General features: G+C 38.6%; 2 protein-coding genes across 2 annotated transcripts in view; both read right to left on the reverse strand.

The window, feature by feature from the left end:
* The window catches only part of MCUB (mitochondrial calcium uniporter dominant negative subunit beta), a 51547-nt gene extending 48413 nt beyond the window's left edge, over window positions 1–3134 (reverse strand). Inside the window, exon 1 of the mRNA XM_082482601.1 lies at window positions 2998–3134. Coding sequence (XP_082338727.1) covers window positions 2998–3114 — 117 coding nt within the window. The 5' untranslated portion in view covers window positions 3115–3134. The remainder of the gene's footprint in view (window positions 1–2997) is intronic.
* Window positions 3135–13464: 10330 nt separating this feature from the next.
* Window positions 13465–60535, reverse strand: SEC24B (SEC24 homolog B, COPII coat complex component). The gene is made up of 24 exons (XM_082482219.1): window positions 60395–60535; window positions 54044–54745; window positions 47513–47698; window positions 42140–42244; window positions 37591–37671; window positions 36210–36391; window positions 34508–34692; window positions 33234–33336; window positions 32214–32340; window positions 30347–30456; window positions 29288–29400; window positions 27658–27776; window positions 27235–27290; window positions 26706–26912; window positions 25941–26064; window positions 25144–25302; window positions 24526–24699; window positions 23741–23851; window positions 22399–22574; window positions 20649–20786; window positions 18390–18494; window positions 17202–17294; window positions 15543–15646; window positions 13465–14376 (listed from the first exon to the last, which is right to left on the reverse strand). The coding sequence occupies exons 1-24, from the start codon at window positions 60513–60515 to the stop codon at window positions 14262–14264; spliced, it is 3696 nt and encodes a 1231-aa protein (XP_082338345.1). The 5' UTR covers window positions 60516–60535; the 3' UTR covers window positions 13465–14261.
* Window positions 60536–67429: the final 6894 nt, after the last annotated feature.

The raw sequence follows: 67429 nt of genomic DNA on the forward strand, positions 1-67429 counted from the left end.
AAACGTGCAAGCAAAGAGGAACTGAAAGTGCTGGCAACATTTAGGCTTCACCACATGTGAAATAACTGCAGCATTACAAATCCGGGACTCCAGCAAAATGAACTACACCCTTTCAGGAACAAAATTATGTTTAAAAAGAAAGCCTGTCCAAAGAACACCATATAACATCCTTCATTTAGTTTGAAAAACTGTCTGCCTAAGCACTAGCCACTTAAAAAAATAAATAAATAGAAAAAAAAAAATCACAGAACAAAAAACTCAACTTTACAAAATTAAGAGGAATTTGTATAAGCATTACTCCAAAGGCAAAGCAGCTAATCACAGCCATCAGAAGAGTTGTGCATTTTGTCCGAAAGTGTAGCTGAGAAGCTAACAGTTAAGGATACAGCTCTTTAGGACAGCAATCCCTGCTTTTACAGAAAAATTACAGCAAATTAGCCATTACAGTAATGGTTCCTTTGTCCCCACAGAAGTGTATTTATTAGGTGAAAACACAGCACACAAATACACTGTGTACTTGCACACCTTCCCATCAACGCTGGGCCTGAATAAGCTCACAGCATGAGATGACCAAGGACACGTACCACAACCCTGCGTGGCCACTGAAGCATCACGGCCAGCTTTACAAATGGAAACCTACAGTCAACACCCCAAAAGGTATTTGGGCAAACCGATTCCCAATGCTCCAAAAGGTATTTGGGCAAACCGATTCCCATGGCCAAACGCAGCATGGAACAAGCTGGAGAACGTGGCCTGTGATGACACCAGATCACACCAACTGCAAAGGCAACAAGCGACCGAGCCCTGCTTTCCTCAGCCCCGCACAAGCACACCAACTTTTCCTTCCAGAGCTAGAGGCAAAATATTCGTTCATCCAAACAGCAATGGCAAGCAGCAGAGCTAGCAATGCACAACTGCAATGATAACAAAACCAAAAAAGCCCAAACCAAGAAATACTGCTTAAAAATAAAGCAAATAATCACAGCGGTGTTTGCACTGGACAGTGTGTACGTGAACTGACATTCTGCATTACATCAAAATCTAAAGAGCTAAACAATTGCAATAACAATTGGATTATTTTTTTTTTAACTTTCACTAGCTTGAAAATACAGCTACAGGCCATTCATTTAATGTCTAAGAGAACAAATAATTTTTAACTGCCTGAACTGTTCTGCAGACACATAGTAAAAAATTTGAAAGGTACCCAAAGATGAAACAGGAAGGGGGAAAAAAATAAACATGCTTTGTTATCTATCGTGCTAGCAACTCTGTAGGAAAACTAGAACTATGGATTGCATATATAAAAAAGCATTCTACATTAATTTATTCCAAGCATTTCCAGTTTAGAATAAACAAAACCTTGCATTAAACATTTATCTGAATTAGAATTTTCCTCAACATTACAACATCCCTCTCCTTAACCTATCCAGTGCAAGAATTTAACTGCTGAGACGTGTCACTGTCATGTTCCATCCCACCAAGTAACAGGGCCGATCAGTTTGCAGCTTTCTTATAATGGCAGCACCGCCAAAGCAAGAGCTGCTTCTCCTCCTCCTCTCCTTTGTGGTGGCTCTTCTTGAAGCTTTATCAGCTTTCAGTCTCATTTTAGAGCCATAGAAAAGCACGAAGCTTGACTGCAAAGCAGTACTCTGGAGAAGTTGGAGGTGACAAACTGAATATGTAGTATCAGCGTACACTGAATGACAGTGTAAATGCTCTCAGTGAGGTGCAAGATGTTTTTAGCACACTGCATTTGAACCTTGGGAGATTAAGGAGGGTAAGTCAATATTTATCTTGAATTCCCTTCTTAAACGTCCTCATATACACGTATGACAAAGCCAAGAAGGGCAATCCACATTAACAAAGGTGGGGCACATCAATACCACCGAATTGTGTAAAAGGGTTTTTTGAATAGTCTGTGCAAAAATTCTTAGCAAAAAGTATCAAGTTCATACTGCACAAACTCAACTCCAATCGCCACCGCAAGTTTCGAGACCCCAGTCGCAGAAGCCGCTCTCTAACGAGCCCCGGAGCGCCCCGCGCTTCCTTCTGTGGATGTCACCACCCGTCCCACTGACTCCCTCGCCGCGGATGGGCCCCGGACGCAGGGACGGGGCTTTGGCGGGTCCCATCTCAGAGACACTTGCAAGCATATATAGCATCTCTATTATTAAGAATAACCAAGGATTAAGCCGTCTCCTCTACCGGCAGTCAGCTGCACAGGACTCTAGAACTGCGTTATCCTACGGCCGGGCAGATCTTTACTTTTAAAGTTGCCTTCATCCTTCCCGTTTGCCTTCATCCTTCCTACTCATCGGGCCCTGTGAGACTTCTTAAAGCCAAGAGAAGCCCAGACTCTGCAGCACTCCGCTGTTTTTGTACAGACCATCCAGTTCCGTGACAGCACTTCGGGCAAACTTTCGCCCCCGTTTCACTCCCGGCCATTGCCGACCGCGGCCTGCGGTTCCCCCCCCGCCTCGCCCCAAATCCAGCCGCTTCCACCTCGCTCCCCCGTGTCCCCCGGGGTCGGGGAAAAGCCACACGCAACGCCCGAGAAACAGCCGAGGCAGCCTCCGCCCCCCCCCCCCCCCGGGCCCGTTACGGCTGTCCCCAAACCGCCAACGCGGCTCCGCCCCCGCCAACGGCCGCCCCGCCTGAGGCACCGACGCCCCAGGGCGGGGGGGATCACACACGCACCCGCTCCCGCCGCCTCCCCGCGCCCCGGGGGACGGGGCAGCAGCGGGACGGCCCCGCGGCGGGTCTCCGGGACCTCTCCGGCTCCAGCCCGGCCGAGGGAACGGCCGCGCCGGGGCGGAACTTCACCTCCACCCCGAGTTTCGTCCCGCCGCGCCTCAGGGCGGCCCCGGGGTCGGCCGGGGCGCCCCGCCGCCGGGCGGGGGTGGGGAAGGCGGGCGAAGCGCCAGCAGCCGCGAGCGGGAGTTCCGCCTTCTTCCCGACGCCGTCCCGCGGGGAACCTCACCCGCTCCCCCCTCTTACCTGAGGCGCCGAGGGCGGCGGCAGCGGGCAGCCATCCCGCCCGCCCCGCGCTGCCCGGCCGCGCAGCAGCACCGGCGGCCACCCGCTCCGCACCGCCCGCCCCAGCCCCGCCAGCATCGTCCTGCACCGGACCTCCTCCTCCTCCTCCGGCGGAGGGGACCGGGCCGCCTCCGGGCGCGCTCCGCCGCGGCTGGGCTGGGCTCCGGGCGGGCGGCGCTGGCTGCCGCGCCGGGCGTGGGCGAGCCCGAGCGGAGGGCGTCTCCTCCGGCGGCCCGGGCGGTTTCGTACGTTTTTCCTCTTCTCCACCGAGGGGCTGGGCCGGGCCGGACAGCCGCCTCCGTCCCGCCGGGTGTCCGTCCGTCCGTGCGGGCCCCGGGCGGCAGCGGTGAGCTGCGGGGCGGGAGGCGGCTCCGCTGGGCGCAACCCACCGCCCTTTGCATACAGGTGCTGTTCCCCCCCCAACCGCCCGTCCCTCCCCTCTTTCTGCTCCCTGCGGTTGCAAACGGGTTTCAGTAACTGTACTCACATGCGAGATTAAGGGAATGGTAAATTTCTGCCCCACCTGCGCACCTGCCTTTTATGCAGCTGAGCATTAGGTTGTTTCCTTTCCAAGCTGCCTGCTTTTGGGGAACAGGATTACCGCTACCCCTCCGTGTTTCCATGGAATAGGCACATTCGGGTCCCGCAGTAAAGCAGAGAAGGAAAACGCTCTCAGAGTTCGTTATTTTTACAAGAAAGTTCTGATTACAGCAGCAGAGCAACCAGCAAGGCTTAACCCTTCTCTAAGTCAGAGTCATGTGCTTGTTATCACCTCATCCCAGAGAATCTCCACGCTCACAGGTGTTTCACATCCCGTACAAACTACTGAAGCACATCAGCCCCAAGGCATTACAGCAGGGAGACCTGCAGCAAAGCGGTGTATTCCTCTGCTTTCTCTGCCCTTTATAACGTTCCTCCAAAGCAACGCTGCACAAAGCAAAACCAACTTTGCCCAATGGTGACAAAAGGATCTTAGAAAGCGGGCTGTTGCAGATCTGAAAGACCGTCTCGACCGTGGAAAAAATCCAAAACTTATTGCACATGTGATGATGGCTCTGGGGGACTAATGAGCCCCCACTTGTGTCCATCTTCCGAGCTCTGGAAGGGAAACCTCATGCAGCTGAGATCACGGAGCCACTCGTTCCTGGCTGAGGGTAAGCACAGTCTGTTAAAGTCAGAGTGGTCCCAGGGAAGGGCAGGAGAAGCTGCACTGCTAACGGGCAGTGACTCTCAAAAGCATTAACATGTGGTACAATTCCTGTGTCATAGGGATTCCCTGACTGGGAATCCAGACTCATGTTTTTTTTTTTCTTTTTCCTACAGGCCAGGAGAAACAAGGGAAAGTGTTACTAGTTGGGCCTTGCATCACTGCCAATTTTAAAATAATGACTTTGACTCTTTGAAAATCCTACCCTACATTTACCTTTCACACCTTTCAAACTGCCTCAGGAGGCAACTTGTGCTTTGCTAAGCAACATGTTTTGTGTCTTCCAGTTTCCACTCTAAGTACTCACTGTTCACTGTAACTTCGTTTTTTTCCAAATCATACCTCAAAATTTATCTGTAACATACTTCACTTCTAAACTAACATCATACATAATTAACACTTGACAAAGAAAAGTCTACCTAAAACTGTCATTGTATTTATTTTTTCATACACATTGCATACAGTAAATATAAAAACATCCCGTGAAACATCACTAGTCACAGATACCATTAAAATAGCTATAAAATGCAGTGAATGGTAACTTTTCTTGAGTGCAACCACTAAACCAGGGTCTGGAGCTGAAGGCTCTTCAAGAGGGACAGCTTTTAACTTGCTAGTTCCCAGACTTTTGCCTGTTTGTTTTGTTTTTTGGTTGGTTTTTTTTTTTTTTTTTTTTTTCCCGTGCTTACAATGTAGTTGGTAACAAGCAGTTAGATTATGTTAACTTGAAACTAGCTTGGAATAAGCTTTCTTCTTCTGTGAGATGCAAATAAATCTCTTCCCTTCTGGTATCTATGTGCTCTGCCAATAGGAAATGGCACTTCAAGGAGAGTGATTTATGCATGCACAGCATCAGGGTTCTTGTCTTTGTATTATACATACATGAGTGGCCTCGGTTCCAGTAAGAAAATAGTTAGGAAAACAAGCAGATTATTGCAGATTTGAGACTTATGGTTCAAGTCATATTCTCAGGGACATTTTTTAAACAGGAAACTATTTACTAAAATAAAAACAGATGGAGTTCTAGGGAAACATGAAACTAAAAAGGAGTACGAGGGACACTGGCTGCAGTGTTTCTGAGTGGCGAAGGGTCTGTCTTAAACCTCAGGACATTCATTTCAAATCTTTGTTGAGGTTTAAAAAACCAAAACAAACTAAGGTGGGACAGAAGGGCACAGATGATCTTCTGAATTAAAAACTTTTTCCCTGGGCAAAATATCAAGCTCTAGAACTCCAGACATGTCTCACCAACTGGAATGTCAGGGGCACAAAAACTGCAAGAGCAGAGATCTCTACCCTCACCACAGGGAGGAACGTGGCCAAAGGTGCCGTGGATCATATTTGAAATACGAAAGGGAAGGCACACAGCCTAATTACAGGGTAATCACTGGCCAGCTATAGGAGTCCAATGACAAAATGAATCAGGATCCCAATTAGAGGATGATGTTCCCATCACTCAAGGAAACAATTATGCTTAGCTGTAACTTCAGTCATGATTACATGGAAGGCAGAGCTCTTTTCATCATCCTCTGTCTTGTTTCCTTCATCACAGTTTTTTTTAATGCTTCCTTGTTTGTTCACAGGTACCTTTCCTGAGTTGCAGGGTAAGGGAGAGAGAGCAGAAAAAACTTGATGACATAACTCAAAGTCCACATCTGTACAACAATACCAAACCCAGGACAGATAGCTGAAAGCTCTCCCCCCAAGACAGTTCTATGCTGTCGTCCTTCACTAAGCAGGATTTCCCCCTCCCACTTCCAGCATCCCCCTGGAACAAAACTTTCCAATGTATCTTACTTGAAAAATCAACAGCTAGAGGTTTTTCTTTTAACTATGGCATACTACAGATCAAAACAGAAAATACAATGCAACGGAATAAAATTACATGATACATCTTCCAAAAAACATCTCTACTGAGAGATTTATCTCACATCTAGTGATGAGAAGCTGCTGCAAAACCTCTCCTGTTCAGCTGCAGATATGAGCTATGATCTGGAGGCTTGCTTGCAGAATCGGGCCATTACAAGTCATAACTAAATTACTAACTAAAACTAAAAAACTAAACAGCCTGAATTTTCCCAAAAGTCACAAGGACAAAACCCAAACTCCTATACTTTCACAAAGAGGGGAGCATACAAAGTTATTTTGCTCCTTCTGAATGGTAAGAGCACTCTGCCCGTTCAATGTAAAGACAAACTTTTTCACCAGGGAAAACAATGTTCCCTCCCAGTGCACAGAAGGCAAAAAAAAAAAAAAAAAAAAAAATCTCTCTTCAAAGAATGGAAGAGGAGCTTATTGCAAAATGTTAGGTCTGCCAGTACTAATAATCCTCCTGCTCTCGCAAAGGAAGAATGAGATGAGACCTATCACTGACTTGCATAGAACATAGACAAAAGCTCTGTATTTTCTATAGGGTGGTGGATCATGCCCGTAAGATTTCCTAAATAAGCTGCTGAAAAGCATGACGCCACATGGGAAAAGACCTGGAGTCCAATTACAGAGATAAATTCTTACTCAAGGAATGAGAAGTGCTTAAACTATGTGGAGGATTGTAAATTACACTCTCATTAGAGTTGCCAGGCTGTCTAAATTGCACTAGAGCGTTAAGTCAGTAAAGCAGAGACCTGAGTCGCGATTATAGGGAAGTTGCATCATCCACAGTTGTCATTTTTTCCTCCCTCTTCTGAGACTTTTTACCGCATCTCATTGTTTGCTCAGACGTTCCGATATGCTTTTTCTTGCTTAAAAATTTATGTTTGAAGCATAAATTCTTACAAAGCTAATTACTGCATTTAGGAGCTTAATACAGGAGTGACACACAGGATCGCGTGATAGGCACAAAAGTCTCAGACACCTATCACAGCTAAGCAGTAAGCTGTTATTTGGGCTGGCATCACACACAAAACCACAACTTGCACTGGGCAGGAAATCAGCACACACAATATGGTTCAGAGCCTATCTCCCCAAAAAGTTCAGGTTAAGAAAGAACTGGCCCAAGAGGGAAAAGCTGCAGCTTGACATTTAAATTGACCCCAGCATGATAACACAGGCCAGCTCACTAGGAATTCACATAGCATCTATGGCAAAGACTGCTGTTCGAGTACATTAATTAACATTCAAGTCACATTCTAGTTATGGAAGCAGCACATCAGTTTTTAATTTCCTGTTCCCAGTACAATTTCAGCAGCCCATTCAAGCCTTTGTGCAGCAGGTACCAACACCAGCATACCTCTTCAATGTGGAGCCTTCCTTACAACCCAGGGGTAGCGTGGCGTCCCAAAGAGAAGAGTCCCGCAAGTTCCTAGATCCCTGTCGCTAATATCTCTCCTGGGGAATAAAATGATGGTTATGTTCTATGATTCTATATTCCCCATCCCCCGAGGTGCTGAGCACTCAGAACCTTGCAGGAGCAGCCAGCTGAAACAACAGGAACAGTTCGTATCGGGCGACGTGAATGCCAGAGACATCCTTTGAATCCTTGCTGAGTGTTTATTTGTGAATAAACAGTTGTGAATACCTGTGTTTCAGGACAAAGCGGTTGCACAACTGTTGCCGCTGACACGAGGGAGGTGGTGGGACCGTGTGGGGACAGAGCAGGGATTCCCCTTTCGGCACTATTGCACAGGGAAATCAGCCTAAACTGCCACTGGAGCCACAGCTCCAGGGAGACATACACAGCTAACGCACCGGAAAAACACGGGCAGAGATCTCCCGGTTAGGGTTTCCTAATTCTGGAGCCATTCCAGGCCCAGCTCCTGCTCCAGGCAGGACAGTCTGTCACCAGAGAGCAGTAGCACAATGGAAAAGTTCAGCTGTTCCCTCTTCCCTTGATACACCACCCGCATTGGGCAGAGCTTCAGCCCATTTCAGGCTCTGGCTCCTTTTGCACCAGAGAGGTAGCAAAGTCTTCAGTTCGGAACCTGCAGTACGAAAAAGAGCTTAGAAACCCTTTATTTACTCAAGTGTTTTTCCTCACTCAGGCAGTCTCGATGGCCTACGCTAGACCTCCGAATGACTCATGGCTTAAAATGTGAACACATGTAAATTTAACGTCATGGGTGTGGGATAGAGAGCAACGGCTGCTCAAAACACAGCACAGCGCGCCCCTTGTGCTCGGGGGTCCTCCGTGAATCCTCTGCCGAAGCCCTCAGCGCCAGTAACTGAGGGTTAGCAATAGCTATGCACAGCTCGACACGCTCCTCTCAAGTACACGGAAGAGATCACGGAATCAAGGTGAAAGAGTGGAACTGAAATAAAGAAATACTTTACAGTCCAAAACCTGCAAATAATTAAATGACTCCTCAAACAAGCACGAACATGGGCTATGCCAGAAGAAACCATACACACCTAGATACACTGGGGGGTTTTGGGTTTTGTTGTCATTTCACATTAGTAATTACAAACACCAGAACTCAGCACAAACTCTGTGAGTCACCACCATATTCATGCTAAAAATTCTGACATCCCGTTTTATGCAAATATTCAGGGACATGAGCATCTGCTCCAACCCCACTCATGTCCCAGGAATAGAACCACAAAACCCAGCGTGTATTTTCCCTGTTTGGGTAACAGTTCTCCCTTCCCCTTGAGGTGATACCATGTTGTCTGCCCCGTTACTGCTTAAGGCTAAGGAAGAAAGACTGCCAGGAGCTTGTTGGGAGAAAAGGTTGGCTTCTAAGCCAGTTTACATTTGATTCATGTAAAAGTCACAAGTTAAAGCTGAAGGACCTTCCTAGAGGTTTTAACACTTGCTTCAGTAGGCCCTGCCTAGACCTTTTCCGCAACATGCACAGTTTCAGCAAGATTTTGGCTACTTCTAGTTACTTTTTAAGGCAAGCCCTGAACTCCAAAGTAAGGAGCTGAAACAGTCTTCCTGCTACATTAGGAAACTGCCACCCAGGAGGGAAGATAGTTCACGGGTTTATGGTTCTGTTTTTTGTGGTTTTTTTTTTGTTTTGTTTTTTTTTTTAAAAAAAACAAACAATCTTCTCCAGGAAGCCATATAACAGAACTTATTTTTTATAACACACACTTACTTAAAGAACCAGGTATTACTGTTAACAAAGTTCACTGTAACAAGAAGTCAGGATGAAAAAGAATAGAAAAGGGAAAAGGCTGACAATACCCACCTTCATGTAAATCAGTTAATGCGACACCGTTTGCGATAGTTTTGCATAGTACTAGGCATCCTATCTCAAGTATAGTCTTAGCAGGTGGTGTGAGAAGACACACGAACATCATCAAAAATTTAAACATACTGAGAAACTGCAAGCCTTAGAAAGCAAATTAAGGAGAGGACACGATAACCGCGTATCAAAGAGAGAAGGGTATAGAGCAGTTTGGTATTTCCTATTCTCCCCAGCACAGGAAGCTACAGAGCGTTCGGCAACTTTCAGAAATAAGAAAAAATTCTGGTTTTCTTCACAGGTCATCAGATTGCAAATCTTCTCATTAGAAGAAATTATTCAAAGGTCAACAATACTGTTATTCTGATTAGCAAAAATGCCAACAAGCTTTCATGTGTCCAACTGATCTCTAAATACACAAGGTAGAGTCACAACTCAGGGTAGGACAACGTGCGCACTAGGGATCTCTCACGTTTCACCCCAGACCATCCGATACCAGTCACTCTGAAAGGAGACAGGATGCCGGAGGAGGTGGCTGGGCAACACCGCTCGATGATCTGGCTGTGGTTTGGCAGTGATGGAGCAGCTGACAGACACCTCATGTGCTGCTTTTCTCAACGGCTGTGTTCCTCCTGCAGAACCGATCCATCCCATCCACACTGCTAGAGATGCCACCGTCCCGGCTGCAGAGGCACTTTCCACACCTTTTCCAGGAACTTAAACTTTCAAAATACATGTTTGGAAGGCTGAAAGATTTCATGCTTGGTCTCCAAGGACAAAGTACGCTTTTGTGTAAAGAAAGTATTTTTGGTAATTAGAAATAATAGTTTGGATGGGGGAGAGGGGAGAGCTTGGAAACTCAAATGGCTTTTTATTTTGAATAGAAATATAAGGCACTTAGAAATACACAAGAAATTGCTAAACTCCAACATATGGATAGACAGTCAAAGCACCAGTCTTTCAGAAGCTCTCCATGTGCTCAGCAAGCTGGATGAAGACATCCAGCACACAGACCAGTGGTTCCAGTTCTACTTTTACTCCTGGCTTCCCCCAAGCTCTACTTTAGATAATGAAAGCAGTGTATTCAGCTGCCAGAGAGACAAAGAAAAGCTGAAAGAATTCCTTAGCTACAGATGATTGCTACACATTTTATTCTTTTTTTCTTTGCTTCAGCATTAGGTCATCAGGTAATTTTTAGTAACATTTTGTATTCAGAAAAGCTGAGATTTACAGCCTGTAGAGTTTTTTGAAAGCATCATATCTACAGAAGTTATTAACAAAAGACAGTATTTTCCCCCAAATGATGTTCTAACATTAAATCTTTTGTTAATTTTTAAAATATCTTTTCAAACAATTTCAGAATCACATTTCCTATGGCTAGCAGATTACCAACATGCTTAATTATCACCAACTCTTCCTCATGCTTGAGGATTCTTGTGCCAGTAAACACTTCACTCAAGAATCCCACAAAGCCTCAGTGTCTCACTAGCAGAGACTTTCTACTAGTGTTGATAAACACAAGAAAAATTATACTACTTGCTAGCCAAACAGTGCTTCCTTCCAGTCTCAGCCTTTTTAAACCTGTCACTTTTCTTTTAATGGCAACATGATTAAGGGTGTAATTGGAGATCTGTACTGGCTGATGCCTCTCTAGGGTGGTGTTCTCTTCACATCTGAAAAAAAAAATCAAATACAACGCACATATGTAGCTTTAACAAAATATAAAATAGAAAATCATAGAGGTGAACAGGTGCAAGAAGAACAAGATTAAAAACTCATTCTCCTTTTACATTTTTTTTTTTAACAGGTTCTGAAATATTTCCAGGAGTTCTGTCATCGCCTCGATTTATCTTCTGTAGAAGTGTGCAACTGCTAAAATCTTGTGTGTGACTGATATTCCAAGTTAGGCAGCTCCATCACTCTTGCTAAGGACTTTCAGAGGAAAATAAAAATAAATTCTGTGAGGTATTTGATATTTTTCTAGTTATCAAAATTGTAAAGGAAAATACAAAGGCCCTACAAGTGGAAATTGCTAAGAATTCAGGATTGGAGCATAAATTGAGGAAGCACCTGTAATGTGGTTATTTGAATTTTCATTGCTCTCAATGGCACTAATCATGTGAGAATTCTCCTGCTGCACTCAAACAAGTAGGATGCTTTTGGATTTTTCATGAAAAGGCATCATCAGTAGCTTGCAAGGAAAAACAAAATGTTCTCGGGAGACTTCAAATCCCAGTTATTTGCGATAGTTGAAACCACACTTTGCAGATTCCTGCTTCTGAATAGAACATAATGTCAGTTTAAGTAAAGGCATGCAAGGCTGCTAGAAATGTGCTTTTTTAATTCTAGGAACTGACAGATAAAGAAAGATACATCAATAAATCATTACAGTCTGCCTACCCCACCTTTAAAATTCCCAACACGACTGTACCGAAAAAACCTGTAATGCTAAATCTCAGAATTATCTGGGTCCAACAGGCATTACTATTACATTCTTCTAGTTAGAATTTAACCTTTGTGATTCTCAAAGAACTATGTTCTACCTCATTTATGAAAAACTGAGAAGCAATAGTGTATGTAGACACCCCTCCACCCTTTTTAAAAAACGGAGTAAACTCCTAGAAAGCGTAGGTTCAAAGAGATGGTTCAAGTTCAATACACTTCTACGAGACCGTCTTTTTAAAATTTAACCTAAAGGTTGGTCAGAATGGAGTTGTGCTTTACAATTCGTAAAAAATAACTAGATTCCCTGTGCTGTGTAATAACTTTACTGAACAAATAGCTCTCAAGACGTACTTTTCATAAATTTTATATACAAAAACCATAGAAGAATAAAGCTTTAAGTAATGGTTTTACAGAATACGTTGCAATTAATCATGGCATAGTATGTTCTCAGATATTCAATACCAAGCTCACAAGTCAGAAGCATCTATCATGGGGCATTTAAAATCGTAACATGCTCTTCTCATCTTTGCAATTACAAATGATTTTTAAGATGCCCCACTCTTCACCAGCACTTAGCTTCCACCCAATGCAAATTAATCTACAAATAAGTACAGAAATCCTGGAGGTCTGATTTAGGGACAACATTCAGCATCGCCTCAGACATTTATTACATGATAAATTAATTTACTAAATGGAAAGTTTCTCTTAAGTAATCTTTGGGTAACTTAAGCACATTTAGTTAAGGACAACACACAAATTCAACTTATAAGGTATCTTCTCCAAACAATGAGTTTGTGCTAACATGCAGAATAACACCACTTGCAGAATTGAATTAGTGCAGCTTTTAAAACATTTGCCATCCATAGCTAGTACTTTTTTTCTTGCCTATTTGATTCAGGGGACGTGGCAGTTAAAATGCAATGTTAGCATTTTCAAGTCTACTTGAAAATAAAATGTAATCACACTAATCATCATTTACTTTTCTGTACTTAATTATTTCATTGTAGTCACATTTCATTAAACCAAGCAAATAAACAAAGTTCAGAATAGTAAGTATGAGTGACCGTGCTTCATGAATTATTTCTACTGTGCCTCTATAAAAACCAACCAAAACCATCCCAACTTAACAACCGAATTTAAAAATCTAGGACAAATCTATCCAAAACCCCAAACCATTGAGTTATCAAAACATTATCAAGAACAAGGTTTCAGAAAGATGCAACAGTGTGATTACATTTTGAATTTTGACATTTTAAAGCCTTTACTTTCACCGATGTAAGGTAATCAATTTTTACACACGCACATACTTTTTTCCCCCCTTTAGATCACAGCAGAAATCAAATCATCACCTGTGAATGAATGACTACCCATGCTTACTCTAAATGGCAGACAACACAAGTTACAGAAACCTGGAGAAAGACTACAGTAGTTTACAAAATGTAAAACAAGGTTAACAGATATGCCTTCTTTAGGTTAATACGTAAGACAGGTTTTAGGAACTATGTATCAATAGCTCATTTCAGACTATGCAGTGTTTCTCCTCCCTTCCAGAGGTCTGTGAAATAAAGTGGTAAACATGTTCTCTTCAATATTCAGTTCAGTAAGAGTTTAGTTGCCAGAAGATTATACTTGCATAAATATAAAAACACATTATAAAGCAAAATGTTTTAATTAGTAAGCCAATCATAAATAAATTCACCTAAAATTAACAGAAGAAGCAGCTATGTTCTTTCTACATGGATACTTTTTTTAGCATGTTTTAATAGTCAACTTCATTGTCTAGCCTGGGACAAAACAATTCATCATTGAGCACTCAACAATTCTGCACACTGAGCTAAGTCTTTTTTTTAGTTACATTTTTTACATTTTCTTTACAAATGTAATACTTATGTACATTATATATTTTATTTCTACAACTGATGTACTTTACTGAAACTCTACAACTTTCACAGGGAATTCGCTGAAGTCTTTAGTAAATATGAATCATTCCTTTTAAAAAGAAATTCATATAAACAACCAACATACAGCACTGCCCTTTAACATCTCTGATAAGAATTTGGATCTGGAAGGGCTACTATAATAAATGTAAGAAAAAAGGCTTTACCTAATTGTACATTTCGTTAAGAAATATCATCCCACATAGCTACATAAATTCACCAGCTTGCAATAAACAGAGCACCATACTGCTGCACAACTGGAAACGTGTATAAACCAATTTAAAGTTTACTAGTGAAACAGCTTCACCACTCCTAGTACTTTTAGACAGACTGAAGTAAATCTGCAAAATTCTTTTGGAAACGTATACTTCTTTCGCTATAAAGCTTCCAAGACAGTGCTGGTCACTGTATATTGTGAAGAACAAGTATCCACTTTTGTAAATTCCCATATGCTTCTCTTGGCCCACGCTTCTATCTGAAGTCAGGATTTTTCTTCTATTTATTCCTTGTTCACTTACAAATCTGCTGTTGAATATTAAGTAAGAATTCATAATATGAGAAAGCTGCTTCTGTCCGATCCTCAATTAAATGCTGAAAAAACTCTGTTTTGGCAGGGTTCTCATCTCTGAAAGAGAAGAGGAAGATATTTTAGTCCAAACATTGAGCAAAAAAAATCCAAGGTCAATTCAAGAAGAGGCATAAGTTCTAATGAATTTCTTACTGTCCTTTCAAGTCTAAATTCAGTCCAAAGATACTACAATTGCAAGTAATCCAGAGTTTAGTAAAAAACTCTAAAGTTTGTAATACACTATCAAACAACAGCACCTTTTAATAGTAAAAAATAGTAGAAAAGTGGGTGAAATAGGATTTGAAATGTAGAAGAACAAAAAAGGAAAAGGAAATATAAAAATGAGCTTGTTTTAAAAGTTAACAAATACGCTAGTAGCAATGAATTCTAAAAGGGTTAAATTAAATCCTGATAAAGACTAAAAAACTGGAAAATTTACATCTCTGGTTACATGTAATCTTAATGCCCTCCCCAGTTTTTCTTATTTGGCAAAAGAAGATAAACATGTCAAAGACCTAGTATCCAAAATTACTGCCCCAATAAAAATTTGCTGGGACACAGCAAATATTTGCTGGGGCATGGTCCTCCGTACCGGTATAGTACAGTGTACAGCAAAGCTCTGCTATTTACTATGGTCTCAGTGCTACTCACAATTCAAGTGGCAGCCACAATGCTAACAGTTGAAGAACTTCGGTCCTATATTTAAACATTATTTATCTGAGACTCAAATGAAAACATTTTATAGAATTTAAACTTCTTTAAGCAGGTCATGGCTTGAAAAGGCTTCAGAACTTGCCTCATATGTCATAAATCAGCTGTGGTCCTATGGAGCTCAGTAACAAATACATACAATTATTAAACCATCTACAGATTATTAACCTTACTTGATTTTTTTTATGTGTAGGTATTGAAATTATAAAAGCTATACCAGAAATTAACCTGGTTAACCCCATTGATCATAAGGATATCCACTGCTCTAGTACATTCTTAATACATAAAAATATGCAACTAATTCATACCAATAAAACGATTAACTGAATTTGCACTAGTTTCAGAGATGACGTTTGCTGCTGAGGGGTTTTAGATAACATCACTATATCAACTGGAAAGAGGATGTTATTCAGTTTCTTCTGGGTCAGATATTCCCACTTTTCATCACTGTCGATTAAAAATTGTAAACACAAGATGCCAATAATTACTCATTATTTAGCAGTAACACTTACTTTATTACTTGAAGAACTGGACTTAAAGGTCTGCTGTCTCTAAGCCATGATATAAAAGATCGTGTCCTTTCTGAAGAAAGTGCATCTACCTCAGGAAGCTGTGTCTGGTTGAAGGGGATTGAAAGAAGTCATCATCTTTTATTATTAAAACTGTTTTAAAAAAAATTGATCCTGATAGTCATGACATGACCCAAACAACAATTTCTATTAAGAAATTACCAACCATGGATTACATATACACATTTTTTCTTCAGCTTGAAGTACAAAAATTCAGTAATATCTGTTCTGTAGTAAGCAGTACATCTTTAACTTAACCTGCCTTTTAAGCACCAAAGATGTTAGAAAGCAAGCTCATTTAAAAAGAAGTCTTTTCAAAATGCTGCATTCACAGTTTTCTTCCCTTTATCATCACCTGTCAACCAAGTTCCTACATGTTGCATTTTGCATCACTGAAAAGATGAACACAACATGAAGAAGTGAAACCTGAGCAAGTTTCAACGCAAAGATTATACTGGACTGTTTGGTTGAGGAATGAGCTAAAAAACCAGAATTAAAAAAACTTGAGCCATTCACTGAGCTAAATATCCCAACTCTTAGGCTGATACAACCTTTTAAGACAACTGATATGACATAAAAGAATCGATTACAGATTTAAAAGTAGTTCTATTGCTACCTTTGTAATAAATGAATGGAAGACATAATTTAAAAGCAAGGATAACTTTTATGTTAGCTTTTTCTCCCATTTTCATTACAATAAGTGCTATATAACCATTGAAAAAAAAGTCATCATCCTTCCTTTATCCAAGTTTTTCCTGAAAACTCTCTCAACTAATACTTACTACCAGCTGACCAGAGGGGATAGTTTTAAATTGCTAATACATGCAAGCTTTACAAGCAGGAAATCTCTTCCTATGTGTTTCTACAATGACTAACACAGTTTGGGTACTATCACTCTGAGCTTTATTCTAGAGCGTCTTAAAAGGGTCCATCCTTACCCGCCACTCATTGACAGTTTGGAATCACTACCCACAGAAGAGGGCTCTTTTTTTAATTGCTGCTCTGTTTCATACCCAAGACTATAGGTACAGGTTGTAACATAAAACCCCCTCCACTAAAACATATATCCAAGGGTCTTTGACATCCTAATAGCTAAAAGTGGTTCTTTTTAACATTGACTCAAGGCTTGGAAGATGAGCAAAACTTAACTCTTACCCTTTACCTACAGGCCTACCATGTCATAGCACAGACTCGGCATCTTACACCAGGTTCGGAGAATACAAGGCTTCTGAACACCATGATATCAATAAAATAACTCTAATCTTAACAATTAACACGTCTGAATAGATGATTTTTGTATTCATTCTATAAAATTCCATCCTACTCTTGTGAGACCACATGCATTTCCATAAAAATAATAAAAGCAGTAAACAATTTTTTGGCATTACACGAATGCCAAAATTTACATATTTACATTCTTTCCTTGAAAGCATTTGACAACTTCTATCTGTCTCCTATGGAGTTGGCAAGAGGTTAGAAGGTATCTAATAAAAGCCCCCTAAGTCACAGTTACATAATTAAAAACTGAAAGTGCAGAAAAAATAGATTAAATATAGATTCCAAACATAAGCAGCATACAGGAAAGCTCACTAAAACACCTACCATTTTCTGTGGTACTGACGCATAGTTTGGGTATCCAAGAACATCTTTTATGAAGTTGTTATCACAGTTTTTTCCAATCCAAATGTAAAAAATCTGTAAGATGTCACAATCCGTTTTAGTAAGGGCCTTGCATACATTTTAGAGAGACAATTGGAGTAATACTAGAATAATACCTTTCATGCCAATGAATCACTTGAGAACTCCAGCTACAATTCATATATACATCTCTATATTCATTATTTGTACATTTATTTATTAATACATTGGTAGCATTTGGAATAAGACCATTAAATGTCAAAAAAGACATAGGTAGAATGCAAATACTGAAAGAATGAGGATGCAGAATACACCTATATTGGAACAGTTAATGCACTAACTTCCCATGTTACCTCCTAAAAATGAAGGACCTCAAATTTTATAAAATCACACCACTGTGTGAGTTACTGCACACTACCTTCTAAATCTAAACAAGTCATAAAAGCATCAATTATGAAAACACATTGTAGTAATTATTTCAGACATCTGGAGAGAGAAGCGAGTTTAACATTCACACCGAGCCCCTGAACTCATAAAAGGTCTAAAGCACTTTCTAGACTGCTATTAGAGTAGCATAATCACCTTATTCAAATAGCATGATGCTTTATCCAGTTAAGTGTGGTTTTGGTATATTTCGATGAATACCTTAAGCTGTATCTACAGATTTTGTTCGCTCCCCACAATTCCCTCACTCTTGCAACTCTTACATCACACAAGCCACAAATCATAAAATGACTCATATTTGCACGTAACTGAGAAGGTTCCTGCATCAGTGAGAAGTGCTTTGTTAGAGAGACTGTAGTACATACAATTTAATAACCGTTAAGAAAAGTTTTGGAAAATGGAAATCCATTGTTTCCAGAAAAATAAAAAAAAATATCAGCAAACCCAACTTGGTGTGAACTCTTGATATACTCTGATCAGTCTAGCATGAAAAAAGTTAATCTCCGAAGCCTTGATATACAACCTCAAAGATACTCCTCTGATCAAAATATGAAATCCTTTCACTGGAACACATATTACTGCCAGGTTACCTTGAATACAGATTCACTACACTGTTATTGTTGAGAGTTGACAGCTTTTAATAATTCAGCATACATTGCTTTTTTTAAAAAAAAAAAGAAAAAAGAGTACGTGAAACTGGTAACGTACTGAACCACAATCCATAAGAAAAGCTCCTTCTCTTGTCAACTTCTCTGCAGACAGCTTCTGAAGAGGCGGCTGAGGAACCACTCTGTCGTTTACATGTATTGTAGTCTGTAACAAAAAACAATACTCAATATAAGTAGAATATAAACAAACCCTATTTTTCATGTTAACCAGGTAAAATAAAACAGGAAAACACACTGTTAATCTCTAGCAAAGTTTTGAGGATTCTCATGTAACAAAACGCCATGTTAAGATGTACATAATCATTTTAAGCTAACAATTCTAGAGTGTCACTTAACCTAAAGGCTACTTTATTATGTAAAAATGAATAGTGCAAGTTCATTAAAGTCATACATGTAACATTTCTCATGCTGTAGATGCCAAAATTTCAAAAGAATTACAGTGTTTACACTTAAATTTTCTACAACCAACCTCCACAAATTTTTTTCATTGCATTCAACTTCACTAGAAATGTTGCAAGAGGAGAAAACCAACAAATTCTACTCCCTATAAGGGTTCACTATTTTCCTACATTTAAGTAACAAACTTGCTTATTTAACATCCTGCCTGAAGCGACACATGGGTTTGTCCACAGAGCACTATGACTGATCTGATTAAACAATCTGGCTGTTGGCAATGATTTTATTAAAAATACCCACCTTTCCTCCCCAGCAGCAAAACCAAAACCAATAAAAAACTCCAAACACCCAGTATTTTCAGATTAAAGTTGCTCCCCCCCATCAACACAAAAATAGGCTGAATATCTATTAAGAATCTGAAGCATTCTGCAAATAATGTAGGGAAAAAACAGGCTAGAGATTAAGCACATCTCCACATGGTACAAGATTATTAAAAAAATATAAAAATCACTATTTTAAAAATTCCATATTATATTGCAATAGATTAGAAGCTTTGGGGGATTTATATATAATGATGAAAATCAAGCTACTGAATTCCACTTGGGAAAGTTTCAGGCTTTACTCAGTGCTCTCAAGAATCAAGCGTTAAGAGAAAAGAAAAACAGCAAAAACATTTTAAAAAATGCTGTTTTATATCTCTCTCTCTCTCACAGAATTTTTTGAAAAAAAATTTAAGAACAGCCTCTGTCACAAATACTTTAAACTGAAGTAGTACTAAATAGCAGATTAGCACTCTGTTATATGATGTAAAAAGTGGTCTGTCCATTAGTTTCAGCAGGTCAAATAAACCCTACCTTCTGTATTATTCCACTAGAAGTAACTGATCTGAAATCCTTTGCTAATAAGACTGGATCTCCCAAAGACACCGCTGGCTTTTTACAGCACTCACACATTGAATATAGTGTTTCAGCGTAAGTGCCACAAAAAACGTTAGCGGAAGAAGCTGGCTTCTCAAATACTGGATGGGATTGGGGGGGAAGAGTATAAAAAAACCTAACTAATCAATTCCACTGAAGAACACTGAGTTTAGACTCGCATATGTGAGTTTATGAAAGACCTTAAAAGAAACTTTGAGACCATAAATAACTCGCAGATTGTGATGAACAATACCAACTGTCAGGGAAACTACTGAAGTTACCATATAATCTTGTATGACACTTAAAAACAAACTCCTACATATAGTTCCCAAAGCTAGTGACTAACAAGCTCATGAAAACTTACTTTTAAAAAACAACTGATTTTTGCAATTACATCTAACTTTGACCTTAAAGAAAACGCCATCTTACTTCTTACTATTAAAAATGCATCTCTTCCCTAGGCTACCTCTGTAAAAGGCGAACTAATAAAACCTGGTTTTGTACATGAAGTATTTCCTCAGTCTGATCATGACCATCTAGAAGTACAATTCTGTTTCATCTGCATCAGTCTGAGAAACCACTGGAAGTTTGTTATCGCAGGCAACTTCATCTGGTTTCAGTATTCAAAACCTAGAATACTCCACTAAATCTACTTCACCAATTTCCCCCAGACAGTTCTAAAACACAAGACCACACTGGAGATGTTTCCAATGCATACCAGCTTCTCTACTTTCTTTGTATAATAGAAAAGCATGGAATTATTGTGGTCACTGAAGCAAGGTGAAGTAAAAACACAGTTCTGCTCATAACACACTACTGTACTTGCAACTCAAAACTTGAAAATAAATGTTTTTATTTTTTATAACTTATGAAAAATAGTCTGTTTACATTACAACAACAACTTAAATTAAATTATTGAAGCACAACATCAGGTTTAACAGACCATTAAGACTAGAGAATGTTATAAAATAGGCTTCATACATTACCTCATCAGTCAGCTTGTCTATTCTGTACAAGTTGGGATGGATCATTTTCATCAAATGAACAAGAGGCTGGCTCTTCATCTGGCACATTGCATATACGCGATCATCCAAGCGTGTACTCATGCCTGTTCTAAACGCTTTCTGTAAGAGAGCAGTGTTGTTACTCAAATAAATCCTGTATTTTATGTCACATCTAAACAGTGTATTCCAGATTTTTTGAAAGCGTTGAGCAAAGATAGCAAAGCTTTTCCAAAGAAACGCATCTTATTGAGATGCATTAGAATCTCAATCAAATACAACTTGAATATAATACCTTTTAAAACTTAATCCATTCTCCCTCTTTATTGGTGAATGAGAACAAAATAATTTTCCCCCCACTTTGTATAAACTTGTATGTGGTTGGGCCAGCATTTCTCATTTTTATCCTTGACAAATGTTACTGGCCTGGGAAACTCACCAATGCAAGATATCACAGGAAGAGATAAGCCTAACAGAGTTCAAAAAAGATACTTCTGTGGATAAGACTAACTCTGGTTTTAAATCAGTAAGAATTAAATGTTAAGAAAAAGCTTTGGAACAGAAATATACTTTCGTGTTTTATAGCAGAAACCAGGCTCTCATAGGATAAACTATTTTTTGTAATCTTTCCTACTGGATTTTTCAGATCTCCTTTAGAAGTAATCGGTAAGCGATCACTGTTAGAAGCAATATAATGGAATAAGCACCACATTCTGATTCTATGGAGAATATTCCTATAATCAAAGTTCATATTCACTTCTAGAACAAAGCTAAGTACATCAGTTCTCCTTGGCTGCCACAAGCATTTTGTTTTCTCTATATCCCAGGCTTTTTTATTATTAACAAAGATAATAAAAAATCCAAACCTCAACAACTTATTTTCTCAGCCACCCTTATTTCTGTCTTTAACACAGAACTTCTTGATAATAAATGGTATGGCTTTCCCCACCATTAACTGCATTGCTTATGCAAGTACCAAAGAAGTCCTAATCGGTATATTAAGAGACTAAAGTAACCACTAAGCCATAGAAAATAATTTATGATTAGATTTCTTACCAAACTTACATAAAAAGGTTTATTCACAATAAGAATACAAAGAACTTTCAGACACGAAAATCTTTAAGTTATTAATAAATCTCGTAAAAAATGAATTTTCTGCAGGGTTTTGCTAAGTCTGATGTTTGGTAATACAAAGATATTAAAAATAAATAAATAAAAAAGTAGTAACTACTATGTGAATGTCAAACTATATCACTTTAGTTTCTGTAATAGATTTCACTGTATCTTCATGGAAACTTGTTTTCCTTCTTGGTACTTTAAAGTACAAAGTATATGCATTGAAAAATATTTGACTTTTTTTCTTCATAAAATAAAATTGAAGTAGTACTAATTAACGGCATCCAACAATATGGGCAACACCAAATAGCTGCCAAAATCTGAGAAATGACATCTGTTAGAATATATATATATATATATTTATTTTCATTGTAAAGCAAAATAAGACAAAATATAAAAAAAAATAAAAATCAACTAAACCAATAAACTGCTCAGGCACTAATCATTTAAAATAAGCTAATATAGCCATCTTTTATGTCAAAGTCCTGTAAGCTCAAAGATGATAACCCAATTTTCATAATTTATAAAAGTGCAGACATTGCTTGACCTAGAGCTCAAGAATTCCTCATGTGAAACAATGGATTAAATATGAAACATTAATCCATTAGATTATACATACCTGTTTGAGAAGGGCCAAAATATACAGTGGAAACAGCTTGAGGGAATTTGGTGCTATCAGCATGGACTGCTGCAGATTTGAGGCAGTTGACATGTATGCTGCCAAGGAGTCTACCACGGCATTAACTAAGGCATCTCTTGCATCTGAAAGACTAGACGAAACTGAGCGATCCACAGCTGTTGGGTAAGGAGGATACAAGAAATTACTAGAGTTGGCCTCCTTCATTCCCTTGAATTTTGAAAACATTAGTTGTGCTTTTGAGTGATATTTTTAGATTTCAGAAAAAAAAAACCCAAACCAAAACACATCTGTGGTCCTAACTTTTTTTAGGAGTAATAAAGATGATTGCCTATACAGAAATTCACTTTTATGATGCTTCAAAAAAAACAGTGTGCTGACCTCCACTCCCTAGTTCCTACTCTTGGGAGAATTAAAAAAATTGTTTAAAGCAGTGGTATATATTCAAGACTAATTTTAAATCCTGTTTTAAACCCCTATACAAATAACTTAGCTATTGCTGAAACTCTCTGCTGTCCTACATACAAGATAAGATTTGCAGCAATTATTTTTGATTATTTTTTTTCCCACAAGAAATTTCTTCCATTAATTCAGTGGCATAATTATGATTAGTGTAAATGAACCTTCATCTTTCTCTGCTGAGAAAGGGCTGCAAATCCTTTGGTTGGAGGAAGCCACCTGCTGGACTGAATGCGCATTTAAGACAAGATACAGAAGTACTATTTATTTCTTCTAATTTATTTGACTATTAAGATACAACATAGCATATACTAAAAGGCTGCACAGAACTATACACGTTCAATGGCAGAGATCAGTCTACCAAACAGCTACTTATGACCCGGGTGTAGGGCATATGCAAGAATTCTCAAACCAGCAACAACAGGATAGAAGCATAGAAAGCTAATGCATATCTCGGACACACTGTAGTCAAAAGTTCCCTTTCAGTCTCCAGCAACTCACTAAACTCATTCTGTTTCTTAAGTAATCCTAGAATGCTAAAGTTTGAGATAACTCTCATTTTTGTATCATCATGATTGTTTTGATCCAGGTTTGTTATGATTTTCTGTCCTTCAATAAGCTGTAGAGAACAATTTAAGGCTCCTTTTAAAATATTAAAGTCAACTAAGTATTCAGACCAAGGAATATTCCAGTTAATAGTGTTTGCATAACCTTGATTTTGTCAACTTTTGTGTTCTCGGGCTACAGTGTGCTCCACCACAACCTTTTTCTACGGTACCGAGTCTTCATTCACTACTTCATTTAAACAGCTGGCAAAATTAAGAACATGCAAAAAGATACTTGAATCTTCCTGGTCTGCACTCACCCATGTTTGCTAAGAGGCAGACAACTGCTTGTACATCCGCTCCTGCATATACATCAGCCAGTGAACTTACTACAGGCAAGCAAAGTGTGTGTACTCGAATTCGACGTTCACCTAATAAAAATAAGTAGAAATCATGCAATAGGTGCTGGTAGAGTTATACAAATTCCGTCATTACAGCATATCCCCCCTTATCTAAGATGCACTCATTTTGTAAAAACACACTAGTCAGGAAATTGCTGTATCACTATCTCCCGTTCCTGTCTCTTAACCTGTTCAAATTCTGCAACGCTCTGAAGCATTCAACTTAGGAATCAGCACAAGTTCATAAACTAGCTTATAACATCCACAATAAGCGTCTTGATCCTACAAACGAAGTACATTCATTTCCATCCCCAAATTTTGTGGCATTTTCCATAATAGAAAGTAGCTGCTATTCTTTATGCCTGCCCAATGTACTAGCAACTCGCTCTAATCCATCACGGGTCTGTGCCTTTGGACAAAGTGCATGCCAAACACGTTATTGCTTGTAACAATGGCATGCCTTTTAAGTAAAGGAATCTTGCTGAATCAACTCTACGTAAGATGGAGATAAATTACATTTCCCCATCAAAATAGAGTTTATAAAGATTTACACTATGTGATTAACTGCCAAGCTGGCTCATTAGCTTTGATAAGATTCTCTTAGGGTACAGAGAAAAACAAAATGCTGTGGAACTAACTGTACAAATATTATGTTAGAAAAAGAAACAAAAAGCTCAGTGGCCAATTCATTTGAATTTATTTACCTTTGCTGGAAGTATACAAAAGAGCTGTTTGAAAACAAACCAAAGATGTGTCAGTCAGACTTTCCTCAATGGACATTTGTACTGCAAATCCAGCATCAGGATTGACATTGGCAAGGGACAATAAATCAGTAGATCGTACAAAAAAGTTCCCATGAAAAGTGTGTATTGAAAGACCTAGAAGCAGATTAAATAATTCAGAATGAGGTTAAAACAGCATGAAATACTCCTATCAATAATTAAAACCTACAGTCCTCTAGCTATGTTTAAGAAAACAGTTAAAATACTTATTCTAACTATCACGCAGAATCAATTACATGAATCATTAGACATTTCAGCATGATCCTGTAGAGTTCATGTTCAATTCTGAACACTCTAAACGGTGCCCTTACATTACACATCAACTTAGTTGAAGTGAGATAGTGCCATCTTAAGTAAAAGTAAAAAACAAAACAAAAATGGCAAAAGCTAACGTAACTTACATAAAGAAGGCAACTATCTTACCCTTCAGTGAAAGAGAAATAACCTAAAATCTCATCTTGCTTAAGACTAAGCACATACAAAATGATAGTTAACATGCTTACACCAACCTTCCCATATGAATCAGTATTTAAAACATACCTTTTGTACATCTTATGCGCATAACTGCTTCAAATCCAATCTTTCTTGTAAGGTATCTTTTAAGATCTTTTTGCAACTTCTCAGCCTGAGCAGGATTATGGCTACGATGGAAAGATGGATAGTAATAGATGCATCCAGCAGAATACTTGGACATGCAAGCTGTGAGGGAGAAAAACATATGGTTAAGAGGTAAAAAGTAACATGAAGTCAGGACACAAAAATTGTGTCCAACCTTCTGCAAGTCACATCTATGTTCATCTTTTTCTTGATATGACCCATATCTGTAAGACAATGAGAACTGGCCCAGACTCAGGCCACTGAAGACAGTGATGAGTCACCCCAACACACAATTACCTACTTATACACTTACTTCAATAAGCATGCTACCTTTTGCAGCTAAGACTGGAGTGCACGTGGAACTATTTAATGGTGTAAAGGCAAAATCAAGTGTATATGCAAAGACAAATCTTGGTTTAATAATGAAAGATGAGAACTCTGTTCTATCCCTGTGGTTAAACTTTCTTAATTCCTTGCCATCTGGCTGTTTCCTGTTCTTGATCAGGAGAGTACCTTCTCCTTTAAAACTGTGAAGTTCCAGAATAAATTGTCTGATACCATCAATCCAATACTCCTGTTCTTTACTGCTATCAACTTCAAAGCAATTCCTTTGCAGCATTACCTGCATTTACAAAAGCGCAACATGATTTGCACAACTTAAGAATTCCTGAAGTAGCCTCTGTTTCCAAAGAAAGACAACAGCGTGGAAAGAGTAAATGCATACATCAGATACTCCTTACCAAGAGAAGCTAGATCTGAATATTGTGAACTTAAGAGAAATAAATCCACAGCAGTCTGCTGGCCTGAGCAGTCCAGTGCCAACTTCTTATAAAAATCCGTTGCTGGACCAAGATGCTGGACCACCTTTGGTGAATAAATTATACAGGAAAGAGTTAAGGCCATGATCCCACTCTCTTAACACTTCATGGAACAAAAGACATACTATTCAGTAGCAAAGTATCTGAAAAGGAAGTCACCTTTAAGCAATAATTTATAGGTATTTCCACCTGTAGAAATTATTTTCCTCATGCTCTGTATTCTTTTAGTTTGTATTTACAAGCAGTTATGATCCTACTTTCAAGGAAGTTTATGTTCTCATGCAAATAAAAACTCATGTAACTATGTAACCCTTGCTGGATGCTGTAAACCACAAGGCCATAAAATTAATAAGAAATCATGTTTTAGGTCTAAATTTAAGATATCCATGCTTTGGTTCAAAACCCAGGTTAATATTAACTGAGTCAGAGATATTTGCAGCTTCTTTTGCTTGCCAAGAAAAGCTATAGATGAATGGCCCAAAAGACAGCTCGTACACTTTGGAACAAGTAATACCACACATACATGTATAAATTAGTGATCTTAAATGCATATAGACATTGAATAATTAAAATTTAGTGAATTGCTATAAAAAAAAAAAACAAGAGTTGATCTGCAGAACTATGCAGTCAGAAAGACATGGCCAGTCCCTTGTCTCATGAGACGAACATTCAAGGAAGTTTTTGTACCTTTGTGCTGGACCTTTGATTGGGATCTTCTCTGGAATGCAAAAGCCCCGCTCCCAAAGATGGTAACTGAGTTTGAAACACAGATATCCGACCACCCGTTGGAGACATCAGTTTAAACGCAGCCTGAAGAGCAGGGCCCAACGCACTGTGTGTTTCTCTTGTATTGGTGAACATATTTGGTAATGCATTCAATAGATCTTTTATCAGCTGCAGAACAGATGGAAAGGTGTTTGTGAGATTTTGCAAGCTTGAGATTTTCTGCCATTTCTAAAAAGCTGTATTGCCATAACTGAAGCGGAACAATCAGTACCAAATATTTCAGCTTAGCTTCAACACACTAAGGAAAACAAAGTCATAATTTTAAAAAAACTATGGTGCATCAAACAAACAACATGTAATAATTTTATAACTAAAAAGTAGCATTGGAATTACATATTATGAAGATAAGCTTGAATTCAAAGTTTAAAAGGAACCTCTATTTTGAATATTTAACTCTTTAAACTTAATGATACACTTTAAACATTCATACCTCTTTGCTTTCATGGAGATTTACAAGTAAACTGTCTGGTGTAGGTAGGAAAATATCTGTAGGGAGAACGGAAAAAAGCATTTAATTAAAGAAAAAAACCCATTAAAGTAGAAGAAAACATTTCACTGCCCACTGTTATTATATGTACCATGAAATATAGTCTTCTTTTCTGACACATATATTAGGGAGAATAGTGCAGCCTATACAAAGCTTGTTTTATTCAAATAAAAATTAATATTTGAATTTCACTTATTAAACACACTAACTACAGAGCAGGTGGTAAGACTATTTAAAAAAAAATATATATTCCCTATACATTCAATAAAATTGACCTAATACCAGAATATTTGAGATTCTAATGTCTTCTGGGAAAAAAAAAAAGTAGCTTCTCAAAAATTTAGTTTCCATTTGCTTTTTACTTACCATCAATATCTGAGACAATCAGCATCTGAGGCTGGGATAAACCTTCTTGCAAGTTGTAAAACTGAACAGTGCTGTCAAACGTTATGAACCCTATTCTTGTTCTTGAGTCTCCAGGCAGCCTGAAGCATTAAAAAAATAAACTATTAAGCCCTAAATTTCTCTCTCAAGACATATACATACACACAGCTCCTGCTGATGTTAGCAGAAACTCAGCTCATGTATACAGGGGTGAAGGGAGAACAAAAGAAAGGATATCTGAAACATGAATACGAGTAATATTTCTTCAGTGTTTTCTGAAAATCTGGGATAATGACACAGTTTACAAGACTAAGCACCCACTAATATATTGATGGTTCGTTCCAAGAGAGAACTTAGCAGGTTCATTTAAACATTACACTTACAAATGAACGAAGGTAGCCTTCTCCGTTCTTCAATAGGAAATAGTGCATTCTGCTCTTTCATAATTCAAAAATCACATTCACTGATGTAGTTACAGAGTACTTACAGCTCTAAACCCAAATCCAAAATCTCTAGAATGCAACATACTTATTTCTCATGTGGACCATATTCCTATGATGGTATTAATATACAAAAACTAAACTGTATTTCTCAAATATAACATAAAACATCAGCAAGTGCTGAAAACCATAATAGTGAACAAAACCAATAGAGGCAAATATTGTTTTTACCATTTGGGTATATAAATTAACAGGATGTACTGATTTTCCTACAGACTTTGCATGGGATTTTATGAGTTTTCCTAAAATAATTTAGCATGTTTCTGAGAATCTGTTGACAAAATACCTGTAAAGACCCGAACAAAGAAAGACTAATCCAATAAATGTGAGTGAAGAATTTTATTGTACATGTCAGTGTCTTTATCAGAAAATAAAATCAAGTTTCCTAAGAAAAACTTGTAGAAAATAATTTTCAGAGCAAGGCCTCCACAAGATGACAATTAGTTTTCAAGAGACATGAACATAGTGAAGTTTACTAACCCTTGGTCAAAAAGCACCACCAACAATCCCATACACGCTGTTCCAATGCAAAAATGAGAAGAGACAGAAAGCAGTACCAGGTAGATCTAAGTAACTGTGATCTAAAAACCCCAAACTGACAACAAAAATCCACCTAGGCAGTCACCCACTAGTGGTTACAACATTCCAGTATGCAGCACACCTCAGCCACTTTAGTGCAAGAACCAGCCAATTTAATCTCTGTAATTTAGTTATTTTTCTTGGTCTTGACACAGGGGGAGAGCGCACGTCATAGATGTTTGTACAAGCAACATATTGTTAGAAGTTACAGCTAAATATTCTTTGCAGATAAGTAAATTATTTGCAGAATCATCTTAATCACATGCAGGGAAGATAGCTGTTGAAGCAATCTACGTGATGAGAGCTGTTTTCTGGCAGGGTTGGTTTTTTCGTTTGGTTGGCTTTTTTTTATTTTTGTTTTGTTTTGGTTTTTTTTAGACATCTAAGTTGCATTTCAGAATCTCAGGCAACAGAATTCTGTCCTTTATGGACAGAGTGTTTAAACACTTTGTGCAAGTTTTCTGCAAAACTGTAGGTTAGTATTATTCATAATAAAACATTAGCTAATTTGAAAAGGTTATTTATAGTCTTACTTGTCTAGGTTTTCCAGCAATGACTGGCAGACTATTGTCAAATATCCAGCCTCCACTGCATTATGAGACACATCTAAAACAAATAAATATACCGCAGGCTGAGGAGGACGAAGCTACAAAGTAAAAAAATAAAAATAAAAAAATGTTCAAAAATCATATTTAAAGAAATGTTAAAAGTGATTAGTCATTAGAAAAGGAAGTGGGAACAGGGAATACATAAAAAATGCAAGGTATACATTATGCAATAAAACCGATTTACTACAAGTCATGCAGATACGCTTAACCACAATTCCCAGTGGTTAATAATTCCCGTTTGTAATAAGCATACAATGTTATGCTTCAGAACAGAAATTGGATATTTTAGTCTCTCCTTCCAACAGTCAACTCAAACATGACTCTGATGCTAGATATGGAATTCAGTCTTCAAAACACCATTGTTCTTCCAGTGTGTAGAAGATCCATTAAAGAGGGTTAAAGTATTCTACCTACATCCTTTGCCCAACCATATAACAAGCTGTATTTATTCACTGCCAAATGTCTTGGCCACAGTGATTCAATTCAAAGACAAGAGAACAATTTACTTTAGCTGTTGTTAATAACGTCATTATGAACAGGGCCTTTTCCTGAGGCCTTGTTTATCTTTCTTGGAGACAAGACTACTACCACAGCAATTCTAGGTGGACTCCTAGTTAGAATTGTTTCCGTCACAATTACTAACTAAAAATTTGAACCCAACTTAATTTTCTTGTTATTCCATTACCAGTCTTTCAAAATCTCTTCAAAATGAGGGAGAAACCCAGAAACCACTTTGCAAGAGACAAACCAGCTTATGCCACATTAAACTGTAGTGGATGACTACACACATTGCAATTGCCTAACTGACAAGCCTCTGAATATCTACATTTGCCAAAACTCAAAATAAAAATGAATTTTAACTATTCCTTGGTGTTAAGAGGACCTCCACAGGAAAATTAATATGCACCAGTGGGGCAATATGCAACAGTAATTCCAAACACATTTATAGTACCACGCAATTACTGTTGAAAAAACTTTTTTTACCATGTAGTCTGAGGAAGCAATGAATTCCACCGTAGAATTTTGGACCTCTGGCCGTTTGTGAGGCTCTCCATAAGATCGCGTCAGAGGATTATACATAAATTCTTCAGGAACTATAAAAAATAAAAAAAAAATATTTTTTTCCCCCAAAATTTTTTTATATATTTGTCAGCAGACAAAAACCATTATGGCAGCTACAAGCAAACTACTGCAGACGTGTTTCAATTATCACCAACAATAGAAAAAAATTCACATTACGGATACATAAAATGACAGAACATTCCAAGTATCCCAAGGATATCAAAGTTAAATAACAGGAAACAAAATAAGGTTTATTTTAAACAGCAGGATATCCCCACTTTAAAACACTGATGCAAATGTAATGTCTCTCTAAACTGGAGATACATGGATGTGATGGATGGACCACTTGGTGGATAACAAATTGGCTGGATGACCACACTCAAAAGAGTTGGGGTCAACGGTTTCATGTCCAAGTGGCTACCAGTGACAAGTGGAGTTCCTCAGGGGTTGGTATTGGGAGCAGTGCTGTTTAACATCTTTGTCAGCAACATGGATGTAGGGATTGAGTGCACCCTCAGCAAGTTTGCTGACAACACCAAGCTGTGTGGAGCAGTCAACACATAGGAGGGAAGGGATGCTATGCAGAGGGACCTGGACAGGCTGGAGAGGTGGGCCCAAGCCAACCTCATGAAGTTCAACAAGGCCAAGTGCAAGGTCCTACATCTGGGTCGGGGCAATCCCAAACACGAATACAGGCTGGGCAAAGAATGGATTGAGAGCAGACCTGAGGAGAAGAACCCGGGGGTGTTGGTGCATGAGAAGCTCAACATGAGCCACCAATGTGCACTCACAGCCCAGAAAGCCATCCACATGCTGGACTGCATCAAAAGAAGCATGGCCAGCAGGTTGAGGGAGGGGATTCTGCCCCTCTACTTCACTCTGGAGAGACTCCACTTGGAGTGCTGCATCCAGCTCGGGAGACCACAACATAAGAAGGACATGGGCCTATGGACATGTGGAGCAGAAGTCCAGGGGATGGCCATGAAGATTATCTGAGGGCTGGAGCACCTCCCCTCTGAAGACAGGCTGAGAATGTTGGGGTTATTCAGCCTGGAGAAGAGAAGGCTCTGGGGAGACCTTCCAGCCTTCCAGTACTTAAAGGGGACCTACAGGAAAGGTGGGGAGGGACTCTATCAGGAAGTGTAGCGATAGGACAAGGGGTAATGGTTTTAAACTGGAAGAAGGGAGATTTAGATTAGATATTAGGAAGAAATTCTTTACTGTGAGGGCGGTGAGGCACTGGAACAGGTTGCCCAGAGAAGCTGTGGGTGCCACATCCCTGGAAGTGTTCAAGGCCAGGATGGATGAGGCTTTGAGCAACCTGGTCTGGTAGAAGGTGTCCCTGTCCATGGCAGGGGGTTGGAACTAGATGATCTTTAAGGTCCCTTCCAACCTAAACCATTCTATGATTCTAAATAGGGCATTTCACAACAAGCTTCAACCTGTACTATTTCTGATAATCTCTGGCCTGGATTGCAGGCAGTATTAGCTGTCTTCATGTTGCCATTTGCATGTTGCATCAGCAGTCAATGGAATACGTTGATTTCATTATACAAGTAATCAGGATAATATGATTACATTTTCTTCATCTCCCAGAAAATTGCAAAACAGCCTTTTGCTTCAGAAAATGAACTGACTTCTGACTTATGATCCAGAGATTTTACAAAACGTCTTAAGAACGTTGTTGTTTTAATCTACATTTTAATCTAAAGTATCCCATGGACTGATACAATGCAAATATTTGAAAGACATTCTATAAATGCAAGCATCGCTTGCTACAAAAACTTACCATCATTAACTCTATAGCACAGATTGCATTTCCACCTCCTTTGATCAATGAAAGAAACAAAAGGGTTGATGTATGTCCTGCAGGATCTGCATCTCACTATTGTGCTTGATGTTATTACTGGTAATTGCTAAAAAGAAACAATGGAAAGCTGTAACAAAGACATGTAATACATTTTATGGAAAATATTACTGTGCAGTACAGTGCACAAAAGCTTCATAAGACTAGATATTCTGTCATCTTTCCTTTCATCTTTTTAACTAATTTTCATACAGAGTAATTATGATGCCTATTAAAAATATCCTCCCCTTTAAAATCAGAAGAAATAACATTTAATTATTGTCTCAACCCAATCTCACAAATTGAAGATGTAGTAAGATTTTTAATGAAATTGCTTTAAATTACACAGTTACAATAACACAGCTACTATGGCAAGAGGAATTATGAAAGACAGGACAACTTTGGGTGACTAAATATGACAGACAACAAACCTTACACAAAGAATACACATTATATGAAAAGAAGTCATACCAGACAGTGAATCATCTTTTTACATAAATACAAATAAAGTAGATTAAGAGGAGTTGCTTAACAGCTATGAACAGTGCTTCAATCCTACATTGTGCTTACCTTCTATTGACAGCATTTACCATGCCACTAATACATTCAACCTTAGCACCTCTCCAAGAGGATAAACACATTTTTGAGAGGTACCTGACAGTTCTGAGCCCAACACACAGAGCAGTAATTCAGAGCTTCAGAGAGCCACATGCAAGCAAAGATTTCCAACAATTAAAAAACCAAAGTTTTGAAGGACTTATCTGCAGATTTTCCCTTTTCAATTTCAATGAAGTAGTAATTTCAAGGCTTTTCTCCCCCTCCTCCTCTCTAAGCCCCACAAAATTTTTTGCTACTTCTGTTAAATTTAGGACCTATAGTTCATTATATTGTATTGTTTGAACAAAAATAGGACAAATGCATATACTACATCCATATACTAAAAAAAAAAGTAGGCTACTTTACCGTTAAGTCTCTGAAGGGATGTAGCAACAAACCCAAAGGAAGCTTAGCTTTGTTTAATAAAGCCTGTGTCTGTGGAATATTTGTCAACGTACATCGAAATGAGCTGAAAGGAAATAAAGACATTAAGTTGATAATGAAATTTTAAAAGATGTTAAAAACATTGTGTTAACACCTGATTTTAAAGACTTGAAATTTAAGAAATCCCATTTTACAACGCTGATTTAATAAACAAAATTAAAGCAAAGAGATTTAAAAAGCCTCCTAAAAACCAAACAAAAATACTCCCCCACTAGCAATTTAGTAGTTCCGCAATGCAAGTATACCAAAACAAACTTGCAACAGAGAGATAAAACTGTTTTTTTAGGTACAAAACTCCATGTAAAGTGATGTATTTTTTATTCATTACAGAGATTTTTTGGGTGATGGAACTAAAGAAGGAATACAGTATTTTCTAGTTCTCAGAAAGTAATATTTATACAAGAAAGCAGTAGAAAGGGATCTTAAATATGAGAGTCACAATCTTTTCTTTTGTGTATGTTCACATGGACTTAAAGCTAAATAAAAGGCAGTAAACCCCCCCAATGCACCAATACTGCTGTCCAAAATGTTCAACACCTAAGAATGATTTTGAGACACCCAGTTTTCCAATTTCTGTTTTCTGGTGGGACCATGCATTGTCACTAGGGCAGTAAGCTGAGTTACTTTTGCACAATTAATTCTAAATCCCAAAGAAATTTTATTAAGATCTGTAAGGGAGAGCAATTTCCGTTGTACCTAGCTGCATTTGATTTGGGATAGTAGATAATACTACTGAATGTTAATTACAGGTGAAAGGATGCATCATGATTGCAAGATTACCACAGTAAAATATACTCACAGTTTATTCAGTGTATTTAGGCATGATCATCATAATTTTCTGGAAAAAATCCTATGCAATATTACAAAAATATTCTATGAAATGTACTGCATAATATTAAGGTGGTTATTAATAGATTATTTTTTTTTTTAGACAAAATAAGGCAGAGATTAAGCAGGTTTCTTAATGTTTTAATCAGTGAGCTACACTCACACTGCATATAATGTATTCTGATGGCAGGACACTTTCAACATTTGTGTAAGGATGCAGAGGATAAACTTATTTTCAAGTGAAAGGTGCTATATTAGCTCATCACAAAGATTTAAAGCCTGGAGTCAATTTAGACATTTTTTGACACTTCAAATAATTATTAGTCAACGAAAAACATAAGATGCTGCTCTAGACACAGTACACTTACTCTGGACTGCAGTTTAATTTCCTAAGATCAGAATTCAAGTTAGGCACAGGTGCTGGAACTGAAGATACAGGCAAAATATTTCTATCTTGTGTAAGGTTTACTGGTCTCAAGCTTTCCGGCTGCTGAGAATGCTGTAGACTTAACCCTCCTAAGGAAGAGGACAGCTGGTTCACACCTGGATATTGCTGAAAAAAGTAAGAGCATTGCAAATGGGTGAACACACAATCATGTCTAAATAACAACCTTAAATCTTCTTGCTATCCCAATTCTTCCAGACATACTAAAAAAAGATACAGCAGTAGTTAGTAACAAACAAGAAGAAAGTTGCATGGTAGAAATTTAAAAATGCTAAGACAAGTGTGACATACTTTCCTAATACGTATCATTGGACAAAATTCAAATTCATGATACAAATCAACATTGGAAGTCACATGTAATCCTTCAAGCTTTCCAGGCATAAGAAAACAAGTTACTAGAAAAGCTGACAATTTCCTTCCCTCCCCCCCCCCTTCAAAGAAGTTACAATGTAACTTTTCCAAGTTACAGAAACTGTTTGTATATATTTATTGTTAAATTAAAACAAAACACCATAGAAAAGGAGAAAAGGTTAGGTTGGAAAGCACCTTTGCAGTCTGGTAGTCCAACCCCCTGCTCAAGGCAAGGCTAACTTAAAAAGTTAGATCAGGTTGTTCATAGCATTGTCCAGCTGAGTTTTGAAAATTGATTGAAAAGGACTGATGATGTCACAGCAGAATCTGCTCTAGTGATTCCCCACTCCCATTCTGATGAATTTTCTCCTTATATGTCCAACCAGAATTTCACTTACTGCAACTTGTAAATGTTGGGTTTTGTTCTTTTACTGTGTACTGCTGTAGTGCCTAACTCTATCTCACATTACAGTGAAGATGAAGCTAAGTCTTAAAAAAAAAAAAAAACCCAAAACCCAAACCAACATATTTCCTCCAGATCACATTTTACATTATGTCCATAACAGTGAAAGCATTCCTGGATATGATATGCTAACTTATGGTATTACACTCAGATCAGTAAGGAATTTTGATCACCTACAACAGCAGCTTCAATACATTTGCCAGCTGGGTCTTACTGCAGAGAGTGGGGTTTGTAAAGCAGTACATTTCATTTTCTACACCCCTTCACACATACACTTCTCTGCACTGCTTCAACATTTATATTTTGCTTCAGCGTCTGCCTCTTCTTCAGATTTCACTGTTCTTGAGTGACTCACATGTGCAACAGGAGCCAGGTGATTGTAAACACCTTCTTGGGTGTTTGGTGCTCTCTTTACCATGAAAATAGAGCAGATGCGGGCAGCCTACTCCACCACACACCCAGCACAGGCTCTACAAAGCTCTTTTATCTGTAGTCTCTCCCATGCCTTGCTCGTAAGGTGATGCTTGAGATCATTGCCCATAGTAGTGCTCTGACCAAACATATATTTGCTGATCAAGTACTTCATTATGCTTCTTCATGGTTCCTATCAATAAAGTACAGCTCTTTGAAACACCAAACCTTAAAACTGTGGATGCTGCTAACAACTGGTGAAGCAAAGTGGTGAAGCTAAGCCTATTTGGAGATAGGCTTAATATTTTAAATCAAAAGCTTTCTAATAAGAAGATCCTATAATATCTAATGAGAAGTTAAGATAAGTTACGCCATCAACTTTTAAATTAAACATACAAACCTGTGGATAGTGCTGGAAGCCAGGATGGTGTCCTGGATTACTGGGCTGCACAGGAGTAGGTGGTGCTGTATTTTGGTAGCCAGGCTGCAGTGTTGGATATCCATAACCAAAGGGCTTAGAAGCTTTTGATGTTTGGGGGACTGATGGAGCAGGAACCGGACTGCTAGTCACAGAACGTGTCTCTGGAAGGACAAAAGAAATCCCACAGGTACTGAATATACTTGCTGTTTTTTCTTAATTTAAATGTAAACTCCCTAAAAGCTTAGCAAACACCACTTCCATTTTTTGCATTATCCATCAAGTTGTTTACCTGCACTGACCAAATACATTAGCAAGGAAAATTACTGCAATTATGCTGATAAAGGGGGTATACATGGGAAGATGACCATAGACTTGTGTAACTACTAACAAAATGCTATTTTACAAAAAAACCCAAAAAGTATCTTAAAAAGAAGTATTTCAACGGAATAATAATAATAATAAAAAAATAAATAAAATCCACATCTTATTCCAAGAGTTGCACTTGATATAAACTGCAAAAGAGACCATTCATGCTTGGTCTCTCCTCTACCACTTATGCATACTGTTAAAACGTATCGCTAAGGCGACAGAACTATTCTCTAAATGTAGACACAGAGCTTTTCTTGAAGTAACACAAATCCCTCCTGCATATCACCACAGCACAGTTTAGTGCCACTATTTTTAAAAGCCAAATTTAAAGTAACACATAGACCAAATTAATCCAATTATCGTTTATGTATCCGCTAACATACTTACATTGAACAGCATTTTTTCCACTTGCGCTCAATATGACAGCTCTACAGATTTCAAGACTGAGGTAGTCTGCTAGTAGGTTCATTTAGAACAAACCTGACACTCCTGATATTTTTACAGATAAAAATAAGCAAAATAGCAGCCATTTTCTTTAAATGAAGAAAAACAGAAGAAAATTACCTGATCCAAGCATCTCTGCAAGCTGATATCATTGGCCTCTCTAAACTTCAGTGACATGTCAACTATTATCAGCTACTAACGCCAACACAATCAGGCATACAGTATAACCTAGAGAAAGATGCCTGCTTTCACACAGAGCATACTTTCAGCACTACCCTCAATATTACAATGGAAAGTATGACTTATGATACAAGGAAGTTTTATTAAATGGTTACTCCAACTTCAGTGTTAAAACTGTGAAAAGTGATTAAAAAAGCGAGGTATGTTCTCTCTGATGATTGCCCCCACTCCTTTCATAGGTACTTCCTTTCACCTACTTGTTAATTAACCATAAACAACACCAGATATAGAAAAAAAAACCCATAAACAGTAAACGTTTAAATCTTTAAACAATCCATTTAGAATTAACATGTGATAAACTGCTTACCTGGATAGCCACCTCCTTCCAGGGCATCATAATTGTTCAGAACAGGAGATGCACTGCTTGTAGTAGAGGAACTATCAATTGCTGGGGAGGAAAATAATTTAAAGTCAGGTGCTTCACAAATGGCAAATTTTTGAGAAATAAGAGACTGAAAGTTTTTCCTAAAAACTTTGGTAAGAAACTTTCAAGAAAGACACTGGGAAAAAATCACCACTTCAGCCCTAACACCTGAAAGCTATTACCAGGCAAAGAGGAGGGAGAGTAAGAGATAAACAATCAACATGGTATTAAAAACAAACAAGCAAGCACATGCCCAACAAATAGCAAGAGAGATATCAATGGGAAAAGGACAAAAACAATGAAAAAAGTTGTTTAATATTTTTCTATTAAACTAATAGTTCTTTCTAGACTACATCAACTGAAGCTATGCATAACATTTTTAAAATAGCGTTTATCGTGACTTCCTTCACAACTGCAAACAGAAGATTCCCATTGTCTTCAGAGTGATAATGCACCATCCCTGCCTTCAAGCAAAACTGACAAGTATTTAATTTTTTCCTCCTTTCTGTGTTGTTTTAATTCAGAGCCTGTTTTGATTTCAATGTAAAGCTTCTATTTTCCACTGAACACTGACAAGAGGTCTCAGCTTCAGTCAGAATAAACAGTTACTTCTGGTACAGCCAAAAGTAACTATGTAAAAGCAACAAGTAGCTAAAAGTGAAAAAGCACAGGGGCACCTACGTAGTTGTTAGTACTGAAGAGGCTCCTAATGTTTAAATCCTGAATAGCTTACTGTAAAACACAGCAAACAAATGTGTTTCAAACATTTCTTCCAGTGCCATTTCACATACATTCCCAAAGAAAAAGGACCAAATAGATTAAATGTACTGCTCCTTAAAACACCCCAAGCCACAAAGTGCAACAGAAAAGAATGAGTATATTGAAGAATTCAGAAAAGACAATTATATATATAACTTTTTGTGGCAGAACAGACTCAAAAGAGATTCATTAATACTGTTCTGCTCAGAAGGATCAATGCGACCACACATCCCATTGCGAAGCTGAAAGTATTTCAAGGGAGAACTTCAATGGTGGAACATTTGAGGTTTAATCCCCCTTCGATTGAGATTTCCAAGTAAAGAGACTCCTGCATGTGGAAACAATATCACTGACACTTGGGACACATTAATACCATGGCAACATCATGACTGTATAGATTATTTTTGAGCATTTTGCCTTTAAAGCATTCAGCTAAGAAACAGGAAAACTATTCAAAAAAACCCACAAAACTAACAATAGATTTTATTCTAAATAAAGTATTAACACTGTGAAACTCATACAGTGTTAGCTTTCAGATTGTTTTTCACTGTAAATTTCCCTTCCCCCCGCCCCCGCAAGTTTATAAAAGAACACCTTCCTACCAAATTTTATCTTTCTATTCTAGAAACTGAAAGAAATAAGATTCATTATTTTGTCCCCTGTGGAAATAACACAGCTTTTAAAGGTTTGGTAAGTCCTACTACAGAAAAGCGAAAATGTACTTTTATCAGGTCAACAAGATCAAGATTTAAGAATTTTCAAGAAGTTTTTCTTATCTGACCAGAAGTTAGTTCTGCATTTCAAAAAAATACCAAGAGTATATAAGCACTGTTGTGAACATATAAAACACTACTTCAAGTTTTCTGATTAAACCACTATGTCGGTCTTTACAGAGTTTTTTCAATGGTAAATTCTATTCATAAAATCATATCCATCTATAATATAATTTCACATAAAATGAGTTTGCTCTTTTCACTACGAAGACAATACAGTGAGTTGCAAACAAGAAATACTATATACTTTCCAAGCTCTGCTGGAAAAGTTAAGACAAACCAATTCGACAAATATACGAAAGAATACTTTTTAAAAGCATGCTGTTTAAGTAAAAATAATGCAACTTAGTTGTGCTTCTACTACTACTACAAAAAAAAAATCTACGCATCATTTCTGACATACAGAAAAGTTCTAGTCAAAAAGTATAATCTTAGATATTTTAAAACACAAATAAGGTCTGCCTAACTTAAAATAAGAAAGTGAATCCTATTACTGAGTATCCCATATACTTACTGAATGAAGACCTTTCACTTCAGGTCTTTGCTTTGCTTCTAAAGAACCTTCAAATTTTGTAACACATTCTTGACAACTGTCAGAGTCCCAATGCCTACAAGAATTAGAATGTGCCCTGTCCTACTCTCTACTGGAAAACAAATAGTTGACTCAAAACCAGCAAGTTGTACGGTTTCCTGCAGACAAAAAGGAGCTTCAAACTCTGAACTGGTCCCATGTGTCATGAAAATCTCACAGTTTTGCCAGCAATAAAAAACATAAGAACTTCCACAAAATTAAACAACAGTTTTCCTATGCTTAAATCAATCTATAACAGCTGTCAAACTTTACTTTAGCATAATAAGCACCAGACCAGAGAACATATTACGAAGACAGGAAAAATGTTTTATAAAGAAAAAAAAATATTAGAAAACACTGCTTAGACAAAAGTAATACTTATAATATGCTTTTACAATTACGTAATTGCTTTACCTATATAACTTTTGCTTTCAGAGTTTTCAAGAACTCTTTGGCAACATAGTTAAAGATTTAACTTGTAAGAGTGATAAAAAAAATTGAGAAGCTACACAAACATAAGCAACCAGATGTCCCACAACTATTTTTCATAAAACCACTGGCACAGCCTGTGCTAGAAACTTGTCTACAGAATCTGTTTAGGATTTACATTAACTTGTGGTGACAGGGCATAAAACAGGATGCTTATTAATCAGGTAGCCTACATATTGAACCTGGGTGCCCTTTCAACTATTTTGCATAAGATAGATATAAATACAATGATAGCTCAAAAGCTACAGGCTTTAGTGAAGTACAGTACTTGAGAGAGAAAAATGGTAAGGAGTATGAAAACTTTGTCTCTGGTAGGTATAGGGAACAAAGGAAGGAGACAAAGGTTGTGGTTGTTAAAAAAAAATTAAAATCTGGCATATTCTTTGATATAGCCTTGGCATGGGATTAGGCAAAGAATTATCTGCAGAAAATTCAGTAGGTAGCCCCGCAATAAAAAACCAAAATGCTCTACTGGCTCTTTTAGCCTACTCTTTAGAAAGCAGAGTTCAAACAGCAACTGCATCACAACAGGCAAAGCAAACTTCGGAATAGTTTTCTAGCTGGTAAAGTTTAAATATACTCATAGTATTAAAACCCCCCGATATCTAAAATTAGGAAGTATCCTTAGATTTAAAAAGAAGAGTTATTCAAGAGTTACACCATGCATAACTTAATACTAATACTCAAGCCTGTTGAAAGATCAAATGCATTATCACACAAAGGGTAAGAAAGTAAAGAAATGGAACCAATAATCTGAAATAGCAAAAATTACACAGGATATGCAAAGTATCCTAATACTTGTGGTCCACTAGGGGTGGAGGTAATAGTATCACCTATATTGATACTATTGTACCCTCCAAATATTGTCCTTCTCTGGCTGGAACAACAAGTGTCTTTGGCTGAAAATACCTTCATCCTTGGAAAAGTAACAGCAACTATTTTCTTCTCATGTTCTACAAAGAGTTCAACATAAAAGTTGAATCAATGTTATTCAAAATGATAACATGAACCCATCACACTGTTCTTAATTATGACCTGGATTTCATAATTGTTTTGCTCCATTCTTCATGATATCATTAAGAGCACACTAAGCTATTTTCCACAGTATTCTGGTTTTACGATTTAATTATTTTGATAAAATTCAGAATTATATGGCACTGATTTTTCTCTGCCTTGTTACCAACCGAGAAACTATGATGATGAGAAACATCAAACTTGCAAAACCAGGCCATTCTGACAGAATACAGGCAGAACCCTTGCAACCAAGAACATAACCTTTCAATCAATCCTGACAAACTGCTGCTTAAAACCAAAAGTAAACAAACTTTTAAAGTTCCCTACAATGCAAGCAGGTTAAAACTGAACCTATATGCCTGACCATAGACATACCTTAGAAGGAAAAAAAAAGCAGCACAGATTAATTTACTGTCTTAAAAAGCACACTTATCACCTTTCAATATTTACTTCACTGCCTTAATTGTAAGAGTTCCCTATATGTAAAATGAGAAACAAGGTATACACTGTTTAATATAACAATACAAATGGCATGTAGTTGCTTAATTATCATTCTAAGTTCTACAGCTTCAGTTAAGAGTTTAAAACCTACTGCAAATTAAAGTATGAAAAACAGGAGTCTTGCAAGTTGTGAATATGACTTTGTTAGATACATAAAACGTCTGATATTAATATGACAAAAAAAACCCCAACCGTTTGTTGACCACTACTGAACTCCTTTTTGTTTACTACACTAGAAATAGCCGGGAAATTTCTAGTTAACTTGATATATGATGAGTCAGAGTGATATTTTGTCTTAAAGTAAAAAAAAGTTTCAGGGGATGGAAATACGGAACAAAACTTCAGTAGGAAGAGAACAAGATACTGGTGTAAAGCTAAAGCCAACCTGCTTCCTCATCCTCCTCATCCTCTTCCTCATCATCTGAACTTGATGACAAGGGAGCTGGTGCAGAGCTAGCTTGATTATTAACATATCCACCATACTGCATGCCTGTGAAGTGGAAAGCACAAACATAAGAGTCAGACAGACAGGAAAGATGAGAAACGAAAGTCACAAATCATTGCATTCAATGTGAGAGAAATTAGCCATTCTAGAGAAGATCCCAACATGCAAAAATTTAAGTCTACAACCCTACCTACAGAACTATAGTTCAAGCACGAACTATAGGAGCAGTACACCAGAAGCAGGTTTTAGTGGGCTAGTTTAGCAAAGTATTATTAGCACATGGAAGTTAGCAGCAGATTTTATATACATCTGTGTGTGTCTATGTGCATTTATATCAGGAAGTTAAACACACACAGACTTCCTATGTATTTAATATCAGTTTGTCCACTGAAATACTTTCATTAAGTTAATATATAGAAAGAAATGAGTTCCTTCCCAGGAAAATTCAGACTGTGTTATGAAAACATTATTATAAAACTTTTGGTTGGAACGCCTGCCCCTTTTAAGGCAGGAATACTTCACATTGGAATTCTGAACACTGTCAGAAATTAAATATACTGCTGCTGCAATACGTGAGAGTACAAACATATACCTCAGCAACAGTCAGTGAAATTTAAGCTAGGTAAACCCAAAAATTGGTTAGTCTTATTTTTAAATTAGTGCTGAAATTCAGGCTCATAGGGCCACATTTAAGCACCTAAATACACTATCCACATTTAAGATCCGGTGACAACGCAACAACTGTTACCACTGTCACCTCCAAACCATAATCTGTAGGGTTTTTTGGTATTTTTTTTTGCTGTGTTTGTTTTGGTTTTTTTTTTTTCAATTTCTAAACACATGAACAATACACACAAGCAACGCATACATATATTGCTTTAAAACAGAATAAAGCATTCAGCAATGACTTATAATTAACATCCTACATTACTCATTACTGATGCAATTTCAGCACCTCCAGGAAATTTTAATTTTCTCTTGTCACAGGGAAGGGTTAGCAAGGATTTTAAACACGCCTGTAGTCAGGTAGAGATATCCGAAATAAATGCAAGTGAACACTGTTTCTCTCTTAGCAATCCAACAGATTGCTATAGCAAGAAAATATCCTAATTCTTCAAAACTCTTCAACATTTTTCATACTCTTCGAGAGTTTGGTATTTTTTTCCCTGTAGAAGCACTGTGGCACCATTAGTGTTCTTTGTTTTAACACTATAAACCACTACATAACTGTTGTGTTACACATAACCTGAAACCAGCATGGTAATTAATAATTGTCCCATCCACAACTTAAAGCAACTATAACAACCTTTATTTTATTTAAACTATGGGCTAAAAATACTGTTAGTTCCATGTTTTTTTTTAAATGAGTTAGCAGATGAACCGAAGAGGACCACTTCAATTTCACTTAAAACAAAGCAACAGAACCAAGGTGAAGACTATCTATTCAAACAGTGGAAGTAAAAAGAAAACAGAGCAAAACCATATTGCAACATTCTTGAGAAGCTGAGCTTTCATACAGAGGTTAGCACAAGAAGAGACTGACATTATTTCACTTTATCTAGTGCATTAATACTCCTAAAATTCCAATCAAGTTTCTCCCCAATACAAGTAGACATGATGAAGGCAAAAAAAGTCAACCCCAGTGCAACTGAGGAGGTAAAATGCTTCAGTTTCTTTATACCGCTAAAACACAGGACTAACTCAAGTGATCCATAGTCCCATCTTATATAAAGGCTCCTGGATGCACTTGACAAGGAGGACACAAGAAAAACAGTCTCTGCTCAAAACCAGACTACAGCCAAGGAGACTATGTCTTTTCTCAGGCCTGGGAGAGCTACCGAGGAAGAAGACAGAACAACTGCGTTACTGTGACAGAGAAAAAACAACTTAAAATAATTAACGTGCAAGTAAAAGGGAAAAAAAAGTCAGGATGACAAGAAGAGATGCACTGTAACACAGAGAGACAAGGTAAAAGAAGATGGGCACAGTGTAACAGTGCAAAGACAGTCCTCTAACAAATACCATGTACACAGATAGAAGTAAATCTACCTGGAAAGGGCATGGCAATGCAAAAATTCCAACCATGGGCAGACGAGAGAAGACGACTGAATTAGTGATTCTACTAATGCTACTTCCGAGTCTTTGGAATGTTTTTTGGAAAACAAACAAACTTCCATTGCTAAAACTCCCCCTTTTCCAGTCACTTATCACATACATAAAGGATGCATATGGTCAGAAAGAATACAGAAAAAGAGATTAAAAAATATGTTAGTGACACAGAAGTTTAGGAATCAACTATGTCACTGTGAATCCTTTAGAAGCAGAGCTCGTTTGACTCTTGCCAGCCTTAGCAGTTTGCATAGGTTTTTTATTTTCATTGACAGCAGTACTACAAATTTCTGCCTTTAGGATCCTCCTGCGTTGTGCTAGCACAACTGCCCAGCCACAAAAACAACCCGAGAACTCATTTGGCTGAAAGATAACCGAGTTTAAAAAGTCATTCTCAGGTGAAGAAGCCTCCAATTCTGTGCAGCAATGCCACCAGTAGGCCAGCACAGGAGAGAAAGCAACTTGAGGGCAGAACTAGGCAGCTGAAGACAGCAGTTCCAAGTGCCACCATGTGCCTAATCATGATTTCTGTTGTGACAACTCAGTTCCACTTAGTATTTCTTAGACAGTTGCTAATAATGTTAAAGTCTCCCACTCTTAAAACTGTAAAAGCTTATTTTGAAATCACTGTTTTGAGTGAGATTGCTTTATAGGTCAGGCTTAAAATGCATCCACGTAATTTAAGTTGCTAGAAATTTCCAGTCCAAGGAATTTGTGAACACCGCTACCAGTGCGTCTGTAATATAATAGTATTGCACTCTAAGGCTTTATCCTACTTTATTTTACAGACACCTAGAAGTGTAGGTGGGAGGACATAAAAGGAGAAACTGGAATAAGAACTCATTTGCCTATGAAATAAACCAACTATTTAGGTATTTTAAGTAAAATCACCCATACCATGAAAGACTTTAAAACATAAAGCGTACATTTTATGTAGCTTAAGTTTCATGATGGAAGCCCCACCAAAAATGAAAATTAAATAACCACATGCAAAAATAAACTATATTCTGAAGTTCTTTAACTGGCTCTCCACCCATAGCCCTCATTTTGAATGAATTTACTATGGCATTAAGATCTTTAATATTACAAAGAGTAGTTCTTACATAATGAACCCTCCTCTTCTCCATTTTTAAACTCTTTGCTTTAAATTGTTTTCATTTTCACATCAGCTCCTCTCATCAACACAAAACCTAAGGAAGTCTACAAATAACATCCAGACAGCACACACATTCTCAAAGTTCATATTTAAGATGCCAGTTTCAAGTAAATTAGTTTCTCTGCATTAAATTTGTATGGATATTGATGTAAGATTAAATAGGCTTTAATATATTTAAGATTTTTTTATCCTGTTAGCCAAGTAAACAATTAGAATATTTTAATTCTGTATAGGAATGCCTACATAGGAGCTTAAAACGATGAAATCCACTTTAAAAATTAATTCAAACTGGTCTTCCAGAATGTCTTCACATAAACAACACTACTCTACAATAAGAAAAAAATCAGTCCATTTAATCTCTGCATGAGAAACACACTTGGAATTCTAACAACCAAGACAAATAGAACACATCTACCGAATACTGAAAATAGGTTAGTTTCTACAAATAAGTTTATCACACTAAATTGTCAATAAAAAGCTATTGCAAGAGTACATTATGTATTTCAGACTCAAATGAAACTAAATGAGAAGAGCTTGAAGTCTTCTAAAGCTCATAAAAATATCATCTACACATAGAAACATACATATGTGGTATCATGTACATGGATTTATTATTGATTATATTAATGTAAATGCAACTAGATCAACACAAAATCCTGATGACTCATCTTTATCATATGTATAGTTAAAGTGTGCTCATTCAGCTACATATTGCATTAACCTTCACTTATATGGAAGTATTTGAATTTAATGAAGAGTTCAGCAGCAACGGCAGTGATTTGTATTGTAATGTACCAAGTATTCACACATTATACAGGAATCACTGCAAGAACATATATATTGCACATCAAGGCAAGCACAGTTAAACAGCTAAAACCCTTTTTCTCACCAGAAACATGGTTACGTGATTTCTTTGGAAGACGAAGCAACAGTTTTTTCTAGCATGCACATCTACCTTACAAATTCTACCCAGTACCAAAACCAACTATAAAACTGTGCAAGAACCAAACAGTTCCAAAAATTGATTTATCATTTTCCTTAAAATGGTACACTGTACATCGGACTTTATAGCAGTGAGGAATTATCTTTTTGCCTGTAAGATACAGAGAGCTGATTCACAGACAAGTTATTTCTTTACATTCTCCACTCCACCAGAAAAAGGAAGAAATGGAGGAAAAGGGGAAATTTGGACATTCGCGTCAGAGGACTTTGAAATTTAAGAATAAAAAACATGCTGTGACAGTCACACACCATGCTTTTGAGAATTATTTTGAACACTAGACATATCACATTGTTCTGGACAAAATTAATGCCTACTTCTACCTCACACATTGAGTTCTTTTTCCATAAGAATTTTAAATCCTGAAAACACCGAGAGAAAACAGTAAAAAAAAAAAAAAAAAAAAAAAATCAGTGTGATAAATTAGATTTGGAATACTAGAAACAGAAACATGTAACAGTCAAGAGGCAAGTCAAAACATCAGGGCAGAATTAGCATGGCTGAAGAAGGCTCAAGATCCAACCGATTCTCGGTCAAGAGGCTACCTACATCAGAATAGGAAGCTTATACAGCAGCTTTCCAGAGGAGCTTACAGCTAGGACATAAGAAAACAATTCTATCAGTTTTAATTTAATACTCAAACTTGCTCTGTTTCCCAGTGCTAGCACTAGCAGATTGCTAGTTTACACCTGATTTTTCAATACAGACTGATTACAAAAGACCTTCTTCCAAAAAGTTAAAATTGTAAGCAGCTTTTTAGAAGAATAAGGGAACTAAAAGAAGGGCTTTTTGAGAGAGAGACATGTAAGACTGCCAACAAGATAAACAAGCCAAAGATGACATATGGCCCAAGGAAATCAAAGAGAATCTAAGAGAAGCTAGGAGTAAGGTGGTATAAAACAAGAGCACTCGGGGAGCCTGATGAGATGCAAGAGGTATACTCCAGTCAGGCAAATGCCGAAGAGCAGCAATAAAGCTTCCAGCATTCATGTCCACATGTGGAACAGAGCAGAAGTCTGTATTGCAACTTCCCATTCCCTTTTAGTACCTTCCTGAAGGGCCGACTCTGGTGACTGTGTAACAGAAGGTGAAGATCGTGGCTGTGAAGAAAGGCTTGGAGCAGGTGTCCTTACTGACGAGATCACAGCAGAGGAAGCAGATGTTCCAGCCCCAGGCTTGGTAAACGGAATGCTCTCGCTCACAGAGTGCACAGGCTGTGAAGAATCAACGCCACCTGAAAACAACAGCAGAAAGCAGGAATGCGTTGCTTCTAGTTGCACAGACAGTTACACAATGCAAGCAATCACAGTTGATTTCACAATAATTACAAAAACAATACAGTACTTCAGAGAGATGCTTTCCAAGTATATATTGAAAAGTTGTTTTTTTAAAATAAATACCTATAACGTTAAAACTCCACTAAAACTGAACAAATCACACTGACAACTAACAGCAAAAAGGAAAGCATGACATAAGATCAAGACTAAGCAGAAGCTAAATTGATCCATTTTTGATCCATCTCCACAACTCCATGCTTTCACAGGAGGAACGCAGTCCATGTGGAATAGCTCCCTCTTAATATTCCTTCCACAGGCAGGAAACCTGAAAGTCAGCTGTGTAGTAGACCAGCATTCTGCCTCCCTCACAGGGCTGGCACTTTGCAATTTTGGTACTCAATTATGAGACCCATATTCCAAGCAATCTGTTTCAATCAACCCTGAGTATTCTGTAGAACTTCTGATGAGTTTTAAACATCTGGACTAGATATAATCTGCTTAAAAAAGTCAGATTAGTGCTTTGAGAGATTTAACACAGTCCAGTTGAAATTCCTATCAGATAAGGACAATATAAATTCAATTAAGAAAGCTTTGAAGAGGGTCACTCTTTGTCTATAAATTGAAAAAATTCGTAGTATTATGATTCTTTCTAAAAAACCTGACAGACCACACTGTTAAGAATAGAAGGAAATGGTTTGACCAACACCACTTAGTAAACAAACAGAAATCAAGCAACAACAAAATTCACTGTTTGTATTTGTAGAGTACTTATTTAAGTTACAGAATTCACTAGAGGATGCACATGTAATATTAATTTTGCTTCCTCTGTACATACAGCAGTGTAGCTCATACAGACCCTGGCTTTTCCTTAAATAATGGAGTTGATATCTGAAAGGACTTTATGGGGGAGTTGAGGCTTCCTTTAGAGGGGGAAGAAGAGGCTTAAAATGTTTCCTTCTGTTTACCTAATTTACCGTTAAAATTAACATCATACATTTTCACCACCTTAATAGAACTTTTATTTATTATGCAGTTTCCAAACACAATGTTGAGCACACATACAGCTTTTTCACAAGTGTAATAATTAAAATGTGTATTTCTCCAAAGTACATACACACAGCATTTTCTATTGAAATGTACTTGCTATAACCTCTGCTTCCACACATTACACCTTGTAGACTCCCCACAGAAGCATCAGCACCTGTCAGCAGAAATGTTCTTGTAGCTACACAGCTTCCTCAAACAAGATACGCAAGACAATAAGGGAAGTTCTTTGTGACATTAGTGTGCTTACTCAGGTTTTATAGCAGAGCACTGTTTATGGGGTTACGGCGTTTTCCACACTCCAAGTCAATATAGCAATGCTTGCAGCATCAAGAACTGCTGTAGAGCCTGCTAAATGCTACAATGTCACAGTGTCACATGTTCAAAGCCAAAACTAATTTACACCCGGATAAGCCGAAGGATGCAATACCTTCCTGCCAAGTACTATTATCTACTCTCAAACAGAAGTTATCCAAAATATCCTTCAAAATTACATGGATCTTTTACACGTATTGTAAGAAAACATTTTTAAACTCTGAGCAACAAAAAAAACCAACAGTTTTTTCTTTGTACAAAAAATCCAACCTGCAAAATTACGTGACAAACCTTATTTGGTGACTCTAGAAAGTTTTCTAAAGCCAGAAGTAACTGAGACCAAAGGAAACACTTGGACAAAGTTAATCTTTAAAAATACATTGTTAGTAACCATCATCACATGCAAAAATCTATGGTCACGGTATTACACTATCAATATTTTTTTTTCCTCTGCCCAGTGAGAAGACTGCACTGTCACACAAGTACTAATCAATTTAGGGTGGTGTATTTTAGCTCAGGACAAAGCTGGACTGAACACCAGTTTAGAGTACAACGAGTACTGTTCTGTGCATAGTTTTTAGCAAAAAAAAAATTTAAGATGTACTGAAATTCCTCTGTGACAATGAGTTGCTGCAGCTGTGATCTTGATTTCCTGCTCCTGCCACCCCAACATAATATGCAATTTCTACTGAGAGATTTACCACCTCCTTGCAGCTTGGTTTTCAACAACATCCTATCTCCCTGACTTTCTGTATCGCGGCTGCAGTCCTTCCTCTTTTTCCAACCACACCTATATTAGCAGATTTGCAGGATTATAGCCTACGTTCCCATGGAACTGGGACAGCAAGGACTTTAGATCCTGATCTGACATAAGGAGAAGGATGTGCATGAGAGAAAGAAATTAAAGCGTCTCCTGCTCAAGCAGACTGCCTACGATTACAGGACAGTAGACAAGATCCAGAAGCAAAGAAACCCATACCATATACCCACAGGAGGAGTTCTCTATCTCACTCCTCGTGGAAGCAGGAGGGAGTCCAGTAAAATCCTGGCATTCTGGTTGACATTTGCACTGACTGGAAAGCACCAAGAAAAATCAGAGTGCACAGATTTCAACTCAAAGAAGGTGGAAAAACATTAAGGAAAGCTACTGACCTAGAAAGACAAAGAGCCTAAGTAATACAGAGCGTGTTATTTACATAGCATAACACTGGTTTCGGACAGATTTATATCAACACTGGTCAGCTGAAATACAGAATTTAAAACTACAAGAGGGCATTTTTGCTAGATGAAACTAGTTTAAACCAGCAAGCAGAAAACCCTCAAATTTAATATTTGTATTGTACTTTATTTATACTTCCTAAAGCAAAGAAAATTATTCTCACTGTCTGCTATTCATCCAAACAGGTCAACTTCCAGCAAAAGATGCCTCTTAAAATATATTTCTTCCAGTGAAGTTTCAGCAAGCTACACTGAAAATACTTCAGTGATTTCAGACAGTGGCTGCCAAAGTTTTAGAAAAACATTTTGTTTCAGTTCTGCGTCCTCAGTACGTGACATACAACAGCTCAGGGGGTTGATTTTAATAGATTCAGCATTTTGGGGGCCTTCCAAGGCCCTACACAAATTGGTTTATTTAAAAATACCATTGTAAGTCCAAGTCTTAGAACTTTTCTGATTCAAGGAGAAATCACCAAACTTCTGAAAAGCTTATGCCACGGTGTTTCTTAAGTAAGTCCTGTTTAAACACACACGTTTTATTAAAAACATGGCATTCTTCTACATAAACAATGTTTTCATCACTGAGAGCTCTCAGCATTCACTGACCGCACAAAACTGCTACTGAAAAATACATTAAGACAGTAGTATCCTGCATGACAGACTTCTCAAGGTTGGCTTATTCATAATTTAAGGATTGTGAGGGGTCTTCTTTCACAGCACAGCAGCAATGACAGCAAACTGTCTTACTGGCACTCGGAATAGTAGGATCCAGTATCAAAATTTCTTTACATGAACAGTCACAGACAGCACACTTGGGAATTTCTGTATATCTTATTTTATTTTTCCAAGCAATTTTGCTAAAAACTATGCACAGAACAGACTGCAACCTTTTTCCATCATCATTTGCTTCCTGGAGAACAGTAGGGAGTATGGAATATTCAGAAAAATTCCTTCTTATGAATCATTCATTTCCTTAAATTCCTTGTGTGTTGTACTCAGACACTTTCTAAGGATGTACAAGAAATAGCAAAAAAAAAAAAAAAAAAAAAAAATCAAGATCCAACTCCTTTTTTTAAAGGCTGCAAACAATTAGAATACTATATATGAAATTATTCCATCTGAGAACAATAAGGCTGCACTGCGAAATTCAGAAAGCATATCAGTGTCCCAAAAAGTAAATCAATTATGCCAGGACCAAACAATGACTTTCCATCTTTTATTAACCAGGTGTTTTAGCAGTTGAATTTTTAATATATTTTAGCAAAACATGTAGACTAGAAAACGGTCAGGTATTATTGCAGTCAGTCTGTTTAGCGCTAGACTTTAAAAATGGTTTCAGTCTTTAGAATTCAGTAATAAAACAGCCTGGCTCTTTCTTCGGCCTAGCTACTGATTGCTACCTTTATTTGCTCTTTCCCAGTCAGTAAGTACAGAATCATTTGTATGCTGAGGTTGAACTAGGATTCAGAAGGAAGAGAAAAAAGTTGTTCTCCAGAAAAAACAGTTCCACAATCGAGTCCACTGTGTAAGGAAGCACAGGGCATGCTTATCTCAGCGGCTCTACAAGCTCAGGAAGAGCTGGAATGTGGTTTAAGTAATTATGCCTACAGTCTGGCAAACAAACCAAGTACTGCAATATTACTCAAGTGTAACAGAAACAGTGGATCAGTGTTTATTTTCTTAACTGTAAAGTGTGTACCTATTACAGACCACTACCAGAGCCAGTTCTATCATCAGCTCTTTGAAATTCAAGCATAATATTACTACTTTTTCTTGAGGCCATATATTAACTCACTCTCTTAAAAAGAGCACTGAATGGTTCAGAAATAAGACTATCCATTGTTCATATGGCCCTACATGGTCTGGTCAGCTCCACTGTTTCACCTTTAAAACAGCTGTTCCTTGTAAAAAATATTGTTATGAACAATAGTACATTTCAAGATGCCCTCAAAAGAAACAAAATTAACAGGCATTTAAATTAAAAACTTTTGTAAATAGAACACTAGCAGACTGAACAAACAAGATGTTTTCATATCACAGAATTGTTTAGGTTGGAAGGGACCTTGAAGATCATCTAGTTCCAACCCCTCTGTCACGGGCAGGGACACCTCCCACCAGACCAGGCTGCTCAAAGCCCCATCCAACCTGGCCTTGAACACCTCCAGGGACTGAGCTTCCACAACTTCCCTGGGCAACCTGTTCCAGTGCCTCACCACCCTCACAGTAAAGAATTTCTTCCTAATACCTAATCCAAATCAGTATCTGGCTCTTCCAATTTGAAGCCATTACCCCTCATCCTATCACTACATGCCCTTGTAAAAAGTCCCTCTCCAGCTTTCTTGTAGGCCCCCTTCAGGTACTGGAAAGCCGCTATAAGGTCTTCCCAGGGTCTTCTCTTCTCCAGGCTGAACAACCCCAACTGCCTCAGCCTGTCTTCACAGGAGGGGTGCTCCAGCCCTCTGATCATCTTTGTGGCCCTCCTCTGGACCTGCTCCAACAGGTCCATGTTCTTCTTACGTTGGGGGCTCCAGAGCTGGACACAGTACTCCAGGTGGAGTCTCACGAGAGTGGAGTAGAGGGGCAGAGTCACCTCCCTTGACCTGCTGTCCATGCTTCTTTTGATGCAGCCCAGGATGTGGATGGCTTTGTGGGCTGTGAGCACACATTGCTGGCTCTTGTTGAACTTCTCATCCACCAACACCCCCAAATCCCTCTCCTCAGGGCTGCCCTCGATCTATTCTCCATCCAGCCTGTGTTTGTGCATGGCATTGCCCTGACCTACATGTAGTACCTTGTATTTGGCCTTGTTGAACTTCGTGTGGTTCACATGGGCCTACTTCTCAAGCCTGTCCAGATTCCTCTGGGTGGCATCCCTTCCCTCCTACGTGTCGACAGCTCCACGCAACTTGGTGTCATCAGCAAATGTGCTGAGGGTAGACTCAATCCCAACATCCATGTCACGAACAAAGATATCAAACAGTAGCAAGTACAGTAGTTGGTATAGACTGGATGAGCTTGATTCAAACTTAGATGTTTTTCCCAGGCAAATCTTTACCATCATCAAAACCATGTTCCTTGGTCTTAGAAAACCTCTGCTACAAGGACTCCTAAACCAATTCCAATGTTGTGTTTCAATGTAGAGGCATTCCCACATCTCTAATCTCTTCCATTCTTCCTACCAAGTATTGCCTAGCCTATGAACTTGTGCTCAGTTTTCGCATGAAGCAGAAGCTGCAGCTACTTGCATGGACTAAGTATTTTCGCCCCCAACTGGCAGCTTTACAACTTCATTCTCTATAGCTACATCCACACTAAAAACATGAAGTTGTTGCTTACAAAAAGCAGCTAAAACCACCAAAATTGCACTCTCGTTCAAATGCTTACCAAAAAATAATTAAAAAAAAACAAAAACAATTGCCGGCAGACCCATGTAGGCTCTACTTTTTCTGAACTAACATGAAAAAAACCTCAATAAACTAAAAATATCCCCCAAATAGCATCTTTTTCTGTATCTCTTAATAGAAACACGTCAGTGACATGATTAGCTGCTATTGTAAGGACTGTGGTAACCGAATGAGAGAGGCTTCAAGAATGAATAAGGACAGAACTCAAAATTACGACACAGAATTTCATATAGTGAACAAGTACAAATCAACAAGAGCGCATGATTTCTGATGTTTCCCAGACACATCTGGAAGTTCACTAACCTTCAAATAATACCATACCTGTATTTATTTGGTTGTTTGCTTTAGCAACTGATCCAGTGAGATTCCTGCTGAGGTTGTCTTGAACAGACCGAGCAGATGAAATAGTTGATAATGTTGAATTATATCCCACGGGAACATGCTGTTGAAGTGAATGAGGTACTGGTGTACTCTGGCTAGAAAATGTATTTGTCTCTTTGAGCTGTCCAACAGCAGGTAGGCTCTGAGAGGTAAATGCCTGCCCATACACATTGCCAGCAGCCGCAGGATAGGAAACATTAGGATACATGGCACTAGAAACCACGGGCATGGTGTAGTGATCAGAATTAAGGGGAAATCCCTGAGATGCAACTGAAGAGCTGACAGAAGTGCTGTAGTGATTACCAAATGCTGAATATGACTGCTGAGCACTCGTATGCAAGTAGGACGCAGATGATATTGCTCCTTGAATAGGTCCGTCAGCCAGCCCCACTGTATGGGGAGAAGTTTTGTTGTACAACTGCTGTGATTCCTGTGTATTCAACACATTGGTACCCACAGAAGGTGTCATAACATTTTGTGCTGGTGCTGAATAGTAAGTAGGGTAGTAACTGGCTCTATACTGATTATCCACATGTGAAGCAGCAGCTTTATTGGGCACTTGGGAATAGTGTCCTGAGGGCACACTATAGTTTGGAGGATGCGAGCCATAGCCAGAGGGGAACTGCAGACTCTGCACAGGACCTGAAACAAAGAGAAAATGTCACATGCATTAAAGGTGCGCCTGCTAGTAGTGCCAATGGACTCTGTGCTTACTCTAATTAACAAAAAACTAGTTTCCTCTTGTTTTCTGTCACTATTTTTGAGGTAAATTTCCATCATCAGAAAGAGAACAAACCGACTATAATGCATGCAAAACACAACATTCGAAGTAATTTGCAAACACACATGGAAGTAGCAGAAAAATGGACTGCTTCCATTATCAACAGAAGTTTCCATGACAAGACTGTGTGCCTCACATTTGTACTTTTTATGTTTTTAAGAGTTTTTAGGAGGTTAATATTTAAACAAATAGTGAGCAACAGTAAGCACCAAACTGATGTTTCTAGGTGTCTGAATACAACAGTATGCCTTAAAGAAACTGACTGAATACAGAAAATAAAAAGCTGTAGTCAAACCAGTACAGAATCACAGAATAGTCAGGGTTGGAAGGGACCTCTGGAGATCATCTAGTCCAACCCCCCTGCCAGTACGTTGATAAATAAAAATGTAAATACCCCTCTTTACAAATCCTCAAGATGGTGACTGAGATAAAGTGTTGCAGGGCAGATATTTTTGTCTTCTATGTTCTTTTGTATTATGCTTTTATGAAAAGTGACATTTTTATGAAACTACAGAGTATCTTACAAGGCACTTAATTTCTGTTTACTGCCTGATACTTATATCAGGTATAGAAGATATTGATATCAGAGAAACTAACCTCTACTGTCACTGCAACTGGCTTAATTACATATTGTTAACTACATATTGGTCCAGCAAGGGTCAAACAAGTACTTGTTTAGCTGCTAGAGACCAAATGTTAATTATGTCCAAACTATTTTTTTCAATGCCAACCGATCAATGGTAAATCTGAAAGTTTTTCCTCAAGTTCTTTTCCTGAACCCTATTTTAATTTTCTAGTGAACCACAAATGCATTTCCCTGGATAACTTCCTTGCTTAAAATTACCACACCCTACTGCTTATGTCATGCTGAATGACTATGGTGTTATTTCCCAACCCTTGGTGAACAGAAACACAAGCACAGCACTGGGCCAGTCAGAAATTTAAACAGTCACTGTGACAATAATAAATTGTTGATTTCCTCCCTTTACAGTGATTACAAAACGTATTATTTCTGTTGCCTACAAATTTTGAAAAATCACTGTTACCAAAGCAACACCCAGATGTTCTAGGATTAACTTGAAAAGCAACTTTAATAATGAATTTGTTAACAGAATCTTGTAAGCAAGGAACATACAGAATTGCTTTCTAATAAAATTAAAAACACCTTTTCACAACTGATGATCCAGAAAGTTGAGTAGAAGAGAAAGGAGCTAAAAAATGAACAACAGTGGCTTGGACTGCTGGGTCAAAAGACAGAAAGGCACTTTGGAAGAAAGCACAAGGAGCTTAAAAAATATAAATTACATTCTGAGTTTTGAGGAGAATATGTAACTATGCTTCTGATTAACTGTTTTCTTGAAAAAGTGGGAGCTGCTTCACAAAGCTCTGTAGTGTATTCTCCTTTCAAGGAAAGTTATTTTGAGTTAGCAAGTCATTAACAGCTATGTGAACTCTGGCAGACTTTCATCCAGCTTTTTTAAAGTCTGAAAGAACAAATTCAAACATACATCGCTAACTTATGTCTCTCAAGACTTATTGTTTTAAGCATTTGTATCACTTAAGATGGCAAAAAAAAAAAAGTTTTCTCTGAAGTGTCTGTGCATTTGTTCTACTGAAATATGCAGAATAAACTAACTGAGCAGGTATAATTTAGAAACTGGTTTAGGAGCACCTGACTTTTAAATAAAAGGTTGCATATCAAATCATCTACTACAAAGTCTTGCAGTATCTAGCTCTGGTTTGAAAACACACACCATAAACAAAGAGAGAGATTATATTTTTGATTTCAAATTCCTGGTCCTTTAAAAGCAATTTTTACAATAACAGATGAAAGATTATTCCCATTATCTGAAGTAAGCTTTTTGTCTATTTGATTATAATGAACGTGAGTAGAAAGTAATTTTTGTGCTGCAATTAGCTGAAGCTCCTAATGACTAGATAATTGGACAGTTTTCAACACTGGAAATCTGGGTAAATCTTCAGTGTCTTTTTGAAACCTGGTTAATTGCACAATCTCTCCTGATGTCTCGAGTACTCTACCTTCCTTCCAAAACACCTGACAAATGTCTTTCAAAAAAAAAAAAAAACTCCACGAGAAGAGTTGAAAACCTCAGCTGCACAGAGAATGTGTACTGCTAAAACACCATCTCTATAATGAAAGCAGTGAACCTCTCCTTCTACAAATTAATACTTTATAACATTACAAAGCATAACTACAGAGTCATTAACAGATGAATCCCAAAAGCCTTATCACTTTTTAAGGGGCAGTGGGAAAGCCACCCCCAAAAAAAAAAAAAAAGAAAGCACCACTATGACTACACCACTACGTGAATGTGTAAAGATTTGTTTGCTAGTATCACATTTGTTTGGATTTTTATGTCCATGCATTCTCTCACCTGAATAATTTAGCCATCCGCAGCGTACCCTACGCATCCTACACCACCATGTTCCTTTCCAGCCAAGAACACCTGTTAGTTTTCTGTAACTTTTAACATCCCTTTACACACCACAGCTCCCTCATGTACCCCTTGCTGGCTGGGTGGGGATAAGCTCTGTGTGCCCTTAATTGTCAGCAAACAAGCCAGCAAATCAAACCACTGCTGAGCTCTCACAACAGCTGAGTCATGGAATGAATATCTAGCTCCTTCATTTATCCAGCTTCCCATTTTCACAAAATATTCAGGGATTTTTTTATCTTTCAGACCTCTATCCTCTTTATCAAATTTAATGAAACTATCCAAAAAGATACAAAGTCTGAGAATGGATGGAAAACAAGGCTAAAAAACATCATAGTGAAAATTATGGTCCTGAAATGCTAGTAGAGATACCTACGGTAGTCTTACAAACCAGTTGTAGAAAACACTAGACAAAAGTCTTCTGGAGAAACATTGGGATTTGATACAATTACCCTCTCAGCATTACATTTCAATACATTAAATTGCTAGCACTGAAGTCCTCCACCACCACTGGAAAAATACATCATCTTTCAGTACTGACGAAACAAGCAACATTTTATTATGCCGAAATTAGGAAACAGGTAATTTTCAACTTAGATACAAAGCCACCTGTAAGACTACTGCAATAAAACTGCCCCGAACTTGCAAGAAGTTATTCAGAAGAATTATATTTTAAAGCCCCAGACTTATGAACACCACCCCAAACAAAGGCTTTTTTAACACTTAATTTCAGTATAGGATCAAACTGAGAACACTGCAAGAGAGAAGAAAAAATATAATAAAATACAAACAATAAGTTTATTTAAAAAAAAAACCCACACCCTAAGTTTTACTAAAGCTAAAGTCTCCAAGGGTCTCAAATGGACTTAGTGATTGGACTGGGCAAAATTTATCAAAACCAAAGCTGAACTTCCTTTTTAATATTACTGTACATCTAACAGGTTGCTTGTGTTCTGCAAGAAACAGCCCCTTTCATCAGACCCCAGTAATTTCAGTTTTACCTGAAAAATCCACATTTTATAAAATCAAAACACAGAGCGCTCTAAACATCTGAAAGGATGCACTTGTGTTTTCTTTCAACTAATCAGAAATAGTTGTATTCACTTAAGTATCTTACATTTAAACTCTATTATACTGACATAAAATCAGATTTTAAAAGCAATGATAATCTTTGTGAATTTTGGTTTCTATTGGACAGAATGGGAATTTCCTGTACAGTCTTTTTTCTGCTACTATTCCCCTCTACTCCACTCCTATTACAATTTAAGAAAAAAAAAAATAAGTAGCTGTCTCAAATCCTGTGTTATAACTTCAGAAGATTAGTAAAGACAGACACACTAATAAAAAAATTCTGGAATGCTATTGCTAGATGACACAAAATGACAAATTCAGAGTTCTTGCCTACAAATCATCAAATACACATCAAATACACAATACATATCTTAAGGAACATAGAAGCCGAAATTAAATTGAATAGTTAGCAAGTTATACAATAAAAATTCAAGACTATTATTGAAACAGTGCATAAATTTTTTAGAATTAAAGAAAAACTGTTTTGCAGAAACTAAATGGTCTACTACAAGGTTATAAACAAGCCGTTTTTAAGAATATTAGCAGCAACACAGAGTTAATTAAAATAACAAATAGTAACAATGGCTCTTTAAAATTACTGTTTCGTTCAGTTAAAAACACAAGGATAACGTATGATGTCAGTTTCTACTTATTTCTGTGAAACACACTTCCAGGTTATTGATGCTGTAGTAGCTGTGTCCTGATAATGACATGTTTTTAACAAAAAGCCGTATAAGTTAGCATTTTCTGAATAATTTTGACAAACTCAGCATTATAATACTAAAGTTGGGACACGTCCGAGGCATTAGCATCTCCTTAAAATCTACCATCAGTTACCTTCCTTTTCATTCACTTCAGTGACTCCTGCATTATCTGCAAACTGACTCAAAACCTAATTTATAGGCACGAAAGTGCTTGCTGCCTAACTACCCCTTTGGACATGAGAAACACTCATGAGTAAAAAACTTTGTAGGTCGTTACCATGCATACTGATACGTGCACAAAAAACGCCTGTGTACAAAACAGCCTGACTATAAAATATAGAGTTTAACAGTAGGAGTTAAAACTCTACGTAAGCAAGAGGCCCAAATTAGATGCCAAACCATCATTAGATGGGGATGAAGATCATACAGGCATTCTGAAAAGTTAATTAGGTGTATTAATAAAGAACTGATTTTATAGCGCACCAATTTAAAAATGAGGAACTGCATGCTAATTATTTTAATTCATAGCACAGCTAGTCTCAGTACCTCTCCATCTGAAGAGCAAGTCCGTATTTTGTGACTTTGAACTATTTTACCTTTGGTTTTCAGTGACCCAAATTTCAGGCGTCCAACCTTGTTTATTCAACTCAAAATCCAATATCCAGCTGCATGAACCCACCTACTACTTTTACGATCATAAACGGTCGTGAAGCAAGTACTCCCATCTACAATACGTGGTTCTCTGCCCACACTCCCAGAGCCGAGGCCTGGAGGTGCCTCGGCCTCCAGAGCATTCCCGGAACGCCACAAAGCAGGCGCCACAACACCGAGCAGATCCCAATTCGCGAAGAGGGAAAGAAGCGGAGACACACCTCCCCCGCCTCCCCCCCGGTTAGTGAGGCCGGGAGAGGCTGTCCCTTCTTTAAAGTTAACTCCGCACACCGCGGCGGGGGCCCCGGGGCGGGACGCCCCTTTCCCCTAGGGGTGCTGCCTTACAGGGTAAAGGGCTTCCTTAGGCGCCGGCTCCGCCGCGGCCCACCGGGCCCTCCGCCGGACCCGCGCCCGCGCCGCCCCCCACAGCGGCCGCCTGGGCACCCCGCACCTCCCGCCACCCCCCCAGGAGGAGGGAAAAGCCAGCGCCACCCCACCCCCCTACCCGGCACCCGCCGGGCCCCCAGCGAGGGAGCAGCGCCGCTCGCCCCGGGGACCCCGCGGGCGGCCTCTCCCCGCCGCCGCGGCCGCCAGCGCTAGGCCCCGCGCGGGGCGCCGGCCCCCTCACCGTTCTGGTAGCGAGGCGCGCCGCTCTGAGGGGCCGCGGCCTCCCGAGAGGCGCCGGGCCCGCCCGGGTAAACGGCGGCGGCACCAGCGGGCCGCGGCGGCAGCCCGGCGGGCGCGGACATGGCTTCTCGCAGCAGCTCCTCCTCACTCCGGCCCGCTTCTCTTCTTCCTCCTTCTTCTCCGCCCCGACCGCAGCCGGGCGTCGGGGGTCGCCGGCGTGTGTGCGCGGGGAAGGCCGCGGCCGCCCCACGGGAGCGGGGAGGGCAGGAGCGCGCAGGCGGGCCCGAGCGCCGCTCCCGCCGCCGCGGCCCAGCGGCCGTTAACGCCGCCGCCCACAGCGCCCCCTGGCGGCCCCTCCGCGACACACGCCCTGCCCGGCCTGAGGGAAGCCGGGGCGCCCCGCCTCCCGCCGCCCGGCTGGGCCCCGCGCACCTTCGGGGACGTGCTGCCCTGAGCCGCCCCGTGCGGGGAACGGGCTGTATGGCAGGGAGAAGCGGGGCGGCGGGGCCCGGCCCGGCCCGCCTAGTCTGTGGGTGGCGGCGGCCGCACTCCCCGTCTGTAACCCTGTGGGTGCGGGCGGACAGGCCGGCGGGGGGAGGCTTCTGCGTCCGTGCCTCAGAGCACAGACCTGTACGTATATTACACATATACCTCTTTCTTTTTTTTTTTTTTTTTTTTTTTTCCCTTGTTGTGGCTTTTCTGTCTGTATAGACAATGTATGCTATCTGTAGCTTAGGAATAGATGTACCCTGGAACATGTAGAGGTGATGTGTGTGCTCTGTGCAGGGGAAAAAGGCCTCACAGGGTGACTTGAGGTGACGCTTTCCCTCTGTAGTTATGCTGTAGACAGAAAAGCCTCGCTGAGGCAGGGTGAGCTGAGGCAAGGCTTTTCTTTCTGTATTAGGAGTGCACACTGTGTCTTCTCTATACGTATTGTGTATATACTATCTATATAGACAGACAAGGAAGAGTAAGGCGAGATAAAGCAAGGCTTTTCAGTCTTTGTACAGAATATATACGGTATATTCTTTAACTGGAAAGCAAAATGTTGGTGAGCTTCACCTGTTGGCTACTGTTGGCGAAGGATCTCTGTTCAATTTAGCACTTTCAATCAGCAGCCAATCACGCACTAAACCATATTAATTTTGGCTGTTCGTGTGTCTGTCTCTGCCACCTAATTCAAGACTGAATTAATTGCTCGAGTTCTTTTATGAATTGTGTACAGAAATCGAAACACAATAACATACAGTGGTGATTGTATTGTCAAGACCAAACCCACAAAACTGAGTCACCTTTACTTGTTACATATATTTGACCAGTTCCTTCCCTGTTTGTATGCTGCATTTCCTACTGGTTATTATGCATGTCTGTCAATAAATACTTTAATACTTTTTAAATTACTCTGCCTGTATGCTAAGCATATGGTCCAGCTCTGACTGTTACTGTTACCATGAAGCATGCAGAGCATCTTTAAATATTGGAGGAAATGACTGTGTTTTAAAGTTTCTCAGCCTTCGCACCCTATCAAACTATGTAGTAGTGTCTTGCGCAGGCTTCCATTAGTCCTTTGTTAGACTGTAGATCCATATCTGAAAGAAATAGTTCCATATCCTTCTCCATATCCTAGTAAGCTAGGGCAAGAAATAGCGGGCTCAAAATGCAGCAGAGTTCAGGTGAGCCCTTAAGAAAAAAACATTACCTTGAGATACTAAAGGACTAGGTGACATGGGAATAGTGTGATGTTGCCATAACTGAAGGAGTCTTAAACAGGGGCTACACAAATATGTTGAGAGTCAGGTTGTCATCCAGCTTTGGTGCAAGTGACCTCTTAGATTCCCTCCCATTGTTGTGATCGGGTTAACAAATTCCATTGTTAAAGTTGTTCTTCCTTCTTTGCATACCATCCTCCATCCCACACGAAGTACTTGTGTGAAATGAATTCATGACAGCAAAATAATTCAGAATATGGACAACCGGTTGGTTTGTCTTTCCATTCTCAGTGCCGTGTGTAACTATTTCCTTGTACTACACCTATATTCTGTCACATCGTGGAACACATGTGAACCTGTGTTTTGACAAAGGTTTTCCTTTTCCAAAGTCTGTTTTTTTAACTCCTTGTACTGTGGGACCATAAATATATCCTATATCACAATCTGTAAAAATTACACATCAATTTATGATCAAGCACAAGGAGATGTATGTCATTGTGCTAAAAGCAAGAAGAGGCACCTGGGAATTTTCCCATTGTTTTGAATGCTTTTACAAAACTTTTTACACAGCTTAATTAATTATTTTCTACAAACAACAATTACACTGCAGTTAAACCCATTAATTCCTAGGAAATCCAGATGTGTTGGCAGCTAGAACACAAGCCCCTAAAGGAAATCCACTGTAGACTCAAATCCATTCATTTTGTTTTCCTCATTTATAATGAATCTGAATGCATTGGCAAGAAATGAGCATTAATGTCTGCAGTTTATGCTATCATGCAACAAATAACACATGAGCTGGCTCACCTAGACCATTGCTTCCACTTAGTCTAGTAACAAACTTGCAGGAGTAACAAATTCTTTGGCCAGTTGGTGAGGCTTAATTACTAATAGATTTATTTTGACCTTTGGTGCAGGAAGTTTTGCAATGACACAAAAAGGTCCCTCTGCCATTTGGGTTTGGGGGACTAAAATATGAAAATATATCTCATTACCTGTAATTTGATAAAAGGGGCATTAAGTGACCAAACCTAGAGAGCAAAAGTTATTTTTGCAAGGAGGAACATCCGGGAACAAAATAATTATAAATTGAGTTAGAAATAATTTTGAGCTTTAACATAACTAAGCCGACTAAGCCAAGCCTCTTCCACTTTGCCATACATTTCAGAAGGAGAATGCCAAAATTTGGTGCTTTTATAATCACCATCAACAAAATATAGCTGTGGGTCACCCTAGCTCAGTAATAAATCTCTAATTATTCTCCTGCTTTTCTTACAGGAAATGGGCCACGTCAGGGCAAAGTAATAAAGCTTCACGTTTTCACACCAGAGGTCCCAAATTGTGTTAAAATCATTGTATTTGGGTAAGTTGCCTGTAGTAGCTGTAGTGCAATTGCTTTCCAGAATAAGAAAGGCAAATCAAGACTCTTGATGTTACCATAAAGTGTGCCTCTGCTTGGGTGACCTCTGCATCAGACTGAAGGATAAATCCCTGCATCCGCTGGGTGAGGTCTGTGCTATACTTCATTTGTAGCTGGCTAATTAGTGGAAGAGGCCCCAGGGTAGTCGTGCTCCACTTTAAATAAAAATCTTTCAAATATCTAAAATCTACCAAAGGAAGAGAAGTCAGTTGTGATGCAGCTCAGCTTTCTTACACATGTACAGATTTACTTTCCATGTAGTTTATTTTCTTTATTATTCAGGTAACTCTAGAGGAGTTCTTTGTCTCAGCAATGAGAAGAGCTGTTTGTCTGCCTGAAGCACTTGGCTTGTGTTCAGGTTGAGTACACAACACTGAGCTGTGCTTAATTTTCATGCTTTTCTTTTTTTTTTTTTCTTTCCCTTTCTTTTTTTTTTTTCCTGGGGTATTTGTACCTGTGATGGAAAAGGCTTAGAAAGCAGCCAGATCTGCCAGGCTGCGGTTTCACCAGCCCTGAAGAAAACCTTATGCACGCACATTCTATATGGACATCATCTTTACCAGTCCCTATGCAGATTATAGGATTAAGGGGATTGTCATTGCCACTACCAACCTAATGGCAATGCAGCCACCTTTGACTACCTTGGTATCAACAACAGTCTAATTGTCATCACCCTAGGGTGGCTGTAAGTGATATAAGAGAATGATTTAGCTTGTCTCTGGACCAAGGCAATGAGCTCTGCTAATGGCTACAGCTGATGGTTGCTGAACGTAGCTAATTATTATGGACTAAAAGTCAGAGTAGTTGTTCCATTCTGTAACCCCTAAGGATGAAGTGTTGTCCCTGTTCACAATCTAGTCTATAATTTCTGTGATACCTCTTCAAATCTGGAAATACGACATAAATTCTTACTTAAATTGATACTCCTGATTGGCAATTATACCTGGTAAGCCTCTTGAGTAGGCGGTGTAGATATAAACACATATATCTATATCTAGACTTGTAATACTCCTGGGTGGTTTCATCAGCTGCAGACTTCAGTCTACCGCATTAGTACTTAGAAATCACCAGGCAAGCTATGACTAAGGAAGAACCTCAGCTATATCCAGAGCTCTAAATATTTTCATGAAATTGTGTTCAAAGTGAAACTGTAGCCACAAGCTTTCGTGTGACCTTGGAGGACAGCTAAACAAAAGCAAGAGAGTCTGGGGAATTTTTGCAGCTGGTGTGCCACATCCCAGCTGTAGAAGTGTAGTGATGCCGTGATCTAAACAGGCTGAGTTTAAGCTCATGAAACCTTTTCAGTTTTCAGCTATTAAAGTTTTATGCTTTTCCAGTAATTTTTATAAGACCTGTAAAACTAATAAACCCCTGAAAGATCTATTACTCTCTGGCAGTTTGATATTTTATAGGTTTTCCATTAAGATGGAACAATGACTCATCTGAACCACTGGAGCTCCCTTCTTCCTCCTGTGACTCCAGATGTGCCCCCAAAGCAAAGCTTGCTGTTACTTCTAAAAGAGAAACGTGCTGCAAACATGGGAACTTGTGTCCAAAAATAGTTTCTAAATTTTTTCTTGATGTCTACGTCACTGGTCCCCACTGTATCTTCACATGGGCAGTAAGAAACTCACAGACCCAAACCAAAAGACACAGTTCCTCCCCTACATTATATGACTCTGCAGGCTCCACTATTTATGTCACATGGTAATACCCTTGGCTTCAAACGATTTCTCATGTGAATGATGGCAATGAGATAGGCTCATGTGGACTGTAGATCAAACCATCCAAAACTTAAATGGAAGATAATTAAACCACTGAAGCACAATTAAAACTTAAAAGTACCATGCTGTGGATTAGCAGCTTAACGCTGTAAACCTCAAGGACTTTGCAGTAACACTTAAGTAACTCCGGTTTTCTGTGTACATTTGAAACAACATAAGAAGCTGAAATTGCCTCTATCCTTATCTGAAGAGACTGCTGCCCTCGGAAACTAATTGAAAAATTCCTCTCATGAGATGTTTTGGCAATATTTGGGAAGCTTGTCATGCTAATTAAATATTATGGACTCTGGCTGGCCAGGGCCAGATTCTGTGCTGACTGCCTTGTCCTCTTTGGTGGGACTAACTCTAGAGAAGGCACATGAAGCTCCATGCCCGTGGGAAAAACGTTACTCAAAGGCATCATATAAAGTGATATATTCTCCCTTTACAGCCATAGAGTTGTAGTACCCCATCAAGTACTTCTTATTTAAGGTCAGATTTTTTTCATGAGTAGCAATGCATTGTTTTCAGGCGAGGGAACCCAGAGAGTGCTTTTCTCTGTACAGAAGAATAAATAAACCTAACTAGTAAGAAGCTTATGGATTTATTCATAAAACATTATATGCATGAAAAAAAATTAAACAGCAATGCTCAGTTTAATTTGCAAGTACAAGTAGAATTCATGGAGAAAGACATGTTTATTTAAAATCTTTTCAGACCTGTTAACTGCCCATCTAAAAAATCCTTTTGTGCTTGTAGTTGTTCTGACAGCCTTACCTGTCTCAATCTTACTTTGAGCTTTTTTAACTGTGGCTTTTTACCTTCCTGTAGCTTCTTCCCAACAGTTGCCTCCTAATTTAATTTCATTCTTCATAGTGGGTGAAATTTACCTTTTATTTTTACACCGCTGACTTCTTTTGAAATACATGGTGGCACTATAATTTCGAATTCACCTAAACAGGAAGCAGTGACATGAGCACCTCTGTTTACTGCCTCTTTTGCTAAGACTGCAACATTTACTGTCCCACAACATAAAATTATAAAAATAACAATAAAAGTCAGTCACTTCCTTTCAGTAATAAAGTGCTTACATCTAAATATTTTTCTAACACAGAATGTAAATTTTCATACACAAAAATCCACTTACTTTTGGTGTGACGCTTTTGCTTTAAAAAGAAGTGAAGATAGGTCTCTGCCATCTTTTAAGAGCAGCTTGTGCTGTGTGGTTTCACGTTGTACTGGAAATAGTGCAGAAGATGCAGATCACACCTGCAAGGACAAAGGGGAAGAGTTTTGTTTACAAAAGAACAAGTAGCACAATCTGTGGCATTATTTTATGAGGCGAACTATTTTTCTGTAGACACTTGCTATGACCCGGGACAAACAGACATTGCTGCTTCTTAGCCTATAGCGAGAAGCATCTCTGTTTTTTCTCCTCCTTTGACCTCTACTTAATCGCTTTCATTGTAACTGAGGTCCCAGTTTGGGGTCGGTTCTAGAAGTAGATGAATATTTACTGACAAATTATTTACTACCTGCAAAGAAAGCAGCTCTGGCCTGACAACATTTGGAAATATGATTAAATATTTTCAGTTTCAAAAGTACTTTCTTTAGTACTTTTGACTGCTGTAGAATGCAAAATAAGGAAAGATGATGAAAGAACTGGTAGTCCCTGAAATGCAACTAAATTACTCATATTGGGTTCAGCTCCCATCACCCTTCTTTTTCTCCTTGATGTCAAAAGCCTTTTGTTTTCATATCAGGATGACCCAAAAGATCTGTTTATTTATTTTCATTTTGGGCAGAAGATCACACCAGCCATTTTCTTGTATTCCTTTTAGTATTTAAACAAGTCTTCTGCTTCAGAAACATGTGCCCAAAGTTAATCATGTGTTTGAGTGCCATCTAGATTAAGGATGTTCAGCATATGTCTGAGTGTTCCTGTGTAATTTCTGAGAGCAAAATACGGCCAGAAAAATCAACTGGACAGGCCCCATTCCCCCAGTTTGCTTGTTCCTAAGAGTGGAGATTATGTTTATAGGAGACAAATTAACCTGATGTCATCTGAGGTCTTTGAAACTGGGACCACTCACACGTTGACCTTTGAGAGTCTGGAGCCGTTCAGGAAGCACTGAAGGCTGTCA

The sequence above is a fragment of the Vanellus vanellus genome (genome assembly GCF_965231255.1).
Source record: "Vanellus vanellus genome assembly, chromosome: 4".
NCBI lineage: Eukaryota > Metazoa > Chordata > Aves > Charadriiformes > Charadriidae > Vanellus > Vanellus vanellus.

What these genes read in the sequence shown, in the direction of transcription:
- SEC24B (XM_082482219.1), bottom strand. Translation starts at nt 60,515, where the DNA reads ATGTCCGCGCCCGCCGGGCTGCCGCCGCGGCCCGCTGGTGCCGCCGCC. An exon ending in TGAGGAGGATGAGGAAGCAG is followed by an intron (nt 37,672 to 42,139) that starts GTTGGCTTTAGC and finishes TTTCCTCCCCAG; the next exon opens with CAATTGATAGTTCCTCTACT. An exon ending in GCTTCCAGCACTATCCACAG is followed by an intron (nt 34,693 to 36,209) that starts GTTTGTATGTTT and finishes TACTTTTTTCAG; the next exon opens with CAATATCCAGGTGTGAACCA.